At 38.5% G+C, this 54,824-nt stretch overlaps 3 protein-coding genes, 1 long non-coding RNA gene and 1 pseudogene across 10 annotated transcripts; 4 read left to right on the forward strand and 1 right to left on the reverse strand.

Moving 5' to 3' along the window:
• Positions 1–1,300: 1,300 nt before the first annotated feature.
• On the reverse strand, positions 1,301–5,215 carry LOC129746814 (medium-chain acyl-CoA ligase ACSF2, mitochondrial-like). The gene is made up of 5 exons (XM_055740699.1): positions 5,032–5,215; positions 4,408–4,603; positions 3,080–3,208; positions 2,565–2,785; positions 1,301–2,490 (listed from the first exon to the last, which is right to left on the reverse strand). The coding sequence occupies exons 1-5, from the start codon at positions 5,133–5,135 to the stop codon at positions 1,323–1,325; spliced, it is 1,818 nt and encodes a 605-aa protein (XP_055596674.1). The 5' UTR covers positions 5,136–5,215; the 3' UTR covers positions 1,301–1,322.
• An 8,633-nt stretch (positions 5,216–13,848) lies between these two features.
• LOC129749249 (uncharacterized) lies at positions 13,849–14,575 on the forward strand. Its single transcript, XR_008737977.1, has 2 exons — positions 13,849–14,166; positions 14,236–14,575. It is a non-coding gene; the product is annotated as an uncharacterized LOC129749249 (long non-coding RNA).
• A 545-nt stretch (positions 14,576–15,120) lies between these two features.
• Positions 15,121–20,984, forward strand: LOC129747511 (thioredoxin domain-containing protein 11). The gene is made up of 8 exons (XM_055741768.1): positions 15,121–16,237; positions 17,200–17,641; positions 17,701–17,895; positions 18,137–19,123; positions 19,181–19,570; positions 19,633–19,826; positions 19,883–20,012; positions 20,084–20,984. The coding sequence occupies exons 1-8, from the start codon at positions 15,600–15,602 to the stop codon at positions 20,339–20,341; spliced, it is 3,234 nt and encodes a 1,077-aa protein (XP_055597743.1). The 5' UTR covers positions 15,121–15,599; the 3' UTR covers positions 20,342–20,984.
• A 6,064-nt stretch (positions 20,985–27,048) lies between these two features.
• On the forward strand, positions 27,049–38,305 carry LOC129748787 (uncharacterized). 7 transcript variants are annotated; one of them, XM_055743534.1, is made up of 4 exons: positions 27,050–27,409; positions 27,934–28,148; positions 28,214–28,519; positions 37,435–38,304. In XM_055743534.1, the coding sequence occupies exons 2-4, from the start codon at positions 28,011–28,013 to the stop codon at positions 38,242–38,244; spliced, it is 1,254 nt and encodes a 417-aa protein (XP_055599509.1). In that variant the 5' UTR covers positions 27,050–27,409; positions 27,934–28,010; the 3' UTR covers positions 38,245–38,304. The 7 variants fall into 7 exon arrangements, with proteins under 7 accessions (XP_055599512.1, XP_055599509.1, XP_055599510.1 ...); XM_055743535.1 differs by having other exon boundaries at positions 27,949–28,148; XM_055743536.1 differs by having other exon boundaries at positions 27,050–27,329; positions 27,949–28,148.
• A 9,804-nt stretch (positions 38,306–48,109) lies between these two features.
• Positions 48,110–54,448, forward strand: LOC129741967 (derlin-1-like; annotated as a pseudogene).
• Positions 54,449–54,824: the final 376 nt, after the last annotated feature.

The raw sequence follows: 54,824 nt of genomic DNA on the forward strand, positions 1-54,824 counted from the left end.
GCGTAGCCAACGACGTAGAGGAGCGACTCCCAAGGATAAGTGAAATTAAGGAAGCCATTTGTCAGCTGAATAACAACAAGTCGGCTGAGAAGGATGGCATCGCTGCTGAACTCATCACAAAAGGCCTGGACAAGTTTGCCGATTGCCTACAGCAGTTGATGGTCTGTATCTGGGACACAGAATAGCCACCGGAGGGGTGGAAGTAGGGGGTCATATGCCCCATCTCCAAGAAGAGCGATAAATTGGACTGTAAGAACTACCAAGCGATCACTGCGCTCAATGCTGCCTACAAAGTGCCTTCCCGAATCCTACTCAACCGCCCAACACCACAAGCAACCATATTCATGGGAAGTCATCCGGCCGGCTTTATGGAGGAACGGTCTACGACGGACCAGATTTTCATACTACGGCAAATCCTTCAAAAATGACGTAAAAACCAAGTCCCTACGCACCATCTGTCGAGCGACTTCAAAGCCGCATACGACACAATCGACCGTGACCAGGTATGGAAAATCAACGGCTTTTCCGGGAAGCTGACCAGACTGATCAAGGTGACGATGGATGGTGCTGTGTGCAGATTCCAGGTGAATTGTCGTGTTCGTTCGAATCACACAGGGGGCTTCGACAAGGCGATGGTCTATCCTGCATGACGTTTAACGTGGCGCTAGTAGATGTTATTCAATTGCGAAATGCGGGCACGTATTTACCGGAGGTCCAGCCAACTTATCTGGAAGCGAAGGATGAGCTCGCGCGTCTCTACGCGTCTACTCTCAGTATTCAGAAGGTGGTGAAGGTTGGCCGGATACGCTGGACAGGACATGTTGCGAGAATGCCGGAGGATTGTCCTCCAAAACAGTTGTTCGAATCCGGTAGGAACGAGACGAGCAGGGGCGCAACGAGCGAGGTAGTTAGACCAAGTGGAGCGTGATCAGGCGAATGAGGGATGTCCGAGAAATTAGAGACCGGTTAACATGGACCGAATGAATTTTAGGAACTATGTTCATCAAGTTGTGCCGTGAGAAGGAAAACTATGTAAATAAATAAATAATTTAATAATCAAAATTAATCACTGTGAATTTTGTTTGACATTCATTTTTACGGCCTTATCAGTGAATGTTATGTTCTCATAGTGAGTTAAGTATGTGATGAAAATGATCCTTCAAATTTCTACCCGTTCATTTATAACACCTGTAATTTTCTTCTAATCTTCTTCTATCCATTTACAATTTTTAAATCTTGAAGTGTTCTCACTATGAGAACATAATATTCACCGATAAGGCCGTGAAAATTACTTTCAATTAAAAAAATAATATAATACACTTTTAGGAGTTTTTATTTTTCTCAGCTGTGAAAAGTTCCAACAGCTTAAACTTTTGAACCTTTCCGGAGGCCGTTCTCGGGAATAGTTCCGTTATCCGTAAATGGCGTGGTACTTTGAAATGAGCAATCTTACCCTGACAGAAGCTCTTCAGTTCGGCCATGTCAAACTTGGCATTATCCATCAGCCGTACATAAGCACAAACCTCCTCACCCAGCCGCTCGTCCGGAACTCCGATACAGTGGGATTCCAAAATGCTTGGGTGGGTGTTGAGAACATCTTCAATTTCTTTGGGGTAAATGTTTTCTCCGCCCCTGATGATCAGTTCTTTTAGGCGGCCAACAACTTTGGCGTAGCCGTTGGGATTCAGTACGAACTGGTCGCCGGTTTTCAACCACCGATCTTCTCCGATGGTTTCTTTCGTTTTATCTGGCTGATTCCAATAGCCCAGCATGTTTACATAACCTCGAATAAGGAGTTCTCCTGGAGTTCCAAAGGGTACTGTTTGTCCTGTTTTATCAACAATCTTTGCTTCGAGATGATCCACCAAAAGGCCAACGGTGTCTAGCATTGATTCGGTTGTATCTCTACGGTCCGAATTGAATATGGAACCGGACATTTCGGTCATCCCGTAACCTGTGCAGACCTTTCTAAGCTTGAAGGCAGCTCCAATATCCTTCAAAAGTTGAGGGGAGCAAGCAGCAGCACCGACAAGGGCCAAATCTACCGGCGGCAGCGACATGTCCGTTTTGCGTAGCTCGTTCATCATATCTACGTACATGGTGGGGGTACCGTAGAGGATTGAGCAGCGATCTTTTTGAATAGCCTCCAGAGAGTCCAGGGAGTTGAAACCTGCCGCCGGAAGAACAATTGAGGTGCCGTAGAATATCGGGCAAACGACTCCGAACGTTAGCCCAAACACGTGAAACATGGGAACCTGCAGACAGATCCGATGATCTCTGGCTCCCATTTCTGCACGCCGGGCCCAGATCTCGGCATTGTTGAGAATGCCAAAGTGCGAAAGGAGCGCCGCCTTTGGCTTACCGGTCGTTCCGGATGTAAACAGCAGATTTGCGCCACTGTCGGGGTCGATCGTTGTTTGAAGCCTCTCGATGTCGGAGATAGAGCCCTGTTGTGGTAAGCTTTGTAGATCGTCGAACGTGATGATGCCCCTGCGAAAAAAGTCAAAAGATGGAAAACTTATGTATCACAATCTTCTAAAATTGTCTTAGCCAGTAATTCTTACGGAGTCTTTTTGCTACTGTTCATAATAACCGTCGAAAGTGACGGTACTCTTGCTGACTTGATTTTTCCGGGACTACAGTTGGGCAGTTCCGGTATCAGTTGCTCGATCATTCCCAGATAGTTTTGGGTCTTGAACCGTTCGATGGTTATCAGGGCTTTGGCTTGAACCAGATTTAGCGCATACTCCAGCTCTGGCAGCTGTGAGGCGGGATTTATGCCGACCTTTTGAAGAAACCAAAATCAAAATACAACCATTATTGCCGAGATTAGAAAGGCTCTCGATTACGTTCGATTTTGGATGCCGTAATATATAGGAAATGAACTGAAGTCTCTGATAAGATTACTACAACTGTTTCGATTGAATCGTTCAACGCATGGGGTTAGCAATCGTAAACAATGATTTTCAATTAATCGAGCGCTATTTGGGGAGAATTAATCAAAACATGAATCGACAACCTTGGAAAAACGGGTTATGACATAAACTAGAAGAAGGATCAACAATTAAAGGATACTTACCGCAATCATTCCTGCCCTGTAAGCACCCAGTAATGTCAGATAATGCTCTGTAACATTTGGGGCAAGAATAGCAACTCGGTCACCTCGCTGCAGACCCAGCTCGAAAAAAGAGGCTGCAATTTTATCAGCCTAGGGATGATCACAAGAAGACAAGAGAGATGTGTTTAAAACATAAGAGCTAACTTAATTTCAACTAAGTCAGTCATTCAGCGCCTAAGTCAGTCAGTCAGTCAGTCAGTCAGTCAGTCAGTCAGTCAGTCAGTCAGTCAGTCAGTCAGTCAGTCAGTCAGTCAGTCAGTCAGTCAGTCAGTCAGTCAGTCAGTCAGTCAGTCAGTCAGTCAGTCAGTCAGTCAGTCAGTCAGTCAGTCAGTCAGTCAGTCAGTCAGTCAGTCAGTCAGTCAGTCAGTCAGTCAGTCAGTCAGTCAGTCAGTCAGTCAGTCAGTCAGTCAGTCAGTCAGTCAGTCAGTCAGTCAGTCAGTCAGTCAGTCAGTCAGTCAGTCAGTCAGTCAGTCAGTCAGTCAGTCAGTCAGTCAGTCAGTCAGTCAGTCAGTCAGTCAGTCAGTCAGTCAGTCAGTCAGTCAGTCAGTCAGTCAGTCAGTCAGTCAGTCAGTCAGTCAGTCAGTCAGTCAGTCAGTCAGTCAGTCAGTCAGTCAGTCAGTCAGTCAGTCAGTCAGTCAGTCAGTCAGTCAGTCAGTCAGTCAGTCAGTCAGTCAGTCAGTCAGTCAGTCAGTCAGTCAGTCAGTCAGTCAGTCAGTCAGTCAGTCAGTCAGTCAGTCAGTCAGTCAGTCAGTCAGTCAGTCAGTCAGTCAGTCAGTCAGTCAGTCAGTCAGTCAGTCAGTCAGTCAGTCAGTCAGTCAGTCAGTCAGTCAGTCAGTCAGTCAGTCAGTCAGTCAGTCAGTCAGTCAGTCAGTCAGTCAGTCAGTCAGTCAGTTAGTCAGTCAGTCAGTCAGTCAGTCAGTCAGTCAGTCAGTCAGTCAGTCAGTCAGTCAGTCAATCAGTCAGTCAGTCAGTCAGTCAGTCAGTCAGTCAGTCAGTCAGTCAGTCAGTCAGTCAGTCAGTCAGTCAGTCAGTCAGTCAGTCAGTCAGTCAGTCAGTCAGTCAGTCAGTCAGTCAGTCAGTCAGTCAGTCAGTCAGTCAGTCAGTCAGTCAGTCAGTCAGTCAGTCAGTCAGTCAGTCAGTCAGTCAGTCAGTCAGTCAGTCAGTCAGTCAGTCAGTCAGTCAGTCAGTCAGTCAGTCAGTCAGTCAGTCAGTCAGTCAGTAATTATGCAACCCAGTTCTAGTTCCATTTTATTTTAAACTCCCTTCTTGAAACTGTCCAAGTCACTTACCTTTTCCAGCACATCGGAGTATGTAAACTTGCGTTCCTCGTGGCGCGATATTAACGCCTCGTTGTTGGGATACTTTTCAGCCGTCAGTCGAATCTGCTGTCCGATCGTTCTATATAGCAACGGTTTCGTGCTAGCTTTATGGTAATAACTCAGATTGGCGTCGTCTTCATGATTGGTGGCTGTTCGATGTACTGACCTTTAGAATTTAAAACGATACCTATTAAATTTTTCATAAGCTTTTGGGCGGTGTTTTGAAGAACAAATATTTAATAGCAGATGGCAAAAAGTTTTAATTAACATAAACATTGTTGCTCTGTTTTTGGTAAGTCCATCACTGATACCAATTTCAATGTAGGTGAATGTGAGTTGGTTAATTTCACATATCTACATTCTCGATGAACTCGAATTCGCTGATTTATGACCATTTGAAATAAGAAATATTGATACCAAAAACATACAAATATCATAATATTATGCTATTTATGGTTAAAAATGCATTGAAAAAAGTCACTTTCTGACGTCTTCAACTCAACGCGTGCCGTAGTAAAGTCCATCGTTGATTGATGGATTCCAATCTGGATTTCTGGACGCACGCAAGGATTGATAAGATCCATCGATTGTTACCTGCTTTGACTGGCTACCGTGAAATTTCCCGGTGCTAATCTTTTCGAATAACCTATCGCCGACGACGTCTGCGGCAAGCATTTCCTGATTGTGGCGTTCAACATTTGCGCGGTTGAATTAAATCTATTAACTTATGAATGGTAAACGGTTATTATTGAGGAGAGCCTTCAATATACGATACTTCTTGCACTGGACGACCGAGTCGAACTGATCGAAAAGCTCAATCGGGACGATTATATTATTGACCAGCACAATAATGAAGCATGAAGTATAGGTACTTTATCAACAAAATGCTCGTTTGGCAAGTTCTGTTCAGGAGGATAGAGAACCCTTTTGAAGGGTAAACAAACAATATGATCAGTCAATACACTCTTTTTACATCGATGATATTTCGAAAGATAACAACCATTGAAATTTTTACATCTCTTAAAAAAATCGTGATATTTTTTAAAGGACTTTTTAGCGCTTTTAAGAAAATTTTTTTTCTTCATAAAACAGAATACGCATGTGTAGGCATTATGCGCCTTTCAATAGGCAAAAGGAAGAAATAACCATGACAATAAGGACACTAAAGCACGGGTGTAGATTATTGTAGTTGTTTATTAATTAAATTTGCTATATTTGTTAGAATAATAATTACTGTTACCGTAACCTGGGGTACGATTGATCACTTTTTTATATTTTTCGATATTTTTTTCTGTTAAGGTGAATGTGGCATGTTTCATATTTTTAAAACCAGTACTGGAATCCTATGAACGTAAAACATGGTTCCAGAAATTTATTAGACTACTTTAAATTTGGCCTAAAAATCGATTTCGTCTATGTTTAGAATTTGATGCTTTAGGGCAGGGTTACCATACTCTGAAGCACCAAAAAGAGTACATCTATATTCTTTCCCCAAAAGACTTCGGAGGAACGTTATTTCATCAAAAACTGAGATATTTAAAGTCATTCAACTAACGCCAATTTTCTGGAAGATGTGGAACTTATAAGATATTTAAAAAAAATCCTTAGAATATTCTTTTACCATTGAAAATTCTTTTACCATTGAAAAAGTCAGGGGTTGAAAATTCTTAGCTGGATAAGGCTGGAACAAATATCAATTTCTTCTTTTGTCACCCCCCCCTCGAAATTTTCAAAAACCCGAAGGGGGAAATAAATAAAGTTTGAAGTATTTAATGTAAATTTCGAAAAAAAATTCAAGAATCCAAAAGATTACAAGACGAAAAAAAACAAAATTTGGAAGATGGAAGTTATTCCACCTTTTGTATTCTTGATTTTATTGAATTTTTCGATAAAATATTACATGTTTTTTAGGTTTTGTGCAATGATATCCTATGCAACTGTGTTGCATACAAGCTTTCGTGCAATTTATTCCAATTTATTTGTTTTTCGCATTATTTTTTATTGTCCCCCCCCCCTCGCGATGTTCCAACTCCGAGTGACAAAAGAAGGATTTGAAATTTGTTCCGGCCTAATTCGAAGGGATAGTAATGTTTGGTGTTAAGCTGATAAACCTCACCAAACATAATAAAATACTGCATTAGGTACTAAAAGAGGTTAATTATATCGCGCATGTTTACTTTTAACTAAACTCTATTTTAGATTTGTGAATTTTTTATTTGTGCATTTGTCATTAAAGCAAGTTTCTTTTGTGCATATTGATTACAGATTGGTAGTTTGTTGCATACTTGTAGGCGCTTATCGCGCTCTCTGTTTATTACGACTTATAGATGCCTTCATGAAAAAAAGGATATTTTTTAAGTAAATTGTAGAAAGTTGTTTTTCTTCGGAGATTCTTGTATAAGATGTGGAAAACTAACTCCATAAATTGTAAGAAATAAGTACTTTTCTATTATAATGTCTTTCAAAAAAAAAAGGACATTTCGTAAAATTACAGAAAAAGGAAGAGTTCACGCATTTCTCGATCGAAAAAGAGAACATGTTGACGTCTTTAACGAGTTTTCTCGATCACAAAGGGTGCAAAACACGACACTTTCACAATATTTACAAATGCTAGTTTTTCAATTGCTAATGCAGTTCGGAACAAACTCAAATGATATCAAATTAATCATAAAGCTCTACAAAATTGAACCCAACACTTTCAGTGGTTCAAAGATACTAAATTTCTAACTTTTGGTCCAGTGAATTCTGCGATATACTATGCTGAATTTCAGTGTTTCTTGGTTTATATTTCTTCCCGGTCCAAAAGAAGACAACATCGCGGTCCTTAAGGCGTTTAGGTCGAACAACAATTAAATTCGAAACATGGTCAATGATGCTGAATAAAATAAGGGGCTACATTTATAAACATTACTTATAAAATTTTAACTACAAAAAAATGAAATTTTGCCAAAAATTTACCTCAAAATACAACAAAAACCACACCACAACTAACATTTACTAAGGACAAAAGTTGAACTCTCACATAAATCAACCTGCTGCTTCTAAAAGCTTTGATTTTATGAGGAAGGGGGTTTATTTACGAGACTTCGAGAAAATAGATATTACAAGATTTTGAAATATACATTATTATTTACAATTGAAATTTAGAAATTACAAACCAAGTTTTTTTCCAATTTGAAACTTAACTTATAAATTTATAAACGTAAAAAAAGTTTTGAGGTATTTTAACTTTAGACTTAATTATTGATAATTATCTGGAAAAATTCATGATGGTCAAAGTTACCCCGGTGATCAATCATACTACGTTGTATAAAGCACAAAGAGCATTCATCACTTCTTAATTGCACAGCCGTTGGGTCTAGCAAGGTACATCTAACGGAAAAAAGCCATTTTGTGGTTTGAGTTTCTAAAAACACGCCTCAAGTTTATGAAAATTGATGATTATCGCTAAGATCATAACGTTTTGCGCCTGGCAAGTAGACAAAAAGTTCTAATTCAACCATTTTAAAATTCGATTCTTATGTTCGTTCCGTAAACAAATAGGTACCTACCGTTTCGATATTTAAAAAAAGGCCGAGTTTCATTTTGAAATTTGTGTACGGGAAAACTGTACAAGACGCACCAGTTAAGCATAAACGCTATTTTACAGCGATAGCTATAATCTAAGAACCAAATTGAAAGTTTGATACGATTCAAGGATCAGATTTACGTCTTATCAAAAAGAAATAATATGATAAAACGACGATTTTGATTATATTTTTGTTTTTTTTAACGAATAGTCACCGTTGATTATTATTTTTATGAAAGTTTAATGGCATTGCGGTGAACTTGATACTATGAAAATTCTTGATAGAAGAATTAAAGATTGAAATTAAATGACGGATAGACAAAGCAGATGCTTAATAGAAGAAAATTGAAAGATGTTGAAAATGAGCCAAGAGCATATTTTATGGAAAGCTTCAAAGGTGCGTTCTAGACCCTTTGTCCCACATCAATTGAATGGCTGAGAGAAGTAATAGCGAGAGGCGCAATTACGTTCACCCATACATCCAACCCGATGGATTGGTAAAGCACGTGCTTCCCAATCGGACAAAAAGTCTAGACCGCATGGCTCTGGTGAAGCTTCCCTTTTGCTGAACCAGTTCAAGCGATGTGTTATTGGTTGTTTCGGATTCCGTTTTTATCGGCAGCGCTACTTATTGTTTTCACGCAAGTACCGTAAACGTCCCTACTTTTGCCAACTATTTAATTTTTTGAACTGTATTTCGAAATATTTACCCCTTATATAAACCCCCCAAAGCCAAATGATTTTATTCTTTTTAACGAATAGTCACCGTTGATTATTATTTTTATGAAAGTTTAATGGCATTGCGGTGAACTTGATACTATGAAAATTCTTGATAGAAGAATTAAAGATTGAAATTAAATGACGGATAGACAATTTAATTTCAATCTTTAATTCTTCTATCAAGAATTTTCATAGTATCAAGTTCACCGCAATGCCATTAAACTTTCATAAAAATAATAATCAACGGTGACTATTCGTTAAAAAGAATAAAATCATTTGGCTTTGGGGGGTTTATATAAGGGGTAAATATTTCGAAATACAGTTCAAAAAATTAAATAGTTGGCAAAAGTAGGGACGTTTACGGTACTTGCGTGAAAACAATAAGTAGCGCTGCCGATAAAAACGGAATCCGAAACAACCAATAACACATCGCTTGAACTGGTTCAGCAAAAGGGAAGCTTCACCAGAGCCATGCGGTCTAGACTTTTTGTCCGATTGGGAAGCACGTGCTTTACCAATCCATCGGGTTGGATGTATGGGTGAACGTAATTGCGCCTCTCGCTATTACTTCTCTCAGCCATTCAATTGATGTGGGACAAAGGGTCTAGAACGCACCTTTGAAGCTTTCCATAAAATATGCTCTTGGCTCATTTTCAACATCTTTCAATTTTCTTCTATTAAGCATCCGCTTTGTCTATCCGTCATTTAATTTCAATCTTTAATTCTTCTATCAAGAATTTTCATAGTATCAAGTTCACCGCAATGCCATTAAACTTTCATAAAAATAATAATCAACGGTGACTATTCGTTAAAAAGAATAAAATCATTTGGCTTTGGGGGGTTTATATAAGGGGTAAATATTTCGAAATACAGTTCAAAAAATTAAATAGTTGGCAAAAGTAGGGACGTTTACGGTACTTGCGTGAAAACAATAAGTAGCGCTGCCGATAAAAACGGAATCCGAAACAACCAATAACACATCGCTTGAACTGGTTCAGCAAAAGGGAAGCTTCACCAGAGCCATGCGGTCTAGACTTTTTGTCCGATTGGGAAGCACGTGCTTTACCAATCCATCGGGTTGGATGTATGGGTGAACGTAATTGCGCCTCTCGCTATTACTTCTCTCAGCCATTCAATTGATGTGGGACAAAGGGTCTAGAACGCACCTTTGAAGCTTTCCATAAAATATGCTCTTGGCTCATTTTCAACATCTTTCAATTTTCTTCTATTAAGCATCTGCTTTGTCTATCCGTCATTTAATTTCAATCTTTAATTCTTCTATCAAGAATTTTCATAGTATCAAGTTCACCGCAATGCCATTAAACTTTCATAAAAAAGATTATATTTTTGTTAAAAAATAAAAACAGCCAGAATAAACAAACCGCGGGGTGGAATCCCCAAAACTAGTGGACAGAACGCACCATACCGAAAGGGTGGTGAGAAATGGAACAATATTAAACGGTATGTAATCATTGAAATTAAAAATGTTTAATTACATGTTCATCGAATTTTTGTAAACTAAACATACTTTGACAAAAAATCATTTATTTTTGCTAAATTTATCGAAAATTTACGGCGTATTCGTAAACTGATTTTTTGGGTGATGCATCGATTTGTTTGGTAGATGTCAAATCACCTTCCAATGCTTTTGCATACAGTTTGTTTAATTTACGAACGCCAGCATGGATAGAAAAAATCATTTCGATAGAACAAATCAATTTACGAACACGCCGTTAATATCCTTATAGTTACAACGCCTTCAGGTAGGCAACAAAATTCAATTTCTTATAGACGCTAAGAAATGCCAGGTGTCCTGAATTTTCAGGATTTATCCTGATTTTCGAGAGATCGTCCTGATTTTTGAAATTGTCCTGATTTATCCTGATTTTTGAAAAATGGTCTTTAAAATGTACTGAACTGACCTGGTTTAAAAAAATCTAAATTGTAATTGAATTGATAGTTAAATTACACTAGTTTACAAAATTTTAAAAAAATTGTGAACTTGATTAACTGACCAACATTTTTAATGTAAAATCGGGCGCTGAATCCAAAAATGAAATTTAAAAAAATCTCAGTAGAACCGTTTTTGAGTTATGCTCCAAATATGAAATTTCGAAAAAATTAAAAAAGTGCTTGTACTTAGACTAAAATATCTCGGACGGCATAACAGTAATTTGAAATCCCTCTTTTGCATATTGAAGGTGAATAAGTTTTCTATCTATCATCTGAACTCTGTTTTTGCGTTTGGCCAACAATATTGCTGATATTAGTGACTTTATGAGAAAAAAAAATAATAAAAAACGCATTTTTTAGAGAAAATTTTGTTTCAACGAAAGTTTTAGACTGGATGGTAGCTTTTAAAAAATCTGATTTTCTTTTGCGCCTAAATGTCAATTTAAAACAAAGATTTCAAGTGGTTATTTATCAAAATCGGTTGAAAATTGAAGAAGTTATGGCTTTTTTACCATAACTGAAATTTTTGGAGTTTTTAATAATTTAACGAACCGCAGTGCACTTATCCTAGTATAGGAAGAATGAAACATGATAAATCACACTCGCTCCAAGTCAAAATTATTTATTAGCTTACCAGAAGGTCACATGCCTAGTTTCAGGAAGATCTGACCATAGGTAGGGGTTGCTTAAGTCTCAAACGTGAATAAAATTTGAGGTATTTTGCCCGGAAGGAACGAAAAATACTGGTTGTTCATCAATAACTTTTTTCATCACTAGCTGATTGTTTTTTATGGTTGATTTTCTTAAATCCTAAGTTGAGACAAATATTTCACCCGAAGACTGTAACTCGATTAAATTTGAAACAGAATAGTTATTGCGGTTCAAAGGCCGCAAATTTTGTCCAACACGCAATGAGTACTTTTTACTCATTGCTTTTTATACGACAATTTTCGACCAAAATACAATCTTTGAACCGCAATAACTTTTCTGTTTCAAATCCAATCGAGTTACAGTATTCGGGTGAAATATTTGTCTCAACTTAGGATTTAATAAAATCAACCATAAAAAACAATCAGCTAGTGATGAAAAAAGTTATTGATGAACAACCAGTATTTTTCGTTCCTTCCGGGCAAAATACCTCAAATTTTATTCACGTTTGAGACTTAAGCAACCCCTACCTATGGTCAGATCTTCCTGAAACTAGGCATGTGACCTTCTGGTAAGCTAATAAATAATTTTGACTTGGAGCGAGTGTGATTTATCATGTTTCATTCTTCCTATACTATGATAAGTGCACTGCGGTTCGTTAAATTATTAAAAACTCCAAAAATTTCAGTTATGGTAAAGAAGCCATAACTTCTTCAATTTTCAACCGATTTTGATAAATAACCACTTGAAATCTTTGTTTTAAATTGACATTCAGGCGCAAAAGAAAATCAGATTTTTTAAATGCTACCATCCAGTCTAAAACTTTCGTTGAAACAAAATTTTCTCTAAAAAATGCGTTTTTTATTATTTTTTTTCTCATAAAGTCACTAATATCAGCAATATTGTTGGCCAAACGCAAAAACAGAGTTCAGATGATCGATAGAAAACTTATTCACCTTCAATATGCAAAAGAGGGATTTCAAATTACTGTTATGCCGTCCGAGATATTTAAATCTAAGTACAAGAACTTTTTTATTTTTTTCGAAATTTCATATATGGAGCATAACTCAAAAACGGTTCTACTGAGATTTTTTTGAACTTCATTTTTGGATTCAGCGCCCGATTTCACATTGGAAATGACCTTCAGTTTATTGAGTTCAAAAATGCTGTAAACTAGTGTTATCATTATATCTAGTGAACCTTCATATAAGAGAAGCGACATCTGATCCCTCTTAAAATAAATTATGTGGCAACATCGCCGAAATCTTGGACAAAAAAGTCCCCAGCACTGTTTTCTGGCTCAATGTTCAAACTCTAAAGTGAACGCTCCTTCAATCCAACAAAACAACATTGAACTCGATGCCCGAAGGATCGCGATAAACGGTATGAATGACTTGAATTTCGTTAATAATTAGTTAGTTTTCTAACTAGGAACACGATTCACCAAAGCATTGAAAAAAATTGCACCTAATCATAAATTCATATGACCAGCTTAAAAATTATCTGTTTGAACTATAACAACAATCACAATACCTTCCTTGGTTGAGTTTTCAATAAGAAAAGTAAAAGCTCTGCGAAAAAATGCTCGGATCGATTGGAATCGATTTTGACAGTTCTTTTGCTCGATTGGAACCAAGATTCTGCTCACTTGAGTTGCAAAAATTAAGGCGTCTGCAGTGCTTTTTTTTTTTTTTTTTTTTTTTTTTTTCCGGGAATTTAACACCACGGTCATTCTTCCCAACGTCTGCAGTGCTTGTATTTCTCCTTTATTTATGCAATCTAAGTTAAAATTGTGGTGTCCTGAAAATCCTGATGTTTTCTTCGTGGAATCCCGATTTTCGTAAAAATCACCTGGCATCCGCCAATGATAATACAAGTCTGGGGTGTCAGGTGAATTTGTAAAAAATCAGAAAACCACAAAGAAAAAAAGAATTAGGATTTTGCAGGACACTGTAGGGAATAAGGCTTGTATAAATAGATTAAACAAAAGGTTTACACTGAAAGATTGGCAACACGGTAAACAGGAAATGAGAGAGCACAGAGAAATAACCGGTCGGTCGGTTCTTAATTCATGGAAAAAAAATATGCAGCTCTGCTTGGATTGCATAAATAAAAGCGAAATACACGAGTTGATGACTCCTTTATTCATGCAACAGAAGTGAGCAGCTCCTTGGTTGGCCTGCAGTTTATATCAAAACACCATTTTCTGAACCGAAAGTTAACATCGGTTAAATGAGTTTTTTTTAATTCAGATTTGTTCGAAGTTCACATTGATCAATAACTTACTCTATTATAATTGAGATGTTTTTTTTTTTTTGAAAATTAAGACAAATCAGGACCTTTTAAAGATGATTTTTAAAAATCAGAACAATTCGAAAACTTTTGAAAAATCAGGACGGTTTCTCTAAAGTCTTGACAAACACGCTCATATTTTTTCAACCATTAATGGTTTTTCTTGAACCATTTTTTGAGATTTTCAAAAGAACTGCGATAATTGTTGTTTTTTAACCGTGAAGTATGGTTCAATTTCAAGCATGACGGAAGTTCTGACAAAAAATTTCGAAAATGGTTAAATTTCAACCGTAAAATCAATGAAAAAACAGTAGCCATCTTTGGACGCGCGTTTAACTTGTTTATTTTTTTCCGCTGTGTGTCGAATCGACTGAATATTAGTACATTTTTCCATTCAAAGAGGACGAAACATCTTCCAATTTCCCGTTGTGCTGGACCACAGGCTGTTTCATAGGATCCGGATCAGGAGCTTATAGTAAAAGATTTGCAGGAGCAAACCACAGCTGTATAAACGTTAGCTGTTCGGGAAGTGAATTCCAATAGTGAAGGTTGCCGAAACACCGGGACGAGATACGGAATCGGACACTAACAATTTCCTGTTTTCCTTTTTATTGCAGTAATGAGAAGAGGAGCACTTCCACTTGCCCAGCGAATCTGTCAGATTCTTAAAGCTGCAAGTAGAAACAAAACACTACGGGCTACAGGATCGGGTGCTGCGCGCTCATTGGGAATGAAACACCAGCGCTTAATCCGGAAATGGTGTTCGAAGAGGTTAACAAACGAAATCAAAGCGCAACAATTCCTCTCAGTTGGTGAAAATAGTTTGAGTATCTTTATTGCCAACATCCAACAGTGGAAATGCCGGTTAGGTTAAGAACAATTTTTTTCTTGTATATTTGGATGTTCATATATTCGTAATATATTGTGAAATAAAAGCTTTTTAGAACAACCACGAAATGATTCTTGTCATTTTACATCTATAAAGTTCTTTTTCCGACGAATTTCTGCCAATTTTCACTTATTTCAAACATGTTTGAAAAATAACCATAATCCAAGTTCTCCTCGGAATCTCATTTAATGAGTTTTCACTGAAAACTCATAAAACGACTTAACCCACAAAACTGCCATTATGGTTATTTTTCAAGCATTTATGGTTCAATATGGCCGAGCGTGAATCCAGAAAAATTCGGTCATCTGGCACCTTTGATTCGTGCCCCCCTTCTGCCAGCATTTGTCTATCAATTTCGACGACCATGGCTGTTGTTGTGATAAGCTTTCAATTCGGCTTATACATCGAGAACCTAATATTGTTCAGAAAAAAGTATTTTTTACTTAATTTCACTCTTGAGCAAGAATTTATTGACATTTTTTTTTTTTGTTAAAACTCAAGGCATTGAAAATAACAAAATAAAGGTTATCGTAACAGAAATACTGAACAATGGAAGTTTATCTACTTCGACGCTACGAAAAAGTACGCTGCAGTTGTCAAAAAACTGACAGCATCAATGTTTTCTGCAGCTGCCTGCCTGTTTCGTTCGAGGTGAATTTTTCTGGATTAGCAATGCAAAACAGAATCAAAATTTGTAATTAGATTAACCGTAATTGTTGCGAAACCGTGCGATTCGAATTGAATTCGTTATATTGATTCCTTGGGCCGTACATTGGTGGTGAAGTGATTTGAGTGGTTGGTGCTGGCATCGTTCTGAATTGGGTCGCGCGAGTGTTTTGGTTCACCTTGCGGAGCAAAAGAAAACACCGAAATCGAAAAAGGAAAAGGTTCATCGAACGAGTCCAGATTGTGAATGTAGTGTTGAAGTTGTAAACGGAGCAGACGACTCTCACTGATGTTTGCAGCTAATGACGTGTTGTTTCTGGATTAAGCGCTGCTGTCGAGCGGAACGAAGACGATTCGTCTTAGATCGGTGCAGATTCGGGGTAGGACGGCGGATGCAACTGGCTGCAGTTACAGCGGATTTTCCTTATGAGTACACAAATACCATCTGCCTGGAAGCGATCTGCAGCAGAAGCAGCAAGAAGCAAAATTTTAGCCGCAGAAGCCCAGCGAAATATCCGTCGACGAATCAGCTCCAGTTTGCGCCCCTGGGAAAAACCTTCCTCCGAACTTGACCCCAGTCCGAAAAACGACGACGACGATGGAAGCGGCCAGGGACGGAAAGTAGTGTCGTCACTGTTTCCTCAGCTGAAATCCAACAAGGTCACCACCAGTAGCGGTGAATTTGATGACGACAGCAGCATTCGTTCTTCAAGTGCCAGTAGCGTTATTTATCAGCAAACGAGCTACGAAAATGCAAAACAAGACGACGTGGACTTGCGGCGAGAGTTCAGCAGTCAGTTGTCTGCGGACGGTTTGAACGAAATTGCTTCTAATCAGCTCTCAGTAGGCCTACCGAAAACGGACGGTGGTTGCGAGCTGACCGAGGACAGTATTTTGGCTGGATCCGGAATAACGGGACCGATCGATCCGGCCAATCCAGATCCACCGATGGGAACCGGTTCCGGTCGGCGGTACAGTAGAATCAGTATGATCATCATCTACGGTCGGGAAGTGCTGTGCATTCTGGCACTCATTCTGACAACTTATGCATCGATACACAATAGGTAAGTGACGTTTTTTTTTATTCAAGTTTAAACTATATGAAGTGACTTGAACATGATCAAATCGTTCTACAACAAGTTTAGAATTTTGATGATTCTACGCTTCTAACTACGATTGTAGAAGAATAAAATTCATTTCCCCTATCCCATCATATGCATTAACGTTAGAAATTGAACTTGATAATTTCAAAGAGCGAGAACGGTGACATTCTATCTTTTTTACAGTTTTTTTCAAGAAAATTTCCAACACCAAAATTTTTATTCGTTTGTAAAACGTTGGAGGGATGAATCCTAATCACAATCGTGAACACATCTTTATTTGAACTAATTTACTTAAAAAAAATCTTTTCAATTATTTATTTTATTGATGAGTTTTACGGAGTCCAAAAAACATTAAAAAATAAACTAAACTATAAATAAATTGTATTTGCTTCTAACTGGGAAAAAAGGAACACTCGAATGTTATTTTAAAAGGTTATTTCATTATACGAAAGTTCAGGTTTTGTTTTTTTAAGTTTATTTAAATACTCTTTATTTGTTGCTATTTTTATTTGAAATGGCTCAGATGGAAAAATATGATAATAAAAAGAATTACCATCAATTCACCTTTTACCGCCCAGTTCAACGGTTTTTCAACTTCAAACATGTGCAATAAAAAAACCATGCCAGACTTTATTTTTAAATTTTTCTACTTTCAATGTAAAATTTAGTGGATTGCGAAAAATGTACGCTTTTCAAAATAACTAACCAAACTTGAGGATGTTTAATTGGCCCTTGACTTATACAGAAAAAACGCTTTAAATTTTTCCCACTGGAAAATCATCATGGCCCCAAAAAAAATTTTTTTTTTTCGTCTAGACTGCTCGGAGCGTTTATAATACATTAGTGCCCAGGAAGAAAATCAAATTTTGAGTTTTAGTTTTTATTGTTAGACAATATTTTTTTCTTAACTTCTTTAATTCCAGTCCTCCAAAAATATCGAAAGCTCCTCCTCCGGTACCGTTTTTCTCCCGAGGATCCCTAGTACACGATTGGCCGTCCGGAGCATTGGGCCCAACCCAGACACGAGTCTCCCAGTCGGAGCTGTCCTTCGTATTCTACTACGCGCCGTGGTGTGCCGAGAGTCAAAATGCTCGGGCTGTATACGAGCACGTTGCCCGGCTTTACTACCGGGAGGCTCATTTTGCAGCCATTAACTGCTGGCAGCCGGGTGGCGAGTGCCGTTTGCACTATTCCAAGGTTCAATCGTGGCCGGTGCTGATGGCCTATCAACCGAATGCGATTGCCGTGCAGTTTCACCAGAGCTGGACCAATGGAGCGCTGGCCCGGTTTGTGCAATCGTTGCTGACTCCGCTGCACCGGTTGACCGAACCAGGGGATCTGATGAGCCTCATGACCGGAAAAGATGTAATTGTTTCCAAAAATTCCGATATTCGGAAGATTCTTAAATGTTATATTCTTTTTAGGCTGTAGTAGTGGCGTTTCTGGACATGGAATTGAATCGACGGCAGTACAACCGGTTTTATCAAACATCCCTCAAATGGTTAGAGAAAGATCCTTTCCAGGAAGTTGCATTCGGTATCGTGACCGGTGATTCAGCGGCCGCCTTTGGACTGGAAGAAATACCCGCCATACGGTTGTACCTATGGAACGAAACTATCGTAAGTAACTTTCAATAAGTTAATCACTCAATAAAATTAGGAAACAATCAGCCTTTAAAATAGAACCACCCTCCAAACTGGGTTTACCGTCAGTTCTCGACGATGGCTCAGTTGAATAAGATTAGCACATAGCATTTTTTCAGAGTTTCTTTTGTGGGGCACATAGTAGCTTTACGGAATTCTTACCAAGAAAACTGTGAGAAAAAGTTCCCTAAAATTTGACAACCCTCTACTTTCCCAGGAATTCACCGGGAACAGCTCCTGGACGCACGCGGAGCTCATCGGCTGGGTTAACAAACACATTCAAGTCGTTTCGATGTGGATCGCACCGCCGGGGGCCAGCAAATCCGCCTCCTTGGCTCCCTACTTCAAGCAGGGACCGGTGCTTTTTTTCTTCACCCCTCGGCCACTGTATGGAGCGGGTTCATCCGATGCCTACATGATGCTCCGCCAACTGGGTATGCTGTACTACAACTGCCAGGGTGACATCTGGGTTCAGGAAATGGCCACGAAATATATAGCCGAGCAGCGTCGCTACGCAGTTGAATCTTATGGTTTATTGAAAGATGAATGTAAAGTTTTGCTCAAGCAACATCCGGCCCAGAACGATGGATCGGAAGGAAGCGACAAACAGGACTGTAAAGCCGCCGGGAGGTCATCGATATCGGTGTCGTTTGTGAGTGTGATGAACTCATCAAAGTTTGTGGAGGGCAAGCAGAAAGTTAAATCCCCTGGGCTTTCATCGGACGATGGTTACTGTAATATCGAACAATCAGGTTGTGACGAAAGATTTTTTGAGTGTGGAGCGATGGCTGAAGATGAATCTTTAAATATTAATGCGGAATCCAGTTGCTCCAGTGCTAGAGGAAGACATTCAAGTCTGTATGGGTCGGTGAAACGAGATGGTCGACCTGAAAAACATGTTACTTCCATGCTAGACGCCGAAGAAGACTATCGGGGTCCTAAAGTTTTATCGAAGCAATTTTTAAGGAGACAATGTGAGCTATTGCGATTCAACGAACAGAGTCGCAGTGAAGTGTTCTTCCCAAACATACCATCTCAAAGCGATGATTATATTGATTTAATCCAAGGTAGTTTCTGCAAATACAATAAAACCCTAACGTTTCTGGGTATGGATAGCGATCTATATCACGCATTTGCTGAACGATTAGGAGTGGACGTTTTGAGTGAACCCAATCGATCAGTCGCGATCATTGTTGACCAGGAGGTAGGCGATTAATAATTATCCACTAGTGACACTTCAATTAATTTTTTTTCTTTCTAGGTCGAATCCACGTATCGGCTACAGGAAACCATAAGTTTGTCATCGTTAGCCAAATTGGTACACAGTTACTACAATCGAACGCAACCTCGATACCTTAGGTCTAGTAATGTTTTCTTCAAAAATACACATTCCTTCAATACAAGCGAGTTTAGGAAGGAATCTCGTCGGATGGCAGACGGAAAACGATTGGAACTGAAGGAAGCTGCTGCTATTAGAAAAACGCGTGATGAACCAACTGAACAGCGTGTAAATGGTTCTGTCTCAACTATTGACAAGACTAGCTCTTCACCAGCAGAACATGATCAACAGTTGTACCACAACCATCGGCATCATCTGGTTAGAGAGATTAATAGTCGTAACTTTCAGCAAGCTGTCGTTGAATCTAATAAGGTGATTTAAAATTTAAACATTCCATTTCAACTTACTCATATTTTGCGCATCCTCATTTGCAGACTGTTGTTGTTCACTTCTACTCCACTCACTGTGCCTTCTGCAGTATGCTGTCGCAGCATTTGCTCACGATTTCCCGTTTGCTGAAGAGCCAGCCGGGGTTGGAGTTTGTTCGCGTCGATGGCGACCGGAACGATATGCGATGGGAGTACAGTATGGAGCTGTTTCCCACTTTGATTATTTTCCCCAATCAACGGTGAGCTACCCTAAATCATAAAATATTCAGGTTTTATATTTTTGTTTCTTTTATAGAAAATCTGAAAGTCGCGTTTTCGAACGCGAGCTTCCACTAACCGTCGGAAACCTTCTGGGATTCATTATGTCCAATTTGAGTCCCGCGGAAAGGCTCCACGCCAATTCGTTACTTTGTGATTCTGTGAAAGTAAGTACCAAAACATACAAAAATAATTAAAATCAACAATTTATAATAATGAAATCTTTCCAAATTTGCAGTCCTCTTCGGCCGAAGGCTGTCTCGTAACGTTGAAGCGTGAGCTCAGCAGCAGTATTTTGCTAACCTTGCGCCACTATAGGCAGCTGCAGGCCAGCGGAAGGCCGGCAAGGGCCCGTGTCCGGTTGCTCAACCGATTGCAGGTCATCCACGAGTTCTATCTCACTACGCTGCGCTGTTTTAGTCATTCCTGTGATTTTACCCAGTTAAAGAATAGCGCCAGAATGCTTCTCACCCTCTGGCCAACGATACCGACCTAAGGGGAGCTTGGTTCCAGTCCAACCACGCCGATAGAATCAAGCTGTACGCATTTGATCGGAGATTTATTCTTGAACTTTTCCCCGAAACAACTTAGGATGCTCCGTGAGCCCTGTGGATATTGATATTTTTATTTGAGCTCTTCTGTTTTATTTCTCCATTTATTTACGTTTTGTTTTTTTTTATAGTATTTAAAACCAATTTAATCTACTGCATGCTTTGCAAGATCTCGTAGTAGATATTACGTTAACTGATTAATGTAAAAGTCAACGCCAAATTAGAGCAGCATTGAATGATGCTCGATATCATTCTGAGAAGCAAGTGCAATCGGGACTGCCGAGTTACTGAACTTAATAAAATAATAACCCTATAGTTATGATTGCGAATCTAATCGAAGTGTAGAAAAGTCAAGTTTTGCAAGTGGCATCTGGAGCTGTAAATATATAGGATATCCTAACTAACAAATGATCGTGCGTAGTTAAATCAATCAATAAGATCAACTGACGGTAGCGAAACTTAGTTATTGTGTTGTAACATTCGGGAAGTTTGTTACAATTTCTCATATAAAATATTTGGCAAAACTTTTATAACTCTTATCCGCCGAAGAGGAAATTCATGAGATAATATATTTTGTTCATAAATAAACCGATGTGTTTTTCAATTAAGGTACACCGGGGTAAGTGTGGACGCGGGGTAAGTGGGGACGGTGGCTATTAAAACAATACTGTCCACTATTTTTTCAAACTTTTAATGCAGAATGTTAAATTTACTTGTAATCTATCCAATAACTGTAAAAGTGATACGGTTCCGACGATTGCGGATGTTTACGGTGACTTTTTGTAAATTTTCTATTTTTAACTACGATGTGGAGTTGATGTGCATCTTTTTCAATCGCAAATTTCTCGTAAACTAGCTGGTTCTTGACGAAAAACTCTACATTGAAACAACCCTTACATTCGAAACAACCAATTAGGAAAAGAAACGACGGTTAAAAATATAGAAAAAAGGGTTTATTTGCAAAAATCTAAAATTTTGTTTCCAAACCCTACCTGGGGTAAGTGGGGACGGCTTTATAAATACTTGATGTTTACACATTTTTTCAATTTTCTCTTCTTCATTCAATACAATTTAGCTTTATTTAACATTTAGATCATGAAAAGTTGGGAAAATTACTTGTTTTTTCTAAAATAAGTATATATTCTCGATAATATCGGATTACACACAAAAATCATTGTAAGATGCCTTATAAATAGTACCATGAACTTTTTTCAAAATTTCGGACGGTTCGAGCAATAAAGTAACGTATTCAACCAAAAAAACACAAATTTGTTGAAAATTTCCTGAGAAATCAAAGGGAAAACCCAAGCAACCAAAAGTTACATATTTACTTGAATGAAGGCATTGAAAGTTACCTATTGGCTGACAAAGAGAATCAACTGACCAATTCCCTTTAGTGAACTTTATGTACTCATTAATGAACTTGAAAGTTGCAAAAGTGATTGATATGTACGTTGTATGTGACTTGTTTCGCCCAATTCCCATTAGTGAACTATATGTGCTCATTAACGAACTTGAAAGCTGCAAAAGTGATCTATACGTACGTTATACGGGACTTAAGTCACATAAAGGGCACAAAAGTGCTCAATACGGGATTTAGTAAGTCACATAAAGGGCACAAAAGTGCTCAAACGGGATTTGATAAGTCACAAAAAGTGCATTGATGTGCTTTCAAAATCAAATCACCTCTTCGAGTTTTAGTTTCAGTTAGAACAACATCTAGGCGTGGTCTCGTGGTAGCGTGTTCGATTCTCACCACGAAGGTCGGGGTTCGATCCCCAAGCCTGGCAAGTTTTTTTCAATAAGTAAATTTGTTCTTGAGTGACCATTCTGATGCGATATACGTAGGAAAGAAGCAATTGAGCAATTAGTCGAATTTGAAATCCGGCGCGTGGCATCATGGCGGCACCGGTACAGAACACAGTAAATAATCAAGAGAAGGTGATATGAACCGAAGCCAACGGTTCAGTTGAGATAGAGAGAAATTTTTTTGCTCATTTTGCGATTTTTTGGAAGCTGAATTAAGAGGCCGCTGGAAGCTGAATAGAAGATCATTAAGACTTTTTTGGAACTTGAAAGTATAAATAAGAACTTAAATTTTGAGCTGCATAGAACGTACTTCATATCAATGATGGGGCTGAGTAAGCGTTTTTGTACCTGTGTTTTATGGGACTTTTGGTTGCTTGGGAATATATCCGTCCCCACTTACCCCATAAAGCGGGGTAAGTGAAGACACCAGCAGTCCATAACAATTTACGTGATAACTTTTTTCGCTTTGCGTCTATCAAACTCATCTCTTCAGCATTTGTGAACAACATGTTCTGCATCACATTGAACGCGATTTTATCAAAATTGACCCACTGCTGATTTTTTAATGATTTTTTAAAGATGAACTATACGAAAAACCGTCCCCACTTACCCCGGTGTACCTTACATAGAAACAAAGCCTTAGAAAGACTAAAAATCCCGCATATCATTAATTGCAAAGGCTATCGTGTGTTCTTCATGAATGAAGCATGAAGTAGAAAAACACCCTCACACATCATAGACACAGAACTATGGGCTATGTTTTAGTGCTTATGGTTACTTGGGAATACACAACCACAAGGTTTACGAAGAATTACGGGATCTTCGCTTTTTTTTTAATTAAATTTCTCGAAAACTTTATAAAATTTTATTTACGAGTTTGTCATTTTTGAATCATTTCGTGAATCATATCATCTGTATCTCTGTTATCAAACGACGTATCACTATCTGTAGAGCTTCTTCTAAATCTTTAAAGTTGTACTTGCTTTGTTCATATTTACTTAGTCAAATTTTTCCTTGTCCTCATGAAAGCTTCAACCAAAGATTGATTATTTTCTGATAAGTTTTACTAAAATATCTGACTGTTTGAAAATGCCTGAAAATTGGTTTTGTCCAAAACTTTGTCATCTTATGAATTATTACGCATTTATTTGGCAGAACATATACTTTTTGCTCGTGATTTTTTGAATGATATCAAAAGATATGCAATGTGTCATCATAAGTTGGCTGAGATATTGGCAAACAAAATTTTCTTGATTTTGAACCGGAACCCCAAACTTTTGGCAGGCAGTGTAGATATACTATTGTAAGAAAGAATGCCTCTCGTGTGCTTAATTCTGGAAACACGTTATTATTTACATAGTATTCCGTCTCACGACATAACTTGACGAACATAATTCCTAAAATTCACTCGGTCCATGGCAACCGTTCTCCAGTTCCTCCGGCACCCCACGTTCGCCAGATCACGCTCCACTTGGTCCAACCACCTCGCTCGTTGCGCTCCCGCTCGTCTTGTTCCTACCGGATTCGTAGCGAACACCTGTTTTGCATTTCGTCCGGCATTCTCGCAACATGTTCTGCCCAGCGTATCCTTCACCACCTTCTGGATACTGGGTTCGCCGTAGAGTCGCGCGAGCTCGTGGTTCATCCTTCGCCTCCACACTCCGTCCTCCTGTACGCCGCCAAAGATGGTTCTTAACACTCGTCGCTCGAATACTCCGAGTGTACGCAGGTCCTCCTCGAGCAATATCCATGTCTCGTGCCCGTAGAGAACAACCGGTCTAATGAGCGTCATATACAGGTTACACTTCGTGCGAGGGCTAAGTCTTCTCGACCGCAATTGTTTGTTGAGTCCATAGTAGGCATGACTTCCGCTGATAATTCGCCTCCGGATCTCACGGCTGGTGTCATTGTCTGCGGTCACCAGTGAGCCGAGATAGACAAAGTCTTCGACTATCTCCAGCTCGTCGCCGTCGATCGTGACCTTGTTATTACTGGACAAGCGGGTTCGGTCGGTCTCGGATCCGCAGGCCAGCATGTACTTCGTCTTGGACGTATTAATCATCAACCCAATCCTTCCTGCTTCGCGTTTCAGTTTGCGGTAGATCTCCTCCACCGCCGCAAATGATCTGCCGACTATATCAATGTCATCGGCAAAGCAGATAAGTTGACTGGATCTGTTGAAAATCGTGCCCCGCATTTCGCCCACCGCTCGTCGAATAACACCTTCTAGCGCCACGTTGAACATCATGCAGGATAGACCATCACCTTGTCGAAGCCCCCTGCGCGATTCGAATGAACTCGACAATTTACCTGAAATCCGCACACAGCACAGCGTTCCATCTATCGTCGCCTTGATCAGTCTTATCAGCTTCCCGGAAAAGCCGTTCTCGTCCACGATTTTCCATAGCTCGTTACGGTCGATCGTGTCGTATGCGGCTTTGAAAGTCGATGAATAGATGGTGCGTAGGGACTTGGTGTTCCCGGCATTTTTGGAGGATTTGCCGTAATGTGAATATCTGGTCCGTCGTTGACCGTCCCTCCATGAAGCCGGCCTGATGACTTCCCACGAATCTGTTTGCTTGTGGCGTTAGGCGGCGGAGTAGGATTCGGGACAACACTTTGTAGGCAGCATTGAGGACAGTGATCGCTCGGTAGTTCACAAAGTCCAATTTTTCGCCCTTCTTGTAAATGGGGTATATTACCCCCTCCTTCCACTCCTCCGGTAGCTGTTCTATGTCCCAGATCCGGACTATCAACCGGTGTAGGCAATCGGCCAACTTGTCCGGGCCCATTTTGATGAGTTCAGCTGCGATGCCATCCTTCCCAGCCGACTTGTTTCTATTCGGCAGGCGAATGGCTTCCTTAACTTCACTCATCGTTGGGAGTGGCTCCTCTATGTCGTTGTCTACGCCGGCGATGTACCTTCCCCCACCGTCTTGGACTCCTGCATGTGTGCCGTTCAGGTGTTCATCGAAGTGCTGCTTCCACCTTTTGATAACTTCACGATTCTCCGTCAGGATGCCCCCGTCCTTATCCCAGCACATTTCGGCTTGCGGCACGAAGCCTTTGCGGGATGCGTTGAGTTTCTGATAGAACTTTCGTGTTTCTTGGGAACGATGCAGCTGCTCCAGCTCCTCGAGCTCCTCCTCCTCCAGGCAGCGCTTTTTCTCCTGGAAAGTTTAGACTCGCTGTCTCTTCCGCTGTCGGTGATTTTCCACATTTCGACGGGTGCCTCTTTGCACTACTGCCGCCCGCGCGGCATTCTCTTCGTCCATCACCCTCCTATACTACTCGTCGAACCAGTCGTTCCGTCGAGTACGCTCCCCATAACCGATGACGTTCTCCGCATCACTGTTGATGGCTGTCTTGATGGTATCCCAACAGTCCTCGAGAGGGGCTTCGTCAAGTTCGCCCTCTGCCGGCAGCGCTGCTTCGACCGATTGCGCGTAGTCTTCCGCGACCTGATTTAGAGCTAAATGCCTTGGATAATAATTATTTTAGAGACTTGATATCTGAAACAAAGTTGTTGAAAATTTGATTTTAAACAAGTTTGTCGAAGACATCAATGAGCTAAAACATATAATAGAGAATTTTATCTCACTTGTGTAGTGACTTTTTTTCTTCCTTCGTTTAGCGTGACTATGCTTACCAAAACTTGTTTATAGAATGACGATCTTGTTCATGTTTGGGCTTTGAGAAGCCACCGAATTTCTTATTCACTCATACTACCGTATTTCCTTGATGAAGATGCACGCTTAATTCAAAATAGAAATTCATGATCATAAATCTTTTTTTTTTAATCTATTTTGTATAATAAACGAAAAACTGCTAAATCTTATGATTCATCATCATTATTATTTTTCTTCATATATTTTTTCATAATCGGATAAATTATTTTTATTGTTCTTCTCATTCCATGATCTATCTACTACAACTTGTAGGGGGATTAATCAGAAAAAAGTAGTTTTTTTTTATTATAAATAAATTTCCAAAAATTACCAAAAAAAAGAAGGACAAATTTAAACTGATTCAAATTTCTAATGAGATAAATTACAAATCGAAATAAGGGAGTAAACACTAATTTTAAATGATTAATACTGCTGTTCCATGCAAGATTGTGTCATGAGAAAAAAAAATGTGCAGTCGAGAAAAACGCGATTAAAATTTTTGCAATATTTCCAGTTTTTCACATACATACATTTATATTCCACCGACACTTTAATCATAGTAAATACAGTGAATCCCCGATTTGGTGACCCAGTAAGATGGCTACTATAAAACTTATAATACTTTGTCTGCCCCCGGTTTTTTCTACCTCCGACTTTGTCACTTTTTTGTCCCGTTTTTGTCACCATAATTGATCCAATGCAATAATACTAAAAACTAAACCAATATGATACGAACGACTAAAATAACAAAATTTACTGAAAATACTTAATCTACAAAAGCTACAAAATGAACAAAAAATACAGGATGTCGAAAATGGGTTTATTTTCGTTCTTTTTCTGTTTTTGCAAGCTTTGTAATTTTTTGATATTTTGGCATTTTTAATCTTTTTTGTAAGCTTTGTGATTTTTCTGTAACTTAAAAAAAAAAATGTTGTTCATTTCAGTCTCCCTTAGTCCACCCCTAAATCCACTCCTACTGAAGTGAACTTGGCACGAGTTAGTTTTTTGGACAAAGCAACAAAATATATAAGATCGGTTATAATATTTGATAACGAAATTTTAACCTTAAATCCATTGCCACCCTAGTTTGTAGTGGCAGTTTTATACCATTTAAAAAAAAAACTTTGTGTGAAATTCTTAAAGAAACACGTACCATCCATTTCGACCGTTTTTCTAGAAAACTGTGCTAGTCTACCGTCCTTTAAAGCCTATCTCCAAAGCCTATAGTTAAGAAACAAGAGGGCGCGGATGTGAATGATTGATAGTATGATTACCGATGGTGTACAAACACTTTCACTGCACAATTGAGCAAGTCAAATAAACAGCAATCGTCAAAAGTGAACGCTCACTCCCCATGCCGTGACTTACCATCGCACAGCCCCAAGAATCCTTGCTGCACCCCAATCAGGGTTGGTTCATTCATTGTAGGTTCCAGGGTCGATTGGAGATAGGTCAGGTATGCGGTATTCACGTCCACTATGAATTAAGTGCGGTCAGTCAAACATTTGGAATGAAGTCCCTTATTTTGGAAATCTGGTAAGCTATTCATGTTATTAATCATTGACAGCGAAAGGACTAGAACATTGATTATGGAAGCGGTATTCAATCCTTCGACTCTCCAAGTGGTTATAAGAATTCACAGCCCTGGAATTTACGTATGAGGCCCTCAGAGCCAAAGGTATGTAAGGGCAAAAATAATCGATTTTTTGTTTATAATGTCAAACGATTATTCATAGTTTCATCAACATTTGGTGAATTTTTCAGATTTTTGAAATTTATATTTCATACTTTTTTTTTGAACGAAATCAAACGTGTTTTCTCGAAAGTAGCTTTTATGCACTTATACCCCTTTGGCTCCAATGGCCTTATAAAGAGTGTTAGATTGGTTATCTCACGAAATTTTTCACCTGTCATGGTCACGGAAGCTTACCGGAGGGCAAATCGATAATCCACATAACTGGGAAAACAGTAGTGTCTCGACTTCCCCACCCTCGTTTCCAATTCCCGATCCCGCGTCAGATGATTGACATGCAAGGCTCGTTTATGCTAACGTCCAACAGCTAGAATAATTTCAGTTATTACTCATCGAGCATGAAGCAGGATGTGAGGGTTTCAAGTGCGGGAGCCATTTTTTGCCATGGGATGTTCCTCATCAACTTCCGAGCCAGTCGAAGAATATACTCATCCCAACACTCCCGTTCAAAAACCGGGAGCAAAGTCCGTTCCAGGATTAACACCTGGAATTCCCTACGACTTACCGGCTGTAGTACCAAAGGTAACTATCATATTCCGTGGTCAAACAATCATGTGAAAAAATATTAAACAATTACCTTCCAAAAGGTTGCGGAAACTGTTCCCCAAGCATACCAACGGCTGGACGAAGAGATCTGTCTGCTGGAAAGCACCTGTCCGGGACCGCGACTTCTAACGGCGGAAGCGTGGGTGGATCATTTGACAAAACTCTTCGACGAACAGTTTCGCAACAATGACGAGCTGTACAGTCACCATCAGCAATTGCGCGGCAACAGCAAACTTATGATGGACACCAGTAAAATGGTTGACATCCCTAATGGGATTCCAGATGCTTCCAAAATGGGACCGGACACCGCCAGCCAATCAGTGGATGATACGGCCAAGGTTCGTCGAGTATGTATTACAAATGTTATAATCGCTGTGAACAAAAATTTGGAGCTTTGATTTCGTCAAGACTTGTAGCTTACAACAGCATTAGTGCTGATTCCGTATTCATGATAATCTCGTTTTTATGGTCTCCATACCGCGTATAAAATATTTCTATCGTAACACATGCATTAAACGCTTTATTAAGTGCACTTTTACAGACAACTTTTTTGAGAATCTCATTTGCTTTATGCAGACTTTCAAGAGATATTTACATGACAGTTCGAATTGATGACTAGCATTTCACTCAATCATAATCACTACCAAATGGCAGAGCCAGTATTATGCTTGCCTAGATTGAAATTCACTACAAAGGCCGCCTGACAGATAGAGTAAAAAGCGCAATAATTTAAACCTTAAATTGAACGCTACGGCAAGTCCAGGGTAAAAATTAAATCTCAAATTGAGTGAGGTCAGAAACAATTTTTTAATCCCATTCTTTAACAGAATCGACAAAAATAAGTTTGAGAAAATCCACGAAAGGACAAAACAATATTATTTGATAGCTTCACTCTCTGGAGCCACTCTGGTGATATGAATGGTGATAGTTTCTATGAGGAAGTAGACAGACTTACCAAGAGATTCACGAAGTTGGTTCGGCTTTATTTATTCATGTTTGACTCTATTTGTTTTGAATATTTGCGCTGTTTTTTTTTATTATTACGTGCTTTGTAGCAACTACGAGGCTAAAAATTGTTTATAAATAACTAGCTGACCCGTTGTGCTTTGCTACACCTTCCGGAAATACATTTAATTTGTGAAAATTTATTAAAATTTAGATTTTAGAGAGCATTGTTTTAAATCAAACCTCATCATACTTCAGAACCAACAACTTTGAAATGAGAGCTGCAGCTGCAGTTCTGTTCTGAATAGCAATTCAAAGATGGTATGTATTATTTACTGAAACTTGATCTCTAAACTCGTTTTTCAAGATCTGAAATTTGTACTCTGTACCCAAAAAAACTTTTTAAAATATGGTCCCTTCTTCGAAAAGCTCTTTATCTTAAATTTACATGGAAGCTCTCCCATCTTTTTCAATTTTGTCCCCCACTGCTTGAAGAAGGTAGGCAAATTTAACCGGCTCGTTACCCAAACAGCACTTATCATGGTAATGAAAAATATATTGAATTAGTTATGAATTCAATACAGTGCAAATTTCTTTTTTTATTAAATAAATTTACTACGGTAAACATATAAATATTTAAAAAAAATATCAGTTGCATCACTAAATAAGTTCTCAGCGTTTTTTTTTTAATTTTCTCTTTGAAAGTCAAATATTCAAAAATGTAGGCAAAAACAAATTTTTAAGTTTACATTTGTCCCGTATATTGGGGCAAGTGTCAATGCAAAGCTTATTTACAGATGCGTCAGAGTAATGGCTTTAATACGAATTCCTGTTTTTTGTTCTATCAAGTTTCACTGATATATGTATCTGCAGTATTCCTGCAATATAAATTTATGTTTGTTACTCCACTTTTAAGGAATGCTGTTCAAAGGGAATGGCCTTCATTTACAAAGACATTTAAGAATGTTCAATATCCGCTGCAGTTTCAACATTCGGAATACCCCTTCTGGTCTTTCCAACATATTGAATCATTTTGAAGATGAATTTCTTAAAAGTTCGACGTTTGCCCTTGCCCCACCGTGTAAGTTGACAGAAGGGAATATTGTTTTTAACACTTTTAGGGAAAACTACAAATTTCTCTTAAAAATTTTGCGTCCAGTTTAATATCAGTTGTAAAGTCTCACTTTTCAAAAACGAAGCGGATCAAAAGTCTCTTTTATGCATCCATGTAACACAAAAACACTTTTCATGTTAAGTACGTACTTGAACTGGTATGTAAGCAAAAAGTACGATGGTTTTTTTCAGAATTATTTAAAATAAAAAGCTCCCATTTTCATTTCTAAATTCGTTTCAGTTGTGTATTTGGGCCGAAGTAACAATTTCTAGAAGAAAACATAATTTTTAATTTTTTTTAACAAAAAAAGTTGAACGTTTGAACATGTTCTAATGTTCCTTGAATGAAAAGTCGAATGCTACCTACATTGACACGAACTAAATATGGAAGTATTTTTGCAAATCTTTCAATTGGTTTTGATTCGATTGATAAAATACCAATCCGTGTCACATCTAGGCGTCATTTATTACCACGTGCTGTGTACAAATCAAATAAGCAAGAAAAAAACACATCTAGGTTGCATATCGCCCCACGTGTTTGAGAAACAGGCGCCTTATTGTTAAATTTTCCAGCAATCAATGAACAGTGTGCTTTGGTTACTATCCTCTTGCGTCGACGTTTGTCTCGCCCATGGAGACGAAAAACAAACCCCAGGCTGAGAAATACGCGCCAAAATATTCCTACTGATCAGTATGCTTTGCGACGCCTCGACCATAGAGACGAAAAACAAACCGCCCAAAGGAAAAAAAAATCTCAAGAAAATGGATGTCATGACTTTAATTTGTTTCAAAAAACTACAAATTTTGTATGGAAGCCTCTCCTTCCTTAAGTCGGATGGAGTTTTTACTATTACAGAAACCATCCCCGGCCTCAAAAACCCTCAGATGCCAGTTTTGACGATGATCGGTTCAGTAGTTTCCGAGTCTATAGGGAACAGACAGACAGACAAACATTCATTTTTATATATATAGAAGACACAATTTAACGCCTTGGTATAGGTAACGGAAGGAAATTTCGAGGGATAGGTGCAAAAAATATCCAGTGTTTTAAGTGAAAACCATAATTTTAATTCACATAAACAGTCAACTGTTAATTGTTAATAAAATAGATACTCAGAGTCAGAGGGCCTAAGCAGCCTTTATGCATAAGAGCTACATTCGTAAACACGATTGACCCTAGTTAGCTCATGAGTGTCAATATGACACTACTGGAAGTTTGGCGGCTTGAAACTTTATTCGGGTGCTTTCTGAAAGCCCAGACATAAAAATCCGGATTAAGTCATGATTGTCAATTTTACACTCTTCGCTTTAAATCGCCATATTACTCTTGTTTCTTAATCGATTTGTACAAAATTTTTTGAACATACTTTTGAAAACCTCGTAATGTAACTCAAATATGTTTCTCAGACAAAAATATTCAGCTACAACTATTCATTTTACGTTATTTAAAGTCTAAGGTCGAAAACACAGTGAGCGTGAAGCGAATTTCTAATTTGCGCGATAATCCGCTTCTCATTGAAACACGTTGAAAAAAACATCGACCGGCCACAGCACAAGCGAATTTTCGCGCGAAGAACCGGCTCGATCGTGCGAAATAATTCAGTTTATCCGGACATACACTGAAAATACTCTCTCGGGTATTTTTCATCGAAAATGATAATTTCCCAAAAATGGTTTTTCAAAAGTTTGATTACCTATTTAATTATTATCGCCGTTACTCGAATGGTTGTGGAAAATGCGCGATTTTTTAACGAGGTTTTAGCAAATAACGCGGTTTCAGTCTTTTCCAATGGAAACAAATTGGAACTGGTAATAAACGAACGGTGGCATGAAACCCCCACAAATTGTGTATATAGGGTGTAGGGCTGAACGGTTAAAAGTTGAAATTCTTTGTACGAAGCCATCTTGAAATCCAATATGGCGGCTTTCGCTCAACTTTAAATTGCTGGAAATGATTGAAAACCACATGAAACCCTGAAGTGATTGAAATAACTGAAAATCGCATGAACCATCTACAATATGAGTAATGAGAGAAAGGGCCCAAAAAGTAGTTAAAAAATGACTGACAAAAATTATACAAATGTTTGAAAAATCTTAAAAAAGCACCGAAAGATATTTACAAAAATATGACCAGTGTAATAAAAATTACGCAAAATAATGACATACATGTAACAAAACTCTGGCAAAAATATGAAAAACTATTACTAAAATTTCACAATCAAATGACAAAAACATGAAAGAACTATGACAAAAATATGACAAACAAAATAGTGACAAATGACGAAATTTTCAATAAATCACGACAAATGTGCCGAAAAATTATGCCAACAAAATGACCAGTATTACAAAATTATGAAAAATAATCCAAAAATGGCATAACTATGGCAAATGTTCAAAAATATTACAAAATTATGATAAAAATTTGAAAATAAAATGACACAAATTTTTCAGAACTGATATAAAGACAAATATTACAAAAAATATCCAAATGTGACCTAATAAATCAAAATCAATATGTATTACAAAAACCTTACAAACATATGATAAAACCATGAAAAAGGTGATAAAAATATGACAAAATTTTGAGATTAAAATGGAAAACATGGGCAAGAATATGATAAAATAATGACAACAATTTGACAAAATAATGATAAAAATATGACAAAATCATGAAGAATGAGATAAAAATATAACAAAATTCTGACAAATATATGTCAAATCAAATGACATAATGATGAAAAAAAAAAAACGTCAGTTAAATTACAGAAAATTATAAAATATTTAAAAAATTCAGCAAAAGACAAAACATTGGGCTTGTGATATCTGTAGCTTAGTTGGAAATTTGTTGCCTCCTAAGCCGATGGTCGTTCAAATCCGAGAGTAATCATCGAACACAGTTGGACCAGATAAGATTTCCAATATGAAGAGAAGATATTGGAACGACTAGAATAGAACCAAAAAAGACAAAACTATGAAAAAAAAACTACAATTAAATGGAAAAAAATCTGACTGGACTGTGACAAAAATACAACAAATAAAAAAATGAAAAAAATTTGAGAAAAAATTGACAAAAAAGTGACAAAAATCTGGCAGAACTATAACAAACCTTTGTCAATTTTTTGTCATAATTTTGTTTTTTTTTTTGTAGTAGTAGTAGTTTTGTTACATTTTTATCATATTTTTCATAGCTTTGTCATATTTTTTTTTACATTATTAATATTTTTGTCACAGTATTGTCATATCACTGTTATTTTATTGCAAAACTGTGTCATATTTGCATTTTCCATAAGTTATTACAGTTGATATGTTTTTATCACATTTGTCATATTTTCCATTATTCCATTTAACTTTTGATAGATTTTTTTTAAATTTTGTTGTCGAATTACTGTCCTCTGTCATATTTATAGTTAATTTTTTTTACATTTTGGTCATGGCTTTGTCATTTTGTTGTCAAATTTATCAAATTTTTGCATTTTTTTTTTTATATTTTTGTCATATTTTTATCACATTTGTCATATTTTTCTTTTAGTATTGTTAGAGTTTCAGATTTTTGTTTCATAATATTGTTATTTTTTCCATAATTTTGTCATAGTTTTGTTAGATTTTTTTCATACAATTTTTAGTCATTTACATTTAGTCAAGATGTGCGAAAGCCGTTATATTTGATTTCAAGATTGCGTACCATAGCGTCCGACAGTGAAATTCGACATCTCACTGAACGAAATCGGGCTACGAACAATATCGAAATTCTAGTGTTTTTGCACTAATAGAAAATCTAATACTTATTACGAGTTTGCTCATCGAATGCTATGCATGGTTTAAGTTTTTGATAAAATTTATCGGAAATTCCAATGAACGTTAAAAATCTTCAAGTTTTTAATATTTATATTTATTGTTTCGATTATAGTCGTTTTACCATCTTTATGGCATTCGCGACTTTATCAACGTTGCAGTTGGCGGATCGTTATTGAAAAACTTATCCGGTACAACTGTGTTCGATGTTTACTCTCGGGCTCGAACTCGCGGACATCGGCTCAGGAGACAACAGACTTGCCAACTGAGCTATATCACAAGCCCCCTTCAAGTTTTTAATGATTACAGTTCAAAATAATGGAATATAAATAGTTTGGGTGTCTTGTGTTATGGTTTTATTTTTTATGATTTCTATTCGTATTTTCTTTCCGAAAAAAAGTGGGATACAGCTAATTTATGTTTACTTTGAAAATTTTATTGTTTCTTTTCCAGCCGCTATCAAATTTCAAATAATTAATCACTGAGCATTCACTATGGCGCAGCACTGGTGTTAGAATGGTGAGGATCCGAAACCCAAGCTTCCGGCTTAAAGAGGTTCTCGGTTTAGAAAAGTTGAAAATAACAAAAACAAATCTGAAATCAAGAGGAATGATTTAATTTCACATATTAAAAACAAAGTTTCACATCATCTCACCTTTCTTCTCGTTAGCACAGAGACTCGAAATTTCGCGGTCAATACCATTGATGGGTGAGTTGATTCCGTGAACGAAAAACAAATATTAAATCATCCTCCCCATTTGAGGATCTAAGGCGTCTATTTTCATTTTGGTACTGTTTGCTTTTAATTGTATAAATATTCTGAAAACCACAAAAGAAATATGAAAATGTTGCTTTAATAGAAACTGTCGTGATCATTAGAAAATTTTGCACGCATCTTTTAAAAATACACAAAATACATACATACCGTTCTATTTGTTGAGCTTCACTTTTTTGTACGGAAGGGTTTACATTAATAAACTTCAATTTAAGTTGAACAGCAATACAAAAAAAGAACAAAATCTCTGAGCAAATGTATAATGTATTATTTATCGAAACTGTATAATTTATTAGATTTTCTTATACGTTCTACCGATCGAGAGGGACTGATGAGATTCATTAGATTTTCCTATAAGTTTTAATGGGCAAATCTCTTTTGAGACCTAACTGTTAAATTTATTGAATTTCCCGGTCTTTTTAGTGAGTAAATCGTAAGCTTGTATGCGAACCATAAATAATAACAATTATTCTTATTTAATTTTTGGCATTTCGGCGAGTTGTGAAAATTCAAGGTAGAATATTTAGAAAGAACATGAAAGTATTATAGGTGGAAAGATCAAAGCTAGAGCGCTTTGGGTAGAAGAAATTGAATAGTTGGTGAAAATGTGAGCAGGGCTTTTGTTGTGTGAACAGCTTTTTAACTACTTGCGTGATTCTTTGCCGCGCGCCGTTTCAATGTTGATAGGAAGCGATGAAGAAACCCATCGCATTCCTACCCACATTGAAACACGGACGGGTCGAACACATGTGAGATTGTGTCCGACCGGGTCGGTCACAATCTCACATGTGTTCGACCCGTCCGTGTTTCAATGTGGGTAGGAATGCGATGGGTTTCTTCATCGCTTCCTATCAACATTGAAACGGCGCGCGGCAAAGAATCACGCAAGTAGTTAAAAAGCTGTTCACACAACAAAAGCCCTGCTCACATTTTCACCAACTATTCAATTTCTTCTACCCAAAGCGCTCTAGCTTTGATCTTTCCACCTATAATACTTTCATGTTCTTTCTAAATATTCTACCTTGAATTTTCACAACTCGCCGAAATGCCAAAAATTAAATAAGAATATATCCCAGCGGCGATTAGAATAAGATAACAATAACAATTATTGTAATGACCCTTTAAAATAAATCGCCCGATTTCGTTCAATGTACTAATTGAGTCCTTTCACCTTATACCCATATTGTGGGTTTTCATTCGATTTTCATCCATTTGAAGCACTTTGAAGTCAGACGGAAACCGCCATCTTAGATTTCATGATCTCATGATTCGTCTTAGATTATGTGATATAGCTCAGTTGGCAAGTCAGCCGTTGTCCGCGAGTCCGTCCAAGAGTATACATCGAACACACGTTGATATAAAGTCGCGGATGCCATAATGATGGTAAAACGATTAAAATTGAAACAAAAAAAACGTGGATTGTTTTTTTTTGCATGGTATGTATCCCCCGCTCACAGTATTGATTCGAAAAATAATTTATAAAGTTTTTTTTTACATGTGATTGATTTTTGTTAAACGCCGAAGGTTTTTTCTCGGCCTTCAAAAACAAACTTGCAAAATTCATCAGGATTCTAATTTTAAGTGGCATGCTCGGCGGAATGAAAAACAAGTGAGAAGTTTTTTTTATTTTTATAGAAATATGAAAGAAAGGTGGATAGACAGGCATTAGTGCGACAATAGGAGAAAGCTTTCTAGGTGTTGATATTTTAGGCTAGAGGGCATGTTGATGAAAAGCTTCCTTAAATTGTAACTCATTAGCTCTAAATTCACGCTAACTACTTATGCATTAGAAACTGAGAAACGGAATTCCCATGTATGGGAGTTATTAAGCAAACACTAGTGACACCATGTCCTCCACAGAAGAGTTGAGATTAGCTAGGGAGCTTTTGGAAAGCATTTGGAAAGCTTTTGAAAACGGCCATACATTTGTCCTAACTACAAAACGTCAAATATTTACCTGGCATCGCGGATAGCGAGCCCATTGGTTTGAGAGCGTGCATTCACACATACTTCAAACGAGCTCGTTTTTTTTATTTTACTAATGAAGTTCCAAACAATCGAAAATGTTTCAAGTAAAAGGTATCCACTCGCCTGACATTTCACACGTGTGGAGTGGTAAACATGAAATATAGTCTAAGTATGTAAAAAACATTAAATTGCTATTTTTTCGGTGGCTTTACTTTTGAGTTATGATTACTCTTTTTTTGTTGTAAGTTTTATAAATCAATTAAATTGAATGTGAATAACATGAGCCGTTCCTACTGATCATTAGGCCGGAACAAATTTGTCACTATGAATTCAAACATCACTAGGAGGTATCAGAGAATTGCAGAACAGGTACCATGGACCGAGAGAATTTTAAAAATTATGTTCATCAAGTTACGTCGTGTGACGGAAAACAATGTGAATAACAAATAAACGGTATAATTGATTCACTTTTAAAATTTTGGCTGTCTTATGTATTTTTTGGGACGTACCTTTTATTCCAACTTTTTTTTTTTTTAAATTTTCTGCATGCGTTCGAAATCAAGATTTTCATGAATATGGACGAAATATATTGCATTGACATAATAAGCGGCTCAGAATCAATCGGATGTATCAGCATTAAAAAAAATTTCTCTCTATTCTTTTAATCAGATAGCAATCAAGTTAGACATCGCCTTGAACCCGGACAAGGCAGCTCGCCAGGAAGAGTTCATCGCTCGCATTTCCCGCTCGGCAATGGAACTGGAATCGGAACGTTTCCGGGCCGATATGATAGACCATGCAAGAGACCGGGCACTCCACTTGAGGCAGAGTTTCGGGCGGCTAAAAGTGTTGTATCTGGAGCTGGATCACCTACTGGCAGCGGCTAACAACGGAACCTATAGCTCTTTAGCGGAAGAGCGCTTCGATAGTGAACTTGAATCGTTGCGGGAAATTCGGGATCGTTTGGGTGGCGTTTCGGAACAGTGGCGTGCAGCGGGTGCTTTTATGCGTGCTGCAGCCAAAGGAGTTTTGCAGGCTGTAGAATTCTGGAATCTTGTTGGACCCTCTCAAAATGCACCGGAAAAGGTGGCATTAGCTTTAGATTGTCGTACCGCTTGCCATGGAGCTTTGATAGCTCTAGAAGCAGCCCATGCAGCACTTCCTCAGGTGGAAATTCCTCATGTCACTCCCCGACAACAGACGGCAGTCAAACATGGTCTAGTTTACATGCTAACAGATATGGCCAATCGAGATCGCTATCGGCACACCAAACACGTCCTGGAAGGATTCCAGCACAACGTCGAAAAATCTGTCCAGTGGGTGCACAACACCTACCAAGAAACGCTGAAGAAAGATCTGAACGAGGCAGACCAAAACGTGATGCTGGTAGCGAAACAGTTGCGGGAAGTTCGCAAACGATTCCTGGCGCAACGGTTCGGAGCGAAGATTTATGTGAGACCTGCTTTACCAATTCAGTGAAACATTGTGTATAAATTTATTCAAGTAATTTTTTTTTTGTGAATTAAACATTTTATATGAAATATCGTCTATCAACTAGCGTCTTTTATTTTGAAGCGTACCATCAGCCTCGTAAACAAATTTTATTCAACTGTGAATGTGCAAACTGAAACATGTTCGTTGTTCATTCATTTATTTACATCAACCTTTTAACGATATTTTAATTTTAAGTGAACTTGATCCTGGTATTTGAGTCATACCAATATGAAAACGAAATAAACAAGTGAGCATTTTATTTATTTTGATAGAGGCATATGAAATTATTCCACTTCAGAAGTTCACTTCTTTTTAAATATTGAAAAATAGCCTTATTCCACATTAATTGAATTATGATAATTGCTATTTGGCAACATGTAATTTTCAAACCGTTCTGCATTCCAGCAGATGTATCTGTATCATATACTCATCTTTTATCCACTAGACTGATACTATACCTTATCACGCGAACAGGACACGTGCTCTCGATGTACTTCGATGAAAGCATTTATGTATTTCCCCTACTTGACCCTTTTGTTTTTTAAGTTCAAGCGTTTTACTGGCTGCTATTCGCATTGATTTTTTTTTTGTAAATTCTTTATTTGAAACGGCTCATACCTTTAGGCTTTAAGGAGCCAAACTCGTTTTGTTTGATTACAATTGTGTGCTTATATCTAGTTCACTTTTAAAGAAAAAAGAAGATAGATAGGGAAATATGAAAATAAGAAGAAATTATAGACGAAGATCAATAGCTTTTAGGAAAAGATATATTTCGAACATGTAGTCCAAGTCCATCACACCCAGCACATCTCTCACTGGAACATAGGGTGGTTTTCGTCGGGCCCGAAGGGAGTCTATCAAATTCGTTCTAGCGACAAGATGGACCTCGCACGACCAAACAATATGCTCGATGTCGTGGTAACCTTGGCCGCAACTACACACATTGCTGCTAGCAATATTCAAACGATAGAGTACCGCGTCTAAGGAATAATGATTGGACATGAGACGGGAAAATATACGAATAAAATCTCGACTCAGGTCCAATCTATTAAACCATGGTTTAAGGCTTACCCTTGGGATAATCGAGTGCAGCCACCGACCCAACTCATCCTCGTCCCATTTGCGCTGCCAGTTGACAAGAGAGTTTCTTCGAACTAAAAAGTAAAATTCGTTGAAGGCAATTTCACGCTGGTACGTGTCGCCTTCCATCGCCCCCACCTTTGCCAGAGAGTCTGCCTTCTCATTACCCTCTATCGAGCAATGAGAGGGAACCCAAACAAAGGTGATAATAAAGCGACGTTTTGATAAAGCACTCAAACTATCCCGTATCTTCTCGAAGAAGTATGGCGAGTGCTTTCCCGGTTTTATTGAGTGGATTGCTTGAACAGAACTCAGACTATCCGTTACAATAAAGTAGTGCCCAACTGGCCTTGAAGCTATACCGTCCAAAGCACAATGAATAGCTGCTAACTCTGCTATATACACAGAGCATGGTGACTCGAGGCTGTAAGAGGCGCTAGATATTTATTTCGTTGAACACTCCAAATCCTGTTGATTCCTCTATAAGTGATCCATCAGTAAAGTACATTTTATCAGCATCGACGTGTCTATATTTAGCTTCGAAAATTCTTGGAATCAGAAGGGAGCGATGAGGGACCGGGATTCCACAAATTTCCTGCTGCATAGACAAATCAAACTGGACAGAAGAATGATCGTAGTCTGGGCTACAAACACGAGTTGGAGAGAATGAAGAAGGGTTTACCTGCATTGACATGAGGACATGGTATATAGACATAAACCTGGTTTGAAAATTTTGCTCAAGTAGCCTGTCAAAATTTACAATCACCAGTGGGTTCATGACCTCACACCTGATGAGGAACCGAAGTGATAGTAGATTGAATCGATCTTTCAAAGGGAGTATTCCTGCCAAAACTTCAAGACTCATGTTGTGCGTTGAGGGCATACAGCCCAAAGCGATGCGAAGACAACGGTATTGGATACGCTCGAGTTTGAGGAGGTGAGTTTTGGCAGCTGACTGGAAACAGAAGCTACCATATTCCATCACTGAGAGAATAGTTATTCGATACAATTTTAAAAGATCTTCTGGATGGGCTCCCCACCAGGTGCCAGTGATTGATCGGAGAAAATTCATTCTTTGTTGGCATTTTCCTTTCAGATACTCAATGTGGGCTCTCCAAGTACACTTGGAATCAAACCAAACCCCAAGATACTTAAAACACCTCGATTGAGTGATCGTTCTGCCTAGAAGTTGAAGCTTAGGTTGAGCAGGTCTACGTTTCTTAGAGAAAACAACCATCTCCGTTTTCTGAGGAGAAAACTCAATCTCAAGCCCCAAAGCCCAGGAAGACAATCTGTCTAAAGTATCTTGTAAAGGTCTGAGCAGATGAGACTCAGTAGAACCTGTGACAGACACCACGCCGTCATCTGCAAGTTGTCTTAGAGTGCAGCCTTCAGAGAGACAACTGTCGATGTCATTTACGTAAAAGTTGTACAAAAGTGGACTCAAACATGAACCCTGTGGGAGGCCCATGTAAGAGGTCCTTTTAATTGCAATATCTCCCTGAGCAAAGTTCAGATGTTTCTCACAAAGCAAGCTGTATAAGATGTTGTTCAATAGAGGAGGCAGACCCCGGGAGTGCAATTTGTCTGACAACACCTCTATTGAAACTGCATCAAAAGCTCCCTTTATGCCTAGAAACACTGAAGCCATTTGTTCACGTTTTGCGTACGCCATTTGTATCTCTGAAGACAGCAAAGCAAGACAATCGTTTGTCCCTTTGCCCCTTCGAAACCCAAATTGAGTATCTGAAAGGAGACCATTTGCTTCTACCCATTTATCCAAACGAAACAAAATCATTTTCTCCATCAATTTTCGTATACAAGACAACATCGCTATAGGACGGTACGAATTCGCATCGGACGCTGGTTTTCCGGGCTTTTGGATAGCGATATCTTTCACTTGTCTCCACTCTTGGGGAACAATGTTATTCTCCAAGAATTGATTAAATAAATTTAACAAGCGAAATTTTGCGGCGTCCGGAAGGTTTTTCAACAAGTTAAATTTGATTTTATCAATTCCCGGAGCTGACTTGTTGCAAGAGAGGAGAGCAAGTGAAAATTCGACCATCGAGAAGCTGGAATCCAGACCACACCTATCAGGAGGCACGTTCCGGATTATTTTTTGCACAGGTGTAAAATCTGGACAGATTTTCCGTGCGAAGTTGAATATCCATCTATGTGTATGTTCTTCACTTTCATTTGTAGATGATCGATTACGCATGCTTCGTGCAACTTTCCATAAGGTACTCAAGGAAGTTTCCCGTGATAAACCACCCACAAAATTCCGCCAATACGCCTTCTTTTTCCCTTTGATTAATTTTTTGAACTGATTTTCAAGGGAAACATAAGCATCAAAAAGGACGAGAGTTCCATATTTCCGAAAATCTTTGAATGCTTTTGATTTGTCCTTATAAAGCTTGGAACACTGCTGATCCCACCATGGGTTTGGAGGCCTTCGAGGAACTGATGAATCTGGGATGGGTTTTGTTTGTGCACAAAGTGCACTTTCATGTATCAAACGTGAAAGAAAGTGGTACTCCTCCAAAGGAGGCAAAACATTCATAGAATCGATGGCTGTTGTTATTTCGTCCGAGTACTTTTTCCAGTCGATGTGTCTTGTAAGGTCATATGTCATATTAGTAGAATTCGAAGAGCTGACCCCATTGGTGATTGTAATTTTGATAGGTAAATGATCACTACCATTGGGATCAGGGACTACCTTCCACTGGCAATCCAATGATAGTGAATTTGAGCAGAGTGAGAGGTCAATTGCGCTTTGTCTTGCAGGAGGTTTAGGTACTCGTGTTTTTTCACCCGTGTTCAAAATTGTTAAATTGAAACTATCACAAATATCATAGATAAGAGTAGAACGACTGTCATCAATTTGTTCTCCCCAGACAGTTCCATGTGAATTGAAGTCACCCAGGATCCACCTTGGCTCAGGGAGCATTGAGCACAGGTCCTCTAGGTTACTTCGATCCACTGCAACTCTATGAGGCCAGTACAAACTGACAACACATAAGTCCTTACCTCTTATAGTTGTATGACATGCAACAGCTTCAATTCCTCCTGATAAAGGGAGGTGGATTCTATAAAAAGAGTGGCGCTTATTGATCCCTAAAAGCACCCCTCCATAAGAATCGTTGCGATCCAAACGGATAATGTTAAAATCGTGGAATGAGATGTTAGATTGAGAAGAAAGCCATGTTTCTGAAAGGGCAAAAATATCGCAACTAGTTTCATGAAGAAGAAATTTGAACGGATCCAGTTTAGGAACTAAACTACGACAATTCCACTGTATAACAGTGATATCTCCGACCTCTCGGCGTAAATTAGCCATCGAGAGAGATAAACATTGAAATGAGGGGCCAAGTTTGCATCAACTGCTTCAAAAATGTCTTTAATACAGGAAGCATTGTTGTTATAATGCTTTTGATGGATTCAGAAACGTTGAAAAACGAAAAAATTCCATTCAGAATGTCAGTCAACTTAAACAATCCTGGCTGGGAAGTTGATTCTGGAAAAACTGCATTCGTCATAGGGGCCTTTGAGGTCCCTGCTGGTGTTGAATCATTCTGTGGTGAAAAAATCGTGCGGAATCCAGGAGGATTTTGTTTTTGTTGTTCTGCAGCATTCGACTTTTTAGGGACACTGATTGGAGGGCTCATTGTAGGGATTTTCTTTGGTATTTTAGGTGTCTTGGGAGTTGTTTTAGCACGTTTCCGGGAGTTCGCAACGAAAACAAAAGGGTTTTCCTCATCCGTTGTTTCTTCGTTGTCAACTGGCAACACAGAAAAGATGTTACTTGAATGAGGTTGAGCCAGTGGAGAAGCGCTCTTTAAGATAGAGGCATAAGAACGTCTCGATCGTTCTTTTAAAGAGCGCTTCTGTTTATCCCAGCAACTCTTGAATGCCTCGCACGAAGAGATTTCATGGGGTGAGCCCCCACAATAGACACATTTCTGCTCTATTGCTGAGCATGCTCCATCCCCATGATTCTCCCCGCATTGGGGACAGCGTGGCTTATTGCAACAGTGCGACGCTGTGTGCCCCAACTTGATGCAATTTTTACAATGCATGGGTCGAGGCACGAAGAGTCGCACAGGAAGCCTTAAAACTCCGTCAATCAAGACGTAGTGAGGGAGGGCGGTACCCGCGAAGGTCACACGAAATGAAGCTGAAGGCGAGTACTTTGTAACTCCATTTACGACGTTGGCAGTATTGAGTTGACGGCAATCCACGATTTCGACCGAAGTCGAATCGAGGCTCTTGAACTTACCAACGCCGTTGGATTTAACGTACTTCGCATCCAGACTCATTTCTGTGATCACGCCCTCAATCTCTACGTCTCGAGACGGGATGTAAACGTGATACTCTAGAATTAGAAAAGTGCTAGCCACAATCTCGTTTGCAGCTTTCGAGTTAGCCACAACAACGCGCAGCTTGTTCGCACGTAATTTTGTAACACTGGTTACAGAGGTCCACCTCGCCAGATCTTTGGTGATCTGTACCACATTAAGAGGTTTACCGTTCTTTTTGGGCCGGATGAAAACCACCCATGGCCCAGAGGAAGATGAGCCTTCAGCATATTTTCGGAGCCGGGTGACTCTACTCTCCACTGGGGATGATCCAACATTGTCATCCATCCGAGAACGATTTGCATCTGAAGGACCAGCATCAGGTGAAATTCGCATCATCCCCAGTTGGAGGGTATAACCCCCCGCCTTCGCTCATATTTTTCAACGGGAAAACGAATACCCTCCGTGTTGAAAATATAAGCGAAGCACAAAATTATCGAAATATATATATAAAGGGAAATATGATAGAAAAAGAAAAAGTGAAAAAAGAAATAAAAAAGAACTCACTATTTTTTTAAGTAGTTTGTACACAATTTTTTTCTTCAGTGTTCGATATTCTCTCAAACCACGTGGTCCCCTCTTCGTTGGTGGCAGATGGCTGCCGCAACTCGACCCTGATGATGATGAGTCCAATGTGTTTCCGATGATGGTCGTGGCTATTGTTATCACCACACAACTGCAAAAATCAGTGGTCTCGGTAGATTGCACTGCCTGGGATAATCCTTTGGTGATGATAATGGTAGCTATGCAACCAAAATGGAGTCCCAATAATGTCGAACACTTATAGCACTACAATGCACTCCGATTGGGAAAATTAAATCACCCCAAAGTTGATTGTCCGTTTTTGGTTTGATGTACGGATCCGTAACTGCCCTAGCGGTAATAAAATCCGGATATATCGGGTAACTGCACTACAATCACTTCTAACAGTGTCGCGAAACTCTAGCTCAGAAAAAAACGACCGTCTACAGTGAGTGATGAAGCACGAATGTTACAATCACATTATTATTAAACAAATAGTGAATTAATCACTATTCGCATTGATATATTCATACATAAACATATACATTTATTTTTGTTTTATAATTTGCAACAATTTTTTTCGTTCGACGTATATGTACCATTTAAAGATGTAGAAAAAATCAAACAAAAAGCTTTAAATCAACTCTATATCAAACTTTCAACATTCTTAAAAAAACATTTTTCACCATTTTTTGGTAAAACATCAAACTATCATTGTTAAGTTTTATATTTCGCATCAATCATACACTCAGAAAAATACTATTATGTATGCCATAAGATTCTCTTATGAAGTGGCGCCATAAGAAAAATTAATGACATTCATAAGATTGTCTTATGACGCGAATGAATTCTGAAGATGAACGCCTACTTCAATGAGAGGTTGTTGCTTTTCATAAGAGATTCTTATGGAAACAGTAAATCACTTTCTAATAAGAAAAATTCTAGATTTTTCATGCTGAAAACATTCACTTTATTGTTTGCCAAATTTGTTTAAATTGAATCATTCATGGTCACCATCAGCAGCGCATCAACAGACGGCTCCATCAAATTTATTTTTGCCGCATCTTAATCTTCGACCTTTCGTTTTTTGCCGATCAGCTCGCTGAAAAGTAAACAAAGAATGTATATTAGTTTACTAATATATTAAACGATCACACCAAACACATCAAATCGAACTTACCATTCCGCAGATAACAATATCATTTAAAATATAAGGGAAACTACAATAACTATGAACTGGCGCTTGCTTCGTACTGTTAGATGATGAAAAAAAAACTGATTCCATGAATGAATGTGTTCATTATTTTTTCACAAATCCGTTTCTTCTATTTTTCATAAGAACATCGTATGAAAATTGAAAGAATTTCATAAGACTCTTATGAAACATTATTTTGCACTCCAAAAAGCGGTTCATAAGATGCATCTTATGAAAATTATAATAAGAATTTGCCTGAGTGTAGTAATCCATGCATTCGTTCGTATGTTGCTCATTGTTTGTATTCGGTCTCATAGCTTCGGTCTCATAGTTATTCAAGAAAAGCAAGCATAACGTAACGACGAGCAAGAAAATGGCTTTTCAAAAAAAAAAAAAAAAACCGTGAAGCCTTATTTTTTAGCCTTATATTTTAGGAAAAAACTATATTCTAGAGATTCCTAGTGAAAGAATATTCTCACCATCTTTTCTTACATTGTTTTTATTTAAAAAATCAAAATGTCATTGAAAAACTATATTGAAAGTTTGACGTGACAACGCATTCAAATAAGGTTTTACTAACACTACTTTAACCCGTCTGCCTTCGTGTGTATTTGTGTGTATGTATGTGTGCATGTATATGTGTATGCAGGGCCGTAGGAAGAACTGACTCGGGGGAGGGGGGGGGGTTTGGTGACAATATTTTTCCTTTAACATTTTTGCTTGAACAATGCATACATAAGGAATAGTTAAAAAAAATTTATATAATTATTTAGATTTTTACATTCAAAGTGAGGAATTTATTCTAATTTTCGAAAACAATTTTTAGAAGTTGCCGATTTGCCAAAAAGTTAAAGAAAATTGGGATTTGATGATTCATTTCAAAGAAAAACTTTTTATATTTACTTAAATTAGAAAGTAGTAAGCTAATTCTTTTTAAGCATGACCATTTGAGGCATTGGTAAAAAATTATCAAATATCTAAAAATAAAAGTAAAAGATTAAGCTTGCAGTTCAAATCAGATTTATTTTCTACTCGATTAAAATTAAAGATTTCGGTTCAAAACCTTTTTAAGAAGAATCTTCAATATAAATAATGTTAAACAAAAAACCTGTGAAAGATGTTTTCAGTTGAATTTTAACTTGAAAATAAAATAAAAGTTTTTTGGCCTCATAAAATTACCAATGATAATTTATTTCATGATTATTATCCTGTGAAATAAAAAAAAATCCTAAAATTGTATTTTAAATTTGTGATTTCTTCAGGTTTGTGTTTTAAATTGACTCTGATTCAATATAAAATTTTTATTTTAAATCCAGAAACAAAACTGCGATCACTGACCATACTGACTGGACACTCGATTTCGTTTTCTGGATAGTTTTTCCAAAAGTACGCAATATCGATTCCAGAGTGCGCATCGATCGATTTGAAGAAATGTTATCCCAGTTAGGAAATGCCACCCAACTTAAAAAAACAGGAAATTTCTACGATAAAATCGGACTAAACAAGTACAATAACTCTCACCAATTATAAGCCAAAAAACGAATTTTGATCAGAATTTTCAGCCAGAAATCTCTTTTTTTGAATTCTAAATTTTTGAATTCTCTTCCTTCAGCTATTTATTCAAAATTGAACTCGTGAATCTGTATGAAAATTGCGAACGATGAAACTGTTTGAGATTTTTCAATTCTGGATCAACATTATGAAACTTTCTTGAATTCCAATTCTTCATAAGAAATAAAGTAAAAATTTCAAATCTCAAAAATGCTTTGTAATTTTAAATACTTTCTTTTAATATTCCGAAATTATGAGTTTTGAATATAGAAGTATGAAATCCAAAATCGAGATTCAAATCAGGATCTATGCGTAATGATGATCTAAACTGAAGTCCAGTAACAATAAACCGGATACAGAATCCGAACTCTCCTTACAGACATTGAGTTTTAATTTAAATTATTTTTCCGCTAGTATCCGGGCCTTGCGAATCCGGGATATTTTTGCCAATATCCGCCAATATCAAAATTTTTAATCAAAAATCATGAAGAAAAACACTCAACTTTTGTTTATTGAAATACATCAGTCAATTTCAAATCACATATTGAGCCTTCAAAAAACGTTCATATAATTTTGTTAAAATTTACTCAAAAACTTAATACGCAAAATACATCATATTCGTGACTCAATTTAAATATTTGTTTTATTTTGCAAATCAAGTGTAAAAATTCTGGCAAAATCTGATTGCTTTTGGCAAGTTTAGTTTTATCCCATTTGAAGAGGATATTCGGGATCAGATTTTTATCAACAAGTTTGAAATTTTTAGAAAAACTGAAGTAGAATAATTGACCTGGGATAAAATTTTTGTGTTTTGTCTTTATTTCTGAAAATATATTGTTCCTCTTGTGTAATTTCAGTCGATCATCAAAATTTTATTGAGAATTCGTAATTTTGAGTATAGAGAAGAACATTTTGTTTGGCGTTTTTGGACCCCCCCCCCCCCCTTCTCCCCGTTCCTACGGCCATGTGTGTGTGTATGTACGGGTATATGTGTTAAAAAAGGAATGAAAAAGCGTGAAGCAGCGCAGTCGCTTCCAAATTTTACCTGCTACCATCTCTGTCTGAGTTGATAGTTTTTCATGAAATTTCTCAAAATATAGTTCAACTATCCAACTACCACTCCCGAAAATATGAAGACTGTATAATGACTGGAACAAAAGATACAGCTATTCTCGTGAAAAACGGAAATGTGAGATTGCTTCTCAAAATTCACTGGTTTTCACAATTTTTATTGCAAATACTTGAAATTTGGTCAAAACATGTAAAAATGTTTGAACTAGAACCTGGCAGAAATGTATAAAAATCGATTGACGCAATTAAAAATGGGACCGGATTGAAAATGAGGTTCATTAATGTCCTGGTTCATTAATGGGCTAGTGCTTTTTTAAACATTTTTACACCTTTTTGGCCAAATTTGAAGTGTATGTGTGTGTTTTTATTGGTTATCCAGGTGGTAAATTCGAAAAAAGAATTTTACGAATCGGTATCAAAGCACGTCGAGTACCGTGTCTCCCCAGAACTCATCTGAGTCCATGGAACCAATGGGTCTCTAAACGCCCTAAACTCCACCTGGGGCCTCAGACTACATCTCTAACCGGTTACTGTCCTAAGGCAATACTTCTATCTTATTTTAATCGCCGCCGGGATATATTCTTATTTAATTTTTGGCATTTCTGCGAGTTGTGAAAATTCAAGGTAGAATATTTAGAAAGAACATGAAAGTATTATAGGTGGAAAGATCAAAGCTAGAGCGCTTTGGGTAGAAGAAATTGAATAGTTGGTGAAAATGTGAGCAGGGCTTTTGTTTTGTGAACAGCTTTTGAACTACTTGCGTGATTCTTTGCCGCGCGCCGTTTCAATGTTGATAGGAAGCGATGAAGAAACCCATCGCATTCCTACCCACATTGAAACACAGACGGGTCGAACACATGAGATTGTGTCCGACCGGGCAAAAAATCACCTAAGCAGCGCTCACATGTGCTGTTCTATTGCTAAGCCAATTCTATCGATGCGTGCTACTTTTTTAGGTACATCGGATGGTTGCTACTTTTTTGTTTCGCATATTATCCATCCGATGCCTTACTTTTTTGCCAAATGCATCGTGGTGAATTGTGTTGTAATTTTTGTTATCCCATTTCCCCCCTTCTTTAGCCAAGTGATTCTGTTATCTTATTTTAATCGCCGCCGGGATATATTCTTATACCCGTCCGTGTTTCAATGTGGGTAGGAATGCGATGGGTTTCTTCATCGCTTCCTATCAACATTGAAACGGCGCGCGGCAAAGAATCACGCAAGTAGTTCAAAAGCTGTTCACAAAACAAAAGCCCTGCTCACATTTTCACCAACTATTCAATTTCTTCTACCCAAAGCGCTCTAGCTTTGATCTTTCCACCTATAATACTTTCATGTTCTTTCTAAATATTCTACCTTGAATTTTCACAACTCGCCGAAATGCCAAAAATTAAATAAGAAGGCAATACTTCGGAAAGGGGTCTTATTCACGCATATGCGTTACTTATGCAACACTCGCTTAAAAGTTCATATTTAAAATAAATATCATCCTGACCGGCCGAGGTCATCTTCACGTTGTGGCCCGATCAGCTACGCTGATTGTTTAGCGTAGTTCATTTGATAGCTTCGGACTCATTAAGCTTAGTAAAGTTATGTTACATTATCCTACGGCGATCGCAATTTGCGTCAGTCTCCAACTCCTTTGCTGAGCAGCCATTATCCGGGCGAGCCCATCGCTGACTGCATGCCATGTGTTGATGTCATCACACATCTCCTGCAACATGTTGTCCGTTGTCGTGTCTGGTCCGTCTGGTCTTCAAATCGGGTGTCTCGTCCACGTCAGACCGGCGAGGCGACATGTCCGAACCTGTGGTGATACTTCGTGAAGCAGGAAGTCAGGAATTGCGTCATGTCGAAATCTACCTCGCCATGCTTTCTCTACATATCCACTCCTTGGTATTTGGGATCAAACGATGGGCCCACCTTCTCCTTTTTGAACTGTCCCACAGCTGCTACCAGTTGGCCATGGAGCTGTCTCTGGCTCGTGTTCTAACGTTTTGCGTGCCTCTACTTTCGTAGCAATAGGATTCCTCCACCAACAAAACCGAGATGGGCATGACTCCCGCTAAAACACATGCAGCCTCCGACGAAACGGCGCGGTATGCACTGATAACCCGCAAATTCATTTACCTTTGTACAGTGTTCAGCTTTTGCTGGTCACACTGAATCAAGCCCCTTCATACCGGAGGATTGACGAAACCACTCTCGAAATTATCCTCCGCTGACTACTTCAGATCACCGAGTTGTTCGCCATTATCTTTGTGAGTGCGTTACTGTTGCCGCCTTCTTGCACACAAATTTACCTTAGTTTTCAAAGCAGAGCCGGTCGTCAATCATCACGCCCAAATATTTAAGCTCGCGCTTATATTAGATAGTGCATGATCCCACTTACGGTCCCGGAAATAGCGTTGGGACGTGAGAGAGGAGATAATGATTCAGGACCACCAGGTTGACCCTAGCTGCCACAACACCCGGGATGTATTGGAATGGTTCAAGCAGAATATTATTGATGTTTTGCATGTAGCCATTATGCAAAAATTCATGTTTTTTCCCCTAAAAGTTTAATAAAAACCCTTCAAAATCAAATTTTACCAATTTTGTATGTTACATCCTCATAGAGAAATCGTAAATTGTATGCGACCTGATACTAAGTGGTACAAGCGTTACTAATTAAGAAATACTGCTACCAAATTTTTCAGAGAACGGTTTTGGCTTATCCATGTTAGTTAACCCTTGATTTCATGATTTTTTATTTTTCCTCAAAAATTATTTTAAAAAGTTGGAAATTATGTTCACATTAAGAAAAAAAATTAAAATAAAATACGATTTTTTACTTTTTCCATACAATAATTGTTGCAAATTTGTTACTTTATGAAACGAAGGGTTAAATATGGGAAACAACTATTTGACCGGATATTGTGTGGTCAAGTCATTCTAGGAGACCTAGAGGACCCAGCAGTTCCTTGAAATCTTCTTGAAACAAAAACATCAACTCAATTTAAATAAGGAGGTGAGATATTACTTTAAGTGCAATTTGAACCTTTGTAATCTTACAACTGCGTCGTCCAGCAGACGTAAAAAGAGGCAAACTTCTTGTGTAGGTACAAGATAAACGTAGGCTGTTTAGTTGAATCAGCTGTTATAAATTGATAAAATGGTGAAAAGTGAAGTGACGGGAGGTGGTCTGGTTATAGAGGTCGAATTCAAGGCGGTGTGTTTAGCTTTACGATCCAGATACTAACGAACCAACATGTTATTATTGGATTAAAGCAAGGGCTTGAAGTTCCCTTTGTAAGTACCGTCTTACCACTTCCGCCGGCGTCTCAGAGACTCCCTTTTTTGGGCCTCAGGGCGGCACGCTTATCCACAAAACAAATCACAGGGAATATCAAATTACATGCAAAGAAAACTCCCAAAATAAATGCGCTTCTCATAAAGTGTATAATACCAAAACTTTTGCACTGCTGAACCTCCCACTCTACTTATGACTACGATCTGACTTGGAGGGTCTAGCTCTAGCTGGTAATGCTGGTTGGTGGTACCACCGTCGACTTCCGTCCGCTCGAACCTTCCGGTAGACTTCCTCGGGTGGTCCTGGGACTAAACCGTTTTCCTTCGTCTCCCGTGGTAGTTAGGTGACAGCCCAAAAGCGTGACTGCTTGTCCCGAGCTCAATATGGCGGCGGAGCTGGGTTGCTGACGACCTGATGAAGTCACGCTGATTGGGGCTATAAGCCAAAGACAAAAGAGTCTTTTTGTAAGGATAAACGCTTGTTAGGGTTAGTTTTCTGGGCGAGGGCAACGAGAAGTTTTCGAATCACGGCTTACATGGCGTCCTCTAGCAACACTTTCAATCGCTCTTCTTTCTAATGTTGTTGATACGGTAACACCTGCACTAGTATAGTCTTACCGGCCTTGCACCGATCGTTCGGGTCGTTGCCCTCGTCTTGGCGCCTTAACGAGTTAGTTGGCGTCGCCATCCAGGCGTCGCTACCACGGGCGCCGGTTACCCAAGGGTTGGATTGATGGCCATCTGGTGGTGAGGTTCTCAAGCTCGATCAGCTGGCGATCTGGCAGCTGTGTCTAGCAGTAGGTGGCTAGGTCTGGCGAAGGCTTTGGGAGAGAAAACTTAACATATGTACAAATGACACTCACTGCGATATTGAAAAACTACATTTAACGCGACCAATCGATGAAACCTTGTTGGAAATGTCATCTGGCGCTTACACCTGTTTAGATTACACGCAAAATATCGAAAACTTACCGAGTAAGTTATTTTTACGCAACCGAGAGTTTTTTGGCGTTTTCTTTTGTTTGCATAGTTTTCGATCCTGATTTAGTATGCAACTCAAAAGATTTTCCCAATAAACTTTCAGCGTGAGTACTTTTTGACTTTGTCATGAAGCTCTGTTTGTTTCTTGTCGGCGGGTGTGAAATTTTTTCATGTCAGTTTTTTTGTGCAAATTCGCGTTTTTTGATGCTTTTCGTCGGAGTTTTTTTAAGCGTCAATGGCTTATTCACCCCTGTTATTCCGAATATTGATGATATCATCTATCGACATCTGAAAAGTGCCCGTTTGCTTGCTCAAAGTAACCGGCACTTTCCAGCCGATATGAACGGGGTATTTGGAGGTTATAAACTCCCGCCATAATGATCCAGAACTATAGTTCTTATTTTTTTTGTACTTATTTCAGATCATTTTCGACGAGTGGTTCACCGAGCTACAGCTGAAAGAGTTGATGTTCAAGTCCCACAATTTCCTGTAAGGATTCCGAAATCCTTAAGATCGGAAGTATATTGCGCTTGTCTTACGCTGTGGCATCCTTCCGAAGATCCTGTTCGCGAAGTAAGTAACGTTTTTATTATGATTCCAACTAAAAAAGAACTAAAAATTAATGTTCCCATCAAAATTAATTTGTATCAGTTATTATTTAATTCACAGAACAATCAAAACATTTCAAGTTCGATGCGGAGCAGTTTTTGGCGTTCTTGACACCTAGGTTTTCAGCTGTAATTCCCCCTTTGTTTGCCCTACCGGAAGAAGCGATCGAAATGTCGATGTTGCTGAAGCTCATATTAAAAACATTATTTAGTATCTTTCGATGCTGTGACAAGAAATTCGAGAGGCTGTGTCATCATTTCCCTTACCCAGCGGATAATAATCTCCAGTGCAACCAAGACCTCGGAGGCTTCCAGTGATGGTTCAGCTGATGCACCAGAACGTTGTAGCCTGAAAAAGCTGAAGAACATCATCAAAGCTCGGAGTTATCGGTGCCAGACTACCCTCTGGATCTTGTTATCGTCTACCGTCGCAGTCTGATCCTGACACCGCAACTGTTTTCGAAACTACAGGTAAAATTTTTTTAACCGAAAAGTATCCCTGACTGAATTTGCATTCTTTCAAATTGATCTAGCTATGGAGAGCCATGACTGCGGTTTTCTTCTACCCGTTAAACGGCCACCGGTTTCATTTTATGCTCAACTGTATCTTCTGGTACAACTATTCCCTGCGACTAGAAACGGATCAGTTTAAGCAAAAACCGGGCGACTATTTCTATCTTCTGTTCTTCAACTGGATTCAATGCGTCTTCATCGGACTGGTGATCGATCTTCCGATCCTCATGGATCCAATGGTTCTGTCGATGCTGTGTAAATGGTGCAAACTGAACAAGAATGGCATCGTCAATGTTTGGAACCCGTTTCAAGGCCATGTATCTCCCATGGGTACTGTGGAATGAATCTGATCTTTTCATCGGGGTAGGTGCCAAAGCAATCGAAGAACGAACACATCATTTACTGATGTGTCGGAAGACTGTACAGATAAAGAAACCATTAAGCAATTTTATAAGAACGCCTAATTTGGAAGCTAATTTTCCTTAATTTTTTTTAATTGATTGTTTTAAGTTTTTTTTTCTCTAATTGTCATTCCAGGAGCATTTTCTCGATCGTTGGCATCTTGGTCGGTCATGCCTACCACTTCTCGAAGTTCCTTTCTCCACAGGAACTTGGCGGCCCAAGCTTAATTGAAACCCCCTTCTTTATTATTATTGTTATTTATTTAATTTGGGACATCCTCTTCTTTATGTAAGATAGTCTCCCCTTTTTTATTGAAGATGTATTTTGTGTTATAATAATAACTTCAAACTTTCTACCAATAGAAAACGCCTTTCCCGGATGTAACCTGTGGAGTGCATGGGTGTACCTCCGGTCGGGCTGCCAATCCACCCGCATGGACTAGCGCTTATCTGCACTTGCTAGACCCAATGTGCTGCTGTGTGAATACCCTGGAGAACGGCGGCAAGAATCGGAGACGCGGAGAAGTAGATTCCGATGTGCGTCTGCAGAATTTAGCCCGATGTGGTCGAGCGGGAAACGCTTTTGGTGGGTATCATAAGTACTTGAAATTTCCGTAACTTGGTTGAACTAATCGAAAACTATCCTTTATTTAGGTCAAAGGAGTTAAATGAAGTTCCATCGTGTGCAAGTCAGAGATAGTACTCCTTTAAAGTACGAGCTGATTCCCAAGATTATGTGGAAAATTAAAAAAAACCATGGCTAGACATGCCTTCCTGCCCTCGAAGGATGACGGCGGCAGCGGAGTTGAGAGAGACCAAACGATTCTTCATGGAGATGGACCTCTTTGTGACATAGATAATTCTACAGAAGCTCTGCCTGGAGGAAACATCAACGGCTGTGGAAAAGTTTTCACCTACACTCGGTATCATCCGAAGATTGCTTGCTTGCTGCGGACTATCGAAATCGATCAGTGCAAGATTGCGGTCTTTCGGG

This window comes from Uranotaenia lowii, chromosome 2 (genome assembly GCF_029784155.1).
Source record: "Uranotaenia lowii strain MFRU-FL chromosome 2, ASM2978415v1, whole genome shotgun sequence".
Taxonomy (NCBI): Eukaryota; Metazoa; Arthropoda; class Insecta; order Diptera; family Culicidae; genus Uranotaenia; species Uranotaenia lowii.

What these genes read in the sequence shown, in the direction of transcription:
- LOC129746814 (XM_055740699.1), bottom strand. Translation starts at nt 5,135, where the DNA reads ATGTTGAACGCCACAATCAGGAAATGCTTGCCGCAGACGTCGTCGGCG. An exon ending in ACTCCGATGTGCTGGAAAAG is followed by an intron (nt 3,209 to 4,407) that starts GTAAGTGACTTG and finishes GATCATCCCTAG; the next exon opens with GCTGATAAAATTGCAGCCTC. An exon ending in ACAGGGCAGGAATGATTGCG is followed by an intron (nt 2,786 to 3,079) that starts GTAAGTATCCTT and finishes TTTCTTCAAAAG; the next exon opens with GTCGGCATAAATCCCGCCTC.
- LOC129747511 (XM_055741768.1), top strand. Translation starts at nt 15,600, where the DNA reads ATGAGTACACAAATACCATCTGCCTGGAAGCGATCTGCAGCAGAAGCA. An exon ending in GCCTCATGACCGGAAAAGAT is followed by an intron (nt 17,642 to 17,700) that starts GTAATTGTTTCC and finishes TATTCTTTTTAG; the next exon opens with GCTGTAGTAGTGGCGTTTCT. An exon ending in ACCTATGGAACGAAACTATC is followed by an intron (nt 17,896 to 18,136) that starts GTAAGTAACTTT and finishes CTACTTTCCCAG; the next exon opens with GAATTCACCGGGAACAGCTC.
- LOC129748787 (XM_055743534.1), top strand. Translation starts at nt 28,011, where the DNA reads ATGGGATGTTCCTCATCAACTTCCGAGCCAGTCGAAGAATATACTCAT. An exon ending in TACCGGCTGTAGTACCAAAG is followed by an intron (nt 28,149 to 28,213) that starts GTAACTATCATA and finishes ACCTTCCAAAAG; the next exon opens with GTTGCGGAAACTGTTCCCCA. An exon ending in ATACGGCCAAGGTTCGTCGA is followed by an intron (nt 28,520 to 37,434) that starts GTATGTATTACA and finishes TCTTTTAATCAG; the next exon opens with ATAGCAATCAAGTTAGACAT.